Source organism: Gossypium hirsutum, chromosome A08 (assembly GCF_007990345.1).
Source record: "Gossypium hirsutum isolate 1008001.06 chromosome A08, Gossypium_hirsutum_v2.1, whole genome shotgun sequence".
Lineage (NCBI taxonomy): Eukaryota > Viridiplantae > Streptophyta > Magnoliopsida > Malvales > Malvaceae > Gossypium > Gossypium hirsutum.
Genome location: NC_053431.1, coordinates 68,679,362 through 68,751,450, shown reverse-complemented (window position 1 = coordinate 68,751,450; position 72,089 = coordinate 68,679,362).

Here is a 72,089-nt window from a genome sequence, read left to right as displayed (position 1 = left end):
CGGCCCAGACGTTATTGCCAGATCTGACATGTCACTTGGACTTACGACTTAGTATGCATTCGTTGGTTTAAATGATTGGGGTGGTCTTTGTAAAAACAGCGGTTGAATGAAAAGCTGGTTTATCAATCTTTAGGCTATCCATTTGTTGTGCTTGTTGAGTCTTGGAAAATGTTCATTAATTTTGAAAACCCGCGCAGCCTAACATTAGTAGTTTCGACATAGTATAGATATAATCAGAAAATAAAACCATAGCGGAAAAGGAAATTTAAATAGCGGCCTTATTACAACTTAAAACCCAAAATTATATTAGAATATAAAATAATAAAAATAAACTAACTTAGAAAAACCAACTTTGCAGATGATGTGGCCACTCTGAATCGCTCACAGCTCCAAGCCCACTATGGTTGGAGATTTCCTACAAAGATGAAAATAAAGGGTGAGTTCGGTAAACTCAATGTGTAACATAACCCAACCATAGCCCAAAACAGATCAAACCTCATAGTCAGACTTATCTGGGCCTTGGCCTAGCACAGAAATCAGAATGAAACCCATAGGCCCATAGCAGATACAGAACAAATATATCATGAATGCAGAAATCCCAACCCAGAGCCATCCATAACACCTCCGTACCAGCCTTACACCATGTGGGGAGACTACTCGACCCACCCAATCGCTACACACCACAGAAATTGCAGCGAGGCTGCCAGATATTGTGACGAAGTCACCAGATACAGATATTGTGGCTAGGCCACTAGAACAGATATATATATATGTGGCGAAGCCACCAAATTGCAGCAAGGCTGCCAGATATTGTGACGAAGTCACCAGAACAGATATATGTGGCGAGGCCACCAGATTGCAGCGAGGGTGCCAGCACGCTTCCTCCATCAATATAAACCCATGTCCCATGCAACAGAAATAATATGACATGGCTTATGTATACAGAAACAGAACCTCATTCTTTTCAGAAAAAAATAACCCTAGGGGTAAAATCGTAATTTTGCATGCATAAGGGTATTTCAGTAATTATTACCTATTGTTAAGGTTTCATGTTCATTCTTACGTTTACCAAGTAATCAGAAGTACTTACCTCATCTTTTTACCAAAGTGGGCTCGTTGGCCCATTGGCCCGTTTTCGGCCCATTTAGCCCAAAAATACCGTTGTGCACGAAAATGCACACTCTGCACTCTAATCATCCAAATGTACCATATTCATTAACAACTGTCTCACGAGCGCTCGCACGCTCGCGAGTTCACAAAATAGCAACATTTTGGTATTTCGGCTTTTACCAATTCAGTCTAAGGGAGGGTGTCGTTTGCACACCTAGTTGATGACGATTGATGACGATATCTCCCACACGATAATCCTACAATCGATCACTAACACATTAGACTTACGAATTAACGATAACTAACATAAATCCACGTCAACTAACCCAATCATCACACAAGTTAGTCATTTATGCACGAGGGGTAAAATAATCATTTAAGACCCTAGGGGCAAAATGGTAATTTTACCCCACAAGGGTATCTCGGTAATTCTACCCTACAGGGGTATTTCGGTATTTCTACCCTACAAGGGTATTTCGGTAATTCTATACTACAGGGGTATTTCGGTAATTCTACCCTACAGGGGTATTTCAATAATTCTACCCTACAGGGGTATTTCGGTAATTCTACAACTTATCCATTTGGGCCTACAGACCCATTAGGACCACATGGCCCATTTCAGCCCATCGCGGCCTGAAATAGTCATCCTACTGTTAGAGTAATGAGAGAGATACACACATATTAGGATACTGCAGTTAATCCGTGCTCCAAACACTCCTAGTTGACGCCCAACCCAAACGAACACGTCACAAAGCGAAAGGTATCAGCCAAGAAGGGTATGCCTACTCTCCTCATGGTTTGCTCTATTTAAAGCCAGCTCTCCGTTTACCCTTATGTTAGCTTCCCGATGTGGGATCCCTCCATCACCAGAGTTTAAAACCAACACCAACTCTTGCCGTCACAACATAACAAAATAATCAACCTTTGCGTGTCAAGGGATTCGAACCAAAGTCCTCTCACATGCCAACTCACGCCACCACCACTAGGTCATCAAGTCATTTGTGTCATAAATCCAACACATTAAACTTTAAAGCGCACCTACTTGCTTCCAGATTTATTGAAAAGAAAAACCAAAATATATTGCAAGAGCCAAGACTTGAACCTTGGACCCCTTGCTTCCTCTATGGCGTCACTTCCTTGTCCCCTAAGTGGCGCCACCTTGCCACTACACCATACTCCTTTTTGTGTCATCTTTTACCCCTTTACTCTTAAAAGCCTAAACGCCAATTGCATCAACTGTTCATAAAATTAAAATTTCGAAGACTACCACGGATTTAACTTAAGTTTGGGCCTCCCAAAGGCCCACTAACCTACTAAAATATATATATTAACCAACCAGAACACACACAAATTTTAAAAATTACAGAAACACAGAAAACTCAAAAATTGGGGCATTACAACTCTACCCTCCTTAAAGAAATTTTGTCCTCGAAATTTTACCTGAATCAAACAGATGAGGATATTGTTGACGCATCGCCACTTCTGGCTCCCAAGTAGCTTCCTCTCTGCCATGATTATGCCACAGCACCTTTACTAGCGGAACTGATTTCCTCCTCAAAATCTTAACATCTCGATCCAAAATCTGCACAGGCTCTTCCTCAAAAGTAAAGTCTATTTGGACCTCGATCTCTGTAACCGGCACAACATGAGTAGGGTCAGAACGATATCGCCTTAACATGGAGACGTGAAAGACATCATAAATCCTATCCAACTTTGGAGGTAGCTCCAACTGATAAGCCACTGGACCCACTCGTTTAAGAATCCGATAAGGCCCAATGAACCGCGGACTTAACTTGCCTTTCCTCCCAAACCTTAATATTTTCTTCCAAGGTGAAACCTTCAAGAAGACCATATCACCCACAGAGTACTCAATTTCCTTGCGCTTCAAATCTACTTATGACTTTTGCCTATCAGATGCTTCCTTCAACCGATCTCTAATCAACTGGACCTTATCCTCAGTATCTGCCACCAACTCAGGTCCAAGAACCTGTCGTTCACCCAACTCGGTCCAACAACTAGGTGTACGACATCTTCGCCCATACAGTGCCTCATAAGGAGCCATTCGAATACTTCCCTAACTGTTGTTGTATGCAAACTCTGCCAACGGTAAGTAATCCTCCCAAGTGCCTTGAAAGTCGATAACGCATCCCCTCAACATGTCTTCCAAAATCTAAATAACCCTTTCCGACTGACTATCAGTCTGAGGATGAAAGGCTGTACTAAAGTTCAACCGCGTACCCAACGCCTCATGGAACTTTTGCCAAAACCGAGATGTGAATCTAAGATCTCAATCAGAAATAATTGATACTGGCACTCCGTGAAGTCACACTATTTCTGCCACCTACAATTTGGCTAACTTCTAAAGTGAATAATCAGTGCGGACATGTATGAAATGAGCAGATTTGGTCAACCTATACCCAATTACCCAAATCGAGTCCTTCTTCGATGGTGTCAAGGGTATCGACTCACAAAATCCATGGTTACCCTCTCCGACTTCCAAAGTGGTACTTTCACTGGCTGCAAAAGTCCGGAAGGTAATTGATGTTCAACTTTCACTTGCTGACAAGTCAGACATTTTCCCACAACTTCCGTTACCTCTCGATTCAATCCAGGCCACAATACAACTCCTTTAAGTCACGATACACTTTACTCCCTCTAGGATGCATAGCACACAGACCTCCATGAGCTTCTTTCAGAATTGCTTGCCTCAAGTTAGAGTCCTTCGGAATACAAACTCTACCTCGGTAACACAGAACTCCCTCACTGTTCAGTCTGAACTTAGAAGTATCCCCATTCTTAACCTACCAAAATTGAGAAACTAGGGACTCATCCCTTGACTGTTTTTCTTTAATCTCATACACCCAGGTCGGCCTAACTTGCAGTTTTGCTAATAGACTACCGTCGTCATACAGACTCAAATGAGCAAACATGGCTCTCAAATCAAATACAGTTCTACGACTTAGGGCATCAGCCACCACATTAGCTTTGCCTGGGTGATACTCAATCGCGCAGTCATAATCCTTAAGCAACTGTATCCATCTCTGCTGCCTAAGGTTCAACTCCTTCTGAGTCAGCAAGTACTTAAGACTCTTATGATCTGTGTATATAATACATCTTTCTCTGTACAGGTAATGTCTCCAAATCTTAAGCGCAAAGATTACCGCTGCCAACTCCAGATCATGAGTAGGATAGTTAACTTCATGTGGTTTAAGTTGTCGCGATGCATAAGCAACCACTTTACCCTCTTGCATCAGTACACAGCCCAACCCTACACATGATGCATCACTGCATATGGTAAAATCTTTTCCAGACTCTGGCAGAATCAATACAGGTGCCTCGGTTAAAACTTTTTTCAGCTTCTCAAAAGATTCCTGTTGTTTCTCAGTCCAAACAAACGGTACTCCCTTCCTTATATGCTTTTTCAAAGGCGCTGCCATCACAGAAAATCCTTCCACAAACCTTCAATAGTATTTAGCTAAACCCAGAAAACTTCAATTTCCGACACTGACCTCGGTGGCTTCCATTCCAGAATCGCTTCAATCTTTCGAGGGTCCACCTTGATCCCTTCAGCAGAGACAACATGCCCCATGAAAGTTACCTCTCTCAATCAGAACTCACACTTACTGAATTTCGCATAAAGCTCCTTCTCCCTGAGCACTTGCAGCACAATACGAAGATGCTCATCATGCTTCTCCTTAGTTTCAGAATAAACCAAAATATCGTCGATAAAGACGACCACGAATCGTTCCAAGTATGGCTGGAACACTTGATTCATCAGATCCATAAATAGCACAGGTGCGTTCGTCAACCCAAATGGCATAACCAAGAACTCATAGTGACCATATCGAGTTCTGAATACTGTCTTGTAAATATCCACCTCCTTAACCCTCAACTGATGATACCCAGATTGAAGGTCAATCTTGGAAAATACTGAAGCTTCTCTAAGTTTTTCGAATAAATCATCTGTTTTCGGCAATGGGTACTTGTTCTTAATCGTCAGTTTGTTCAACTGCCGATAATCGATGCACATCCGCATTAACCCATCTTTCTTCTTTACGAACAACACTGGTGCTCCCCACGGAGACACACTTGGTCTAATGAAGCCTCTATCCAATAACTCATGAATTTGGGCTTTGAGCTCCACCAACTCCTTCGGTGCCATCCTATAAGGTGCAATGGACACTGGTGCCGTTCTAGGCAACCAGTCGATTCCAAACTCAACCTCTCGGTTCGAGGGCAAACCCGAAAGCTCCTTTGGAAAAATATCTTGAAAATCCTTGACGGTTCTAATTTTATCCACTGTCAGATCCTCAGTTTTCGATTGGCTTACAAATGCCAAATAAGCCTCACATCTCTTTCGAATCCACTTCTCGGCTCTCAATGCCGACACCACAGTAGACAGATAATCCCTACGCTCGCCTATCACCAAAACCTCCTCATCCTTTGTGGTCTTTAACATTATTCGCTTAGCAGCACAATCCAGAATAGCCCTATGCTTAACAAGCCAATCCATTCCCAAAATGAGATCGAATTCTCCGAAGGTTAGCTCCATCAGATCTCCAGAGAAAAATTTTCCTTGAGTTTCTATAGGCACATCTCTATACAGTTTATCTACCCTAACCGAGTGACCTAAAGGACTTAGTACAGATACCCCACTCACGGTCTCCTCAAAGCACACACCCAGCGACCCAGATATAGCATATACAACATATGAATGGGTAGATCCAACATCTATCAACACAGTGTATGGCATACTGGAAATTAGAAACGTACCAGTTATGACGTCAGGTGCATCACCCTCCTCTTGGTGACGAGCTGCATACACCAATGCCTGCTGACGAGCCTCAGCAAATCTAGCACCCCTGCCAGGTGTCCTCTTCCTCGACCGTTTCCATTACCACCACTGCCTTGCCCACGTCCTCTCGAAAACTGTGGTCCACCCCTCACTGGTTGAACGACCCTCTGCTTTAAAACTTGAACCTGATCTGGTTCCTGCGGACAATCCTTAACCCTATGCTCCATAGATCCGCATTGAAAATAAGCACCAGAACGTTTCTGACACTCGCCCATATGCATCTTCCCACAATTCCTACAACCCTACGGTCTAACAGCATTCATGATATTGCTCAAACTGGCTCCATTACCCTTGCTCTCTTAACATTCCTGTTCATACCACCTGAAAGTCCTGAATCTCTCCTAAAACGGTTCCGATCTTTCTCACGATTCTGTCTTTCTGTATGCTTCACTTCCTCAGCTATCTTAGCTTTCTCCATTAAAGTAATGAAGTTACGGTCCCTCTGCGGAGCAATCAACACCCTAAGTTCATCTCTTGGACCATCCTCGAAGCGTACGCTATGCTCATACTTTGTAGCGACAATCCCAGAAGCATACCGGCTCAGTCTCAGAAACTCAGACTCATACTCAGCCACTGACTTACTCCCTTGGACTTGGTTCAAAAATTTATTCCGGCGAGCGTCCACGTAACTAGCCCCAACATACTTTCCTTTGAAGGCTGTCTTAAACAGCTCCCAAGTCACACTGTCAGCAGGAGTTCCATCTCTCACCGTGAGCCACCACTGATAAGCCTCATCCCTGAGTAAGGATATGGCTCCCTTCAGCTTCTGCTCCATAGAGCAATCCAGATCATCCATAATCTGCTCTATGGCTTCTAACCAATACTCAGCCACATTCGGAGCTACACCAGATACGCCCCTAAATATCTCTGCTCCATTGGCCCAGAGCCACTCAGAAATAGACCCCGAATTCTGTTTCCGTACTTGCCCCAGCAACCCTTTCCAAAACTCGGAGCATTACCTGGGAAAGAGCATCATCCCTGGCACCTCGATCATGAGACTCTACCTCCGTTGTCGGTGGTACCGATGCATCTACTGCCGGTACATGTCTTGAATAAGAAGATTCAGCCTGAGCATTACCTCGGCCACATCCACGACCTCTTCCACGAGCTGCACGTATACTCATTTCATATTATCTAATTAAGAATTTTATGAATCAGTTTAATATTTCAGTGTTTATTATAGATGTCTTATGAATAACAGTAATTCAGAGTTTGAGTTTGTTTCCTTTTGCGGTAGCCTAGCTACAGTCTTAGTCTACTTATCAGAGTTTCTATAGTTCCAGTGTTACCCTAACTAAAGTACCATGATAAGGTTTTGTACAAGCATATAATAGATATTTAAGAAACAATCAGAAAGGCTCAAAAAACTTACAGACTTGGGCCGGAGATTCGGTGTGCCACCTTCTAAAAAAAACCTAATTTTAGAAAACTGATTTTAATCTTTAAAATCATCTATTTGTAAATAGAAAATATTGGAAACATTCTCAAAAACAATTTATAATCAAGTTAAAAAAAATGATTTTTGAAAACCTTTATTTAGTGTTTCTTTACAAACTCCCGTTTTTAGACCCGTTCCGCAGCCGAGTTTTTGCAACTTGGCTCTGATACCACTAAATGTAACACCCCAAACCCGACCCAGACGTTATTGCTAGATCTGACGTGTCACATGGACTTACGACTTAGTATGCATTCGTTGGTTTAAGTGATCGGGGTGGTCTTTGCAAAAACAACGGTTGAATGAAAAGCCCGTTTATCAATCTTTAGGCTATCCATTTGTTTTTCTTGTTGAGTCTTGGAAAACGTTCATTAATTTTGAAAACCTGCGCAGCCTAACACTAGCCGTTTCTACATAGTATAGATATAATCAGAAAATAAAAACATAGCAGAAAAAAAAATTTAAATAGCGGCCTTATTACAACTTAAAACCCAAAATTAAATCAGAATATAAAATAATAAAAATAAACTAACTTAGAAAAACCAACTTTGTAGATGATGTGGCCACTCTGAATCCCTCACAGCTCCAAGCCCACTATGGTTGGGGATTTCCTGCAGAGATGAAAATAAAGGGTGAGTTCGGTAAACTCAGTGTGTAACATAACCCAACCATAGCCCAAAACAGATCAAACCTCAGAGTTAGACTTATCTGGGCCTTGGCCCAGTATAGAAATCAGAAAGAAACCCATAGGCCCATAGCAGATACAGAACAAATAAATCATGAATGCAGAAATCCCAACCTAGAGTCATCTATAACACCCTCGTACCAGCCTTACACCATGTGGGGAGACTACTCAACCCACCCAACCGCTACACACCCCAGAAATTGCAGCGAGGCTGCCAGATATTGTGACGAATTCTTGTGGCTAGGCCACCAGAACAGATATATATATATGTGGCGAAGCCACCAGATTGCAGCGAGGCTGCCAAATATTGTGACGAAGTCACCAGAACAGATATATGTGGCGAGGCCACCAGATTGCAGCGAGGGTGCCAGAACGCTTTCTCCATCAATATAAACCCATGTCCCATGCAACAGAAATAATATGTCATGGCATAGGTATACAAAAACATAACATCATGCTATTTAGAAAAATATAACCCTAGGGGTAAAATCGTAATTTTACATGCATCAGGGTATTTCAGTAATTATTACCTATTGTTAAGGTTTCATGCTCATTCTAACGTTTACCAAGTAATCAGATGTACTTACCTCGTCTTTTTACCAAAGTGGGCCGGTTGGCCCATTGGCCCGTTTTCGACCCATTAAGCCCAAAAATACCGTTGTGCACGAAAATGCACACTCTGCACTCTAATCATCCAAATGCACCATATTCATTAACAACTATCTCACGAGCGCTCACACGCTCGTGAGTTCACAAAATACCAACGTTTTGGTATTTCGACTTTTACCGATTCAGTCTAAGGGAGGGTGTCGTTTACACACCTAGTTGATGACGATTGATGACGATATCTCCCACACGATAATCCTACAATCGATCACTAACACATTAGACTTACAAATGAATGATAACTAACATAAATCCACGTCAACTAACCCAATCATCACACTAGTTAGTCATTTACGCACGAGGGGCAAAATAGTCATTTAACACCCTAGGGGCAAAATGGTAATTTTACGCCATAAGGGTATCTAGGTAATTCTACCCTACAGGGGTATTTCAGTATTTCTATCCTACAAGGGTATTTCGGTAATTCTATCCTACAGGGGTATTTCGGTAATTCTACCCTACAAGGGTATTTCAATAATTCTACGCTACAGGGGTATTTCGGTAATTCTACATTACAGGGGTATTTCGGTAATTCTACAACTTATCCACTTGGGCCTACGGACCCATTGGGACCACATGGCCCATTTTAGCCCATCGCGGCCCGAAATAGTCGTGTTACTGCTAGAGTAATGAGAGAGATACACACCTGTTAGGAGACTCCAGTTAATCCACGCTCCAAACACTCTTAGCTAACGCCCAACCCAAAAGAACACTTCACAAAGCGAAAGGGATCAGCCAAGAAGGGTATGCCTACTCTCCTCATGGTTTGCTCTATTTAAAGCTAGCTCTCCGTTTACTCTTATGTTAGCTTCCTGATGTGGGATCCCTCTATCACTAGAGTTTAAAACCAACACCAACTCTTGCCGTCCCAACATAGCAAAATAATCAATCTTTGCGTGCCAAGGGATTCGAACCAAAGTCCTTTCACATGCCAACTCACGCCACCACCACTAGGCCATCAACTCATTTGTTTCATAAATCCAACACATTAAACTTTAAAGCGCACCTACTTGCTTCCAGATTTATTGAAAAGAAAAACCAAAATATATTGCAAGAGCCAAGACTTGAACCTTGGACCCCTTGCTTCCTCTATGGCGTCACTTCCTTGTCCCCTAAGTGGCGCCACCTTGCCACTACCACACTCCTTTTTTGTGTCATCTTTTACCCCTTACTCTTAAAAGCCCAAACGCCAATTGCATCACCTGTTCAAAAAATTAAAATTCTGAAGACTACCACAGATTTAACTTAAGTTTGGGACTTCCAAAGGCCCACTAACCTACTAAAATATATATATGAACCAACCAGAACACACACAAATTTTAAAAATCACAGAAACACAGAAAACCCAAAAATTGGAGCGTTACACTAAAATTAATTCACCAAAATTTTCATGCACTTTTATAATCATGTCATCACACATAAAATAATATTAAAATAATTTCTATGGCTTCGAAATAGTGGTTTCGTAACCACTATTTCAGCTAGCCCCAAAATTGGTCTGTTACACTTCTCATCTCTCTCTTTTCTTTTGAGTCCATTGATTCCCCTCTTTTGCATACTATACTTTGGCCGATTCTCCTTGCTTTTATCTCTCTCACTCAGTTATGTTGTAGCCAAATACCTCCTTCCCTTGTAGCCAAATATTGCTTTTATTCCATCAATCTCTCCCATTTCTTCATTGCTGATTCTTATCTCCTTTTTCTTTCTAGTTGTGCTCTTTTTAGTTTCTGGAGCTTCTCAAGGAGTAGGGGATTTTACATTGATATTGAAGCGGTCAAATCTCTCTCTGCACTTGATTTAAGTTTTTTGCCAAGGAGTTTGAAATTAGTCTTTATCAGCGGTCTTAGTCGGCTAAGCCACTTTCGTTCAATCAAGGTTTTGGTCCTCATAGGTCTTTCGCACATTTTCGTGAACAAGTCTGTGAACCCTACCCTAATCGTAAATCGGTAAAAGCTGAAATAAGTGATCGATGACACTATATGGGTGTCCACTCGCTCGTGTGGTAGTTCGAATGCCTAAATATGGGTATAAGAACGTTGAGGCCATCCATGAGCGATTCCATGGGACGAGGCTATTTTGGGCCATTTCGGGCCAAACTGGATAGTGTGGTCCCTACATGAGTAAACCACACGGACGCGTGGAGAATATTAGGCCAAGCTGTGTAGTTCACATGGCCACGGCCATTTTTGGGCTATGTGGGCCACACAAGTGTGTGGGCCCTCATGGGCCCATATTATGGACCTTGGGCCCATTTTCACAGTTTGGCTGTTGAGGTTGCACGAGTCGCCCAATACGACTATGGACTACTGTTGGGTAAATACGTGTATCTAGAACCCCTAATTGGTAAAATAACTGAAGTGGCCTACATGGTAAAATAACTGTTATGTCCCTATGAGATGTACGACTATATTTGAGCAGGCCATTTTAAATATACTAATCACATGTATGATATTACGATATGATGCATGACATGTTGCATGGGGATGAGTTTTGTTGTGATTGGAGGAAGTGTACTATACTGGCAGCTCTGCTGCAAATACTGTTTAGTGCCGCAACCGGTGCTACTTAGAGTGTAGGGATGGGTAGGTTGATTTTATCCCCACATAGAGTGTAGGGTTGGACGGAGATGGAGTGTAAAGGCTGGTTGGGTAGGATTTCTTGTTTGCATTACTGTTCTATTACTGTCTCAGAGATGGGCTCAGGCCTAAACTGATACTGATACTGTAATAGGATACGACCCTAATTGAAACTAAACTGTTAGTAAATTGGGCTTAGGCCCGAACTGCTTATGCTCACTTTTTGGTGTTGATATGGGATTACACACTGAGTTTCCATAACTCACCCATCTGCTTATCTGTACAGGTAATCCCCCAGTTTAGGCGGGTCGATGCTATGAGGGACTCAAAGGTGGCCACACATCTATACGAACTTTCTTGTTGGATTTTAAATCATAATTAGTTTTATTTTGGGTATTTTAAATGTAATAAGGCCTCTTTAATTTTCAATCCTTACTTTTGGGGTTTTATATATATATTTTTTATATCTGCTAGTAGTAGGATGTGGGTTTCCAAAAAAAAAAAGTTTTTCAAATCATCACGTTTACGCAACATGTTTTTTTTAAAAGCTTCCGCAAGAAATAATGTTTTAAAAATTAATAAAAAATTTAATATGGTTAACTTTTTGTGCCAAACAACTACATTTTGAAAATGAACAAGATATATTAAAAACTTCGTGAAGGTCACAAAGAGCTTTAAAGTTGACATAGGTTAATTCTTAGTTGCAATAGCTATAAAAGACGGTTTGATATTAAATCTTTTAAGTATAGAATGAGTTTTTCAACGATATTATACTTTGCGAAAAACACTTCAATGTGACATCGCCAGACTCGGCCATATCATCTAGGCCGGATTTGGGGGTGTTACAGCGAAAAAGATGTAGACCAGGTCTTGACGAGGAGGCTTAAGTGCAACTGATCGCGTGATTTCGTGATAGGTTTTAAATATTTATAATTACTCGTTCTTATACTAACTATTATTACGATGTAGGCAAGTGTACCTATCGAACAGTAGTATAGTTTTAGCAAGACCGGATTATCGAACCCAAAGGAACTAAAAGTACTAGTAATGACTTTCTTTTTATTATCTATCCTAAGAATAAAGAGGTTTTGTTTTAATTAAATAATTATCTAAACTAAAAACGCATAGAGAAAAGAATTGGGGAATTGCTTTTGGGAAATATTGATTGACTTAAGACAATACCTAAGGAAAAAATCCACCTAGACTTTACTTGTTATTCTGGCTTTGAATCAGACAGTTTATTCATTCAACTTGTTCCGTAGAGATCCCCAAGTTATGTTATTATCCCTGTTCATGACTAATAGCGTCTAATCCCTAGATTGAATAACCGAGACTTTTCTCTAATTAACACTCTAGGGTTGCATTAACTCGATCTATGGATCCCTTTATTAGGTTTCACCCTAATCCGGCAAAATCTTGTCACCCTATGTCTAGGTGTGTAATCAACTCAGCTTAATTATGACAAATGTACTCTTAGACAGGGTCTATTCTTCCTCTGAATAAGAGCATGTCTTGAATCAGTATCCTGGAATATCAAAACAAGAATTAAGAACACATAATTAAGAACAAGTTAAATATTTATCATACGATTCAGAAAATAATAACAAGATTCATTTTAGGTTTCATTCCCCTTAGGTATTTAGGGGTTTTAGTTCATAACTATATAAGAAAACATCTCAGAAGAATAAAGAATACAAAACATAAAGCAAACCCAAAACTCTTGAAGGGAAATTAAGGAGAGACCTTTAGTCTTGATGATGAATCTGGCTTTTGAGATGGATCAATCGGCTTCCTTGGAGTAATTCCTTACTCCCCCTTCTCCCTCTCCCTTTTCTTCCTTCTCTAGGGTGTATTTATAGGCTTTGGAATGCCTAGAAGCCCTCAAAATTAGCCTTTTCCGAATTGGGCTTAACTTGGGCTCGGTAGGGACACTCCTGTGGCACACGCCCGTGTTCCATTACTTTAGGCCGTGTTCGAGCCTGCCAAATTGACACGGCCGTGTAGTCTGCCCGTGTGAGGAGGTCTAGGCCATGTTGATTTCGTAATTTGGCCCATTTTATCTGTTTTTGGCCCATTTCTCATTCCTTTCGCTCTCCTATGCTCTCCTAAGTATAAAACATGAAATTAAAGCATTAGGACCATCAAATTCACCAATTCTACTAGGAAATCATCTATAAAATGCATTAAACATGGGGTAAAATATGTATAATTTACGGTTTATTAGCAACACAAGAGGAAATAGAGGGATTCAAGTCGAGTTGTCTATGAATAGTATGCTCCACATGTTTCTTTTATTTTTCTTTTCTAAACGTTGGTGTTTACTTTCTATTTCATGTTAGTACAGAAGTACACATGATTTCTTGGTTAAATGTTATTTTATTCAATCTTGTTTCTACTGTTTAATCTTTGGGTTTGAATTTTTTTACCACGGAAGTGTTAGTGCAGTCACTGACACTGGAAGGTGCAGTGATAGTTGAAGCTAACAAGCATAGCAACGAAAGTTGCTTAAGAATTAGAGGAATTTAATCCATTTGTTCTTAATAGTGTTCCGTTGCCAGCATCAGAAGGTGGGGTTAATGTGCATGTTTATGTCTTAGATTAAATATAGAAGTTAAGCTTGGTAAGATATTCATTGCAATTTAATGCATCGACAATCACCTATCCTTTTATACCTTGTGAGCACTTAGCAGTATGTGGAATATTCACGTTGGGGATACCAGTTTATCATTATCATATTTTATCTTGTTGTTTTCAAATTATTGCTTCGACTCCTACTCTTACAATTTATCTTGTTTCCATCCATTTATTGCACTAACATTGATAAACAATAGACAACCATCCTCGTGGGATAGATATCCAACATAGTCATGTCTGTCTAGTGTACGCTTGCACATTATTACTGTGACGTTAAACAGTCGATTATTTGTTCAAGGATGCTCATGAATTTTATCAATCATGTGACTGTTGTTAGAAGGCAAGAAAACTATCTAAGAGATATGAAATGCTGCTGGAAAATATCCTGGAGATTGAGTTGGTTGATGTCTAGGGAATATACTTTATGGGTCCATTTCCACCCTCATTAGGCAACTTATACATAGTCGTAGCAGGTGGCTACATTTGTAAATGGGTCAAATTTGTTGCTCTTCCAACTGACGATGCAAAGTCAAGGCTAAAGTTATTTCACAAGAATATCTTCACAAGGTTTGGAACACCACGAGCCATTATCAGTTATGAAGGATCTCATTTCGATTGCAAGCTAGTAGCTAATGCCTTGCATCAGTATGGAGTGAAACATAAGATTGTCATGACATATGTTCCCCAAACAAAAGGACAAGTTGAGATTTCTAATAGAGAAATTTAAAAGATTCTAGAAAGAGTGGTGAACCCAAATCGTAAGGATTGGTTGTCTAGACTAGATGAAGCTTTATGGACTTATTGTACACCATTTAAAACACCGCTGGGGAGGACACCTTTTAAGCTTGTCTATGAAAAGCCATGTCACCAACCTATTGAATTGGAACACAAGGCATTTTGGGCCCTTAAAAAGCTAAATTTAGGTTGGATCATTGCTGGACATAAAAGGTTGTTAGAGCAGAATGAAATGGAAGAATTCAGGGCATATGAATATGAAAATTCTAAACCGTATAAAGAGAAGACCAAGCATTGGCATGATAACAGAATTATTCCAAGGCAATAAGTGTTGTTGTTCAACTCTAATCTTGAATTGTTCCCTGGTAAATTAAAATCTCGCTGGTCAAGTTCCTTCGAAGTAGCTCAAGTATACCTATATGGAGTTGTTAGTATTAAAGACCTGGAAACGGGGATCACATTCAAAGTTAATGGACAATGCTTGAAGCACTATTGGGGTGCTCATGTGGATCACGACAATCAATCTATTGACCTTTGATATGTTTGAGTTAGCAATTTTGTCTTTATTTTTCTTTTCTTTAATTGCTTTACTATCATTTCATTTTTATTATTTTTTATCATTAATTATTTAATGTTGTTTCACTTTTATTTTTATCTTTGATTAATGAGCAATTTTTCTAGATTTCTAGAGATAGAATAAAAGTGCGGGACTATCAGTTCTGATACTAGAGGGCCTTGTTGTAGGATCTCAGAAGGAAATTATGTCATGACAAACTAGGAGAATGAATGTCGTGGTACGAAGTAACATGGGATGATTGGATAGAAAAGTCCAAGGGAAAGATTTTTGGATAGCTGGGCCTATTCCGTTACTTGGGTAGCCTTAAGGAGGAAAAGCCAAAACTTTTATTTTAGGACTAGGTCACCTCACATTTTCCCCCAAAAAAACCACATTTTTTTTCCTTTCTCTACACCCAAAGATTACTCTGCACATTTCATTTTTCTAAACTGTCAACATTATCTCCTCTACCCACCTCTTTTCAATCGCTTATGTCTCTTACATTTCCCACAAAGTTTCTATCTTTATCGTTTCTTTCTCTTTAACTTCTTCTACATTTCCTCTGACCATATTTTTCTAGATTTCTTTTTGTTCTCTTTCACAGGTATGAGTAAAGACTGCATCAAAGGCTGCTGAATCGTCTCGGGCCAGCACTGCTCGACCTAAAACCTTTTTCAACAATGTTGCTACCACAAAATACAACAATAACATCTCAAGGGTGCCCTTTTTGTTTTGAACAAGGGTTCTTCTTCAAGGACGAACCACACATAGCCTATGATGAGTCCACGTCCTTCATCGCAGAGAAGCACAAGTGGAGTATTTTCTATTTCTACGTTGAAAACATTTTCAGAAAGGTTGTTCGTGAATTTTATGCACATGTTAATTCACCTAATTCTCCTTTTATCTATGTTCATGGCACTTTAGTTCCATTCGATGAAGATTATATTAATGTCGAATTTAAGATCATTGATGTGCAAGATGAACACAGACCCTTCACTAACAATGTCACTACTGATGGATTGACTCAAGTCTTGAATGTTTGAGTTAAGATTGTTATACCGTTGAGAGGGCTTCTTTAAAGCCTATTGGAAAAGTATGGTGCCATTTTCTGAAAAGCCACCTCATACCATCAACTCACAATACGATTGTTTCAAAGGAGAGGATGCTCTTATTATATTCCATCATCATGGGGAGAAGAATCATTATTGGCCAGATTATTTTTTAGGAGGTGCATTGGTGTGCTGAGAAAAATACTAGCAGCTTAAACTTCCCCTCCCTGATTACTTCTTTTTGCCGCACTACTAGAGTCATTCTCAATGCTAATGAAGATGCCACCCATAACAATGGTGGACTATCCTAAGCCATTTTTTCCAAAGTCCAAGGCATTGATGTTGCAAAATCCACTCAGTATAGTCAGGCTACCACTTCTACTGCTGCACATTTTCCTATGGTAGCACTCTCATCATCTTCCAGCTCCTTCAAAAAGCAAGTGTTGTACTACTTAAAGCAACTGGAACAAAGGATTTCCCTATTTGAGATTCAGCAGTTTCAACTAGCTGATGAGATGGTCAAGGCCCAAGAGCAGCAGGCTCAATATTGGACTTATGTGAGGAGTAGAGATTTGGCTTCTAAAAGATCCCTATAGAAGAAATTTACAGAGTCGATGCCAAAATTCCCTGCCTTCCCCACCACTTTGCTCAAAATTCCTAAAGCTACAGTGTAACACCCCTAACCCATATCTGTCACTAGATTAGGGTTACACAGCATTACCAAAGGTTTACAATTCAAAACTATCAATAATTTTAGACAATTAATATCACAACATCAATCAAAGAAAATTTGGACAACAACATACATATTGGCCCTTACACGAGCCTTTGAGGCCCTAAAAGCACTTTAGAAATAAGTCAGGACTAAATCAAAAACATATAAAATTTTTCAAAAAAAGATAAACATTTTCAAATTGTAGGGGTTACACAGCTATGTGGCCAGGTAGTGTGACTAACACGGCTAAGACACATGCTCGTCTCTCAGGTCGTGTGGCATTCAAAGTAGGGACACACAATCGTGTCCCAGCCCATGTCTGTGCTTGTGTAACTCTCTGACTTGGGTCACACGGCCAAGCCACACACTTGTGTGGGCCATGTACCTTTTGAAATGGCCTTACATGTTCATATGCCAGGCCGTGTGCTAGGCCGTGTAACCACCTAACTTGAAACCCTTTGAAAGCTATAAGGGACACACGACCGTGTTGTTAGGCCGTATGTAACACATAGCTGAGACACACGCCCCTGTCTATCGCTGTGTGGATGAAAACTAGGCCATTTCCAAGCCATTTTTCTCATTCATTCATGTACCCACCTACAAACAATTTTCCACATATAAACAAGCAATCAAAATGCCCCAAATAAAGCATCAACAAGCTAAACCAATAAGCTATATATTCACACAACCAATATGCCCAAAAAGGCACCTAAATCACAATAATTAAACCTGTATAACTAAATGCTTAGTTTAGCCAAAACTTAGAATTTTGTACACATATCAAATCCACACTCATATATACCAAATTTACCATTTAACATTTAGCATCAAAAACTACAAAATACCAACTATATTTTTCATACCAAAATGACCATGTTTAACTTCCCTCATCTAAGCATCATAAAGACTATAAAGTCATCCACGAAAGGCCACATACATATCTCAACATATCAAGCATTTCAATAATTCAAAATACAAAATTTGCAAGCCAAAACATAATGGCTAAAACAACAACCAAAAAACCTATACATGGAATTATAACATAAACTCAGAAACACCAAAATTTACTGATTCAGCCGATGGATAGTGTGATAGATCTCCGATGACTTTCCAACCCGAATGAGCTTTTGTTTAACTGTAAAAGTTAGAAAAAAATAAACACAAGGTAAGCATGTTATGCTTAGTAAGTTCGTAATGTATGTAATCTAAACTCATCACTACATTGCACAATCTCAAATACATATAACTCAATCAAACATATGAATAGATGATTCTTAAGCTTAAACGTATGAGTTCATGCTATTCATTGTCATAAAATAACACACTTTTTACCTTTCATCATAATAAGGTAAATTGCATTCAAAATTCTTACCGATCATCACACAAAGTTATACCTTTTTTTACCAATCGATAGCTGAAGCTAAGTTATTTCATAATTTGATAGCCGAAGCTATGCCTTTTCATAATTTGATTGTCGTCACCATCCCTTTTCATTGTTGATGGTCGTCACCATCCCTTTTCATAATTTGGTAGTCGAAGCTATCCTTTTTCATAATTCAATATCCGAAGCTATCTCTTTTCATTGTTTGATGGTCTTCACCATCCCTTTTCACAACTTGATAGCTGAGGCTATCCCTTTTCATTAATTTCATAGCCAAAGCTATCCCTTTCCATTAGCCAATGATTATTGATACGCTATTGGATTTTCGACTGAAACACAATTTGATATTATATAAAATAATAGCACTTAAAACATAATTTAAAATGCTATTTAAACGCATAAACTTACCTCGACGATAAATGTAGAAATGGAGTCGATTAATCTAAAGCTTTTTCTTTGCCTCGATCTATAGCCGCACGTGGACTATCTTGATCTAATTGAATAAAATTGATCAATTTAATAACTATTCTATTCAATTCAATCCAAATTCACATTTTATCAAAATTACATTTTTACCCCTATAATTTTGATTTCATTACAATTTAGTCCCTAGCTCATAAAATGAAAATTCATGCAATTCACTCTTAACCAACCATAGCCAAGTTTCATGTAGGTCCCTAACGAGCCCTACATTTCATTTATTTCACAATTTCACCATGTATATTTTTCTATTTTTCAATTTAATCCCCAAATGACAATTTCATAAAAAAACACTTAATAAAAGTTGTTTATCTAACAACAACTAACCATTTTATTTCATAAAACATTAAAACTCGTACACAATCATTCATGGCAAAATCGTAGCCTTTTAGCAGTTTCACAAATTAGTCCCCCAACTAGCTAGATTAAGCTACAACGATCCTAAAAACATAGAAATCATAAAAAATGGGACTAAAATACATACCATGCACACAAAACACCAAGGCCGAACCTAGAAGTCTTCCATGGATTCTTTTCCTTTGTATTTTTGGTTGATGAAAGAGTAAAAGGATGATATATTGTTTTTGTTTTATTTTATTTATCATTATTTACAAATTACCATTTTATCCTTAAAAATTATTCATAATTTCATTAATACCAGGCCATGTACATCCACTATCTTCATTAATGGCCTATTTACCGCATAAGGACTCATACTTTAAGGTTCTATATCCATTTAATACCTTTAGCTACTGGAACTCAATTTTTTCCCGTTATGCTATCTAGTTCTTTTTATCAAATTAAGCATGTAAATGGTAAAATTTCTTAACAAATTTTTTATACGATAATACTATCATGCTGTAGAAATTGAAATAATAATAAAATAAATATTTTTACGTCAGATTTATGGTCCCAAAACCAGTGTTCCAATTTCACTAAAAACGGGCTGTTACATGCAGAGGAGCCAGCTCAAACTCCTATTGCCAGAGCCGAATTCGCAAATTTGAAAACTAGTGTTGACGAAGGGGAAATTGTTGCTGAGGAGCCTGAAAAGATGACATCATTAAATCTTGAGAATGAAAAAGAAGAAGAGAAAGATGAGATTGTCACTAACACTATTGCCACCACGAAAGGTAAGGACCATGTTCCACTGATACTACTAGCTTCCACAACTGCATAAGGTAGTGACATTGATCATCTTATTGATGAACTCACTGAAACTGATAAGGAGGGGGACGAAATGATCACCATGAAGAAGAAGCTACAGTATAAAGTCAGAGCTCGTAAATCCACTCGTAAGGCCAAATAAAGAAACTACACTCCAACCCAAGCCAGGAATGTTTTTTTCCCTACCTCATGTATTTTATTTCTTTTGCGGTGACATTTTTTGCACGTATCTATATTTTTATTTTTCTATTACATATCTCTAGATGCACTGAGGACAACACATCCCTTAGGTTTGGGGGTGTATTGTGCATTTAGGCTGCATTATATATCTAGTACATATGCTCATTCTAGTTTCAATAAATTTTTTTGCCACTGCCACATAACTACTTAGTATTGTTTTGCCTATGCGGAGTACAATATTTACTTATGATGTTCGATGAAGATATTAATTCTTCAATAAATCTAGAAAAATGAGACAGTGGAATAGGCAAATTTAGCTTAGGATAGTTTGCCTGAGAATCGACCCCTAAAAAAATGAAATATCCTATCTTTTATTGCAATTGGTCTATAGTAAGTTCTTTTAATAAACTTAGAGAATTTTGAAGATAAGCTTAGTAAAATAACAATACTGAATAATGAAGAAAGTGGAAAAGTTTAAGAAAAATCAAGGAAATGCCATAAAAAACTCTAATGCTTAGAATTGCAAAATAAGCCAACAACACTTTGTTTGCCCCTTTGTGTTGTTGATTATAAAAAGTGAGTTCAGGCATGTAACACCCTAAAATTTTAACTCTTGTTTTTGCGAATGTGTGACACAAATATCCGTCTGCTTCAGTGGTTAAGTGTTTTTGGGTGTGTGTGGGAGGTCCCAAATTCAAGCCATGACTTGGGTAAATTTTAGTTTTTTTATGATTGAAGCCCAATCTTTGGTCAATATGCTTTTATTTAATTGTTGATAAGCTTATATTAGAATGGGCCTACTAGTCTGGTGGTTAAGTAGTGGGTTGGTATGCTAGTGGTCTTAAGTTCGAATCCCTATGCGTGCAAGGGAGTTATTTTTGCTATTTGTGTCGTGTAAGAGTTTAAACTGAACTAAAATGTCAAGTAGTGGGAGTGTGGGGAGTGAATTAAGGGATTCAGTTAGAGTTTTAGTTTAACCATTATTCTCTTCTCAAATTTGATTTTCTCCATATTGCTGAAGGAAATTTTTTACCTTTTTCCTCATCTTTTTCCTGCCAAAATTTTTCCTTCCTTCTCTCCCCCTTTTCAGTAAGTTTCTATTGACGGAGTTTCTATTTTTTTCTTTTAAGTTGGTGATTAATGGGAGTTCGTTAATGTCAATTTCAGGAAGATTTAAGGACTCATAATCGATTGCAGGAGATTTTGGATTCGTGAGAATCGCTGTGGTTATATCAAAGGTATGTTTAAATTGCTCGATAGATGTATATTTTGATTTGGGCTTGGTAAGTCTCTCTCGTTTCTTCTGTTGTGGTTGATAATGATTACTTAGTAATGGCTTTATTCTTCTGTTAATGGCGTAGAAGGAGGCTGTGTGTAATAAATCACGTATATCGTGTCCTGGTATCATTTTTGGGGAGCTATTGTTGGAGGTAAGTCAAGTTCTATTCATTTTTAGTTATCGAGTTCGCTTGAAAAACTACTAAAATAGATATTGGTATTTCGATTTTAGGCCTTAGAGTACTTGGGAGTGGCTTTTGTGTCAAAAATGATATAGGTGTGCACTCGATTATGTAGAAAATGAGGTTTTGACGAAAGCCAAAAACCTCACTGTAGACTGCATATAGGGCATATGGTCACTCGTGTGGTAGGTTGTGTGCCCTAACACGAGCGTGTGATCGATGAGGCCAGGCAGTGTGTGCAAGAAATGGTCATGTGATGGCCAAGTAGGCCGTGTGTGACACACGGGCTATATTGATTTGGGTCGTGTGGTCCACACGGGCGTGCGGGCCCACACGGGTAAACCAAATAATCGTGTGGGATTTTGGGCCAGGCCGTGTGATCCATACAGCCAGGGCAAATTTGGGCCATGTGGGCCCATACGGGTAGGCCACATGGGCATGTGCGCCCATTTTTACTGATATGTTTGTTATGGTTACACAAGTAGCCCAAATCGACTGTGAACCTTCCATGGGGTCAGTAAGCACTACATAAACCGTTATCTATGAGAAATTTATTATGTGAATTATATACTGAGCATGTTATATATAAGCACGTATATTGAACTATATGTTTATCTGATAGACCTGTGATAGCATGACAATCCATCATATGTTGCATTGCATTAGGGTGGGTTGATATTATTCGGAGGAAGTATACTGAGAGGCTCTTAAGCCTAATATACTGGTAGCTCTACTGTAAACTATAGTTTTGTGTCACATTTAGTACTACTTGGACTGTAGGGATGGGTAGGTTGATTTAATCCCCACATAGAGTGTAGCATTGGACAGAGATGGTGTGTAGAGGCTGGTTGGGTAGGACTTTGTTACTGAATACTGCATGACTAATTCTGTTACTGTGATGGGCTAAAGCCCTACTGCATATTTGATACTGTACCGAGATGGGCTAAGGCCCAAGCTGTTACTAATACTAAAAAGGGCTTAGGCCAAAGGCTGTTTTAACTGTGCACTGTGATTTGCTATTTTTTGTTTTCTATGGGATTACACACTAAGTTTATGTAAACTCACCCCTTCTGTTTAATGTGCACAGGTAATCCCCAGACTTAGATGGGTCGGTGCGGCGGAGAACTCGATGGTGCCCTCACATATTTTAAATTGCTTATATTTGTTAATGGTTTTATTATTATTGGAATGTAATCTATGGACACTTTGGGACTTTTGCATAAAACTTGGGTTTTATTTATTTATAACTGCTAGTCGTAGGAAAAATTCGGTTCTTTTCAAAAAGCTAAAGTATTTTCTAAACTCTCGATCTCTTAAACAATTTTCTCTAAAACAACGAGGTTTTTATAAAATTGTCAGATTTAATTAATTAACTTAGTTTTTCATAAAAATCATTCTTTCTAAAGCTTCCGCATTAAATTATGTTTTAAAACAATAAACTAGAAGAGTAGGCAATTTTTGCAATCAATAAAAGTAATAAATGAACATGGTTTTCTTGTAATAAATTAGTTTTCAAAATTCACTTCCATGTGACATCGCCAGACTAGGCCATAACGTCTAGACCAGGTTTGGGGTGTTACATTTAGTGGTATCAGAGCCAGGTTGCAAAACTTGGCTATGGATTTGGGTTTAAAACTTGGTTTTTAAGAAATGATTTTTAAATTATATGAAATATTTGACTGAGCACATGGTACACCAAGTTTCCGGCACTGATCTTGTAAATTTTCTAAAACTGTGATAAGTTTAAACTGAAAATAATGTAGATAGTATATTCTGCAACTACTGTAGGTAGTATACTGTGAATAAACTCTAGATAGTGTATAGTGAGACTATAGTGAAACTGATAGAGACTGTGATTTACAGAAATCACTTTAAATTACTAAAACTATTTACATAAAACATCTGCTAGCAAACACTATCTGCCGACGAGACACTAGAGGCTGAGGTAGAGGCCACAGAGGGGCTCGAGCTGAGTCTTCTTCACTAGGTAGTATGCCAAATTTGGATACGAGTTAGACGTCAGTGTCGCCTGCTACTGAGACTGGGTCTCAGGATTGCATGGCTGGGGACCCAGCATTGTCTTAGGTTATGCTAAGGATATTGGAGAAGGTCGCTGGGCCTAATACTGGATCTGAGGGCCGAGGGTCTGTTACGGAATGACTCCGGTCCAATGGAGCTGACCTCTTCAAGGGTGTCACTGGAGTCTCCCTTAATGTGGCCAAGTACTGGATTGAGGTGACAGAGTAGATTATTGATGACTTAAATTACACCCCTGAGCAGAAATTAAAGGGTGTAGTCTCATTACTGCAGGATGAGGTTTACTAGTGGTGGCTGACTGTTAAGGAGGGCACTCAGCCGGAACGTCTAACCTGGGAGTTCTTTAAGACTGCCTTCCAGGGGAAATATGTGGGGGCGAGCTACGTGGATGCCCGTAGGAGGGAGTTACTGAACCTTACTCAGGGAGATCGATCTGTGGCCGAGTATGAGGCTGAATTCTAGTGACTGAGCCACTATGCACGAGGTATGGTGGCGACTGAGTATGAACAATGTGTCCGCTTTGAGGATGGCCTTAGGGATAATTTGAGATTCCTGATAGCTCCACAGAGGGAGCGTGATTTTCTTCACTGGTTGAGAAGGTGAAGATCGTCGAAGAGGTTAAGCGCGTTGAGGGCCAAAACTGTGACAGAGAGAGAGGTTGGAACAAGAGGGATTCGGGGTGCTTTAGTTTTGTGCATAGGCCTAAGAAAAAGGCTAGAGTTGATAGGTTGATTAAAGTTGGGCCCCTGTTACTACTACTAGACTGCAGCCATGTGTTGATTATTGTAGACGCCATTAGGGCGAGTGTTGGAGGAGAACTAGGGCAACTCTAAGTTTTGGATCATTGGATCATCGCATTATGGAGTTTTTGTTGAAGGCCGATTAGATGGAAGCTCGGGATACTGGTACGACACATCCAGAGAGAGTAGCACAGTAGCCACCGAGAGGCCGTGGTCAAGCTAGGGGTGGTAACAGTATGGGTCGTGGACATAGAGCACCGGGTAGAGGTGCTAAACAAACTGAGGTGAGGCAGCCTACTCTTGTATACGTTGCACGTCGCTGAGAGGACAGAGATGCTTCGGATGTTATCACGGGTACGTCTCTTATTTATAATGTGCCTTACACGGCATTGATAGATATAGGATCTACACATTCCTATGTAGCCAGCGCTGTGTCTGAAACCTTAGGGATTCCAGTTGAGAGTACCTCAAGTGAGGTAACCGTATTCAGCCCGCTGAGGCAATTGGTTGTTCTTTTAGAGGTTTAATAGATGGTATTTTTGGCTGATTTGATAGAGCCTCCGTTTGGGGAGTTCAATATAATATTGGGGATGGATTGGCTGGTGAAGCACTGAGTAAGTCTGAAGTGTGCAACGAAAAGGGTCATATTGAGAACTGAGGAAGATAATGAGGTGGTCATGGTTGGGGAGCGTCGAAATTATTTATGTAATGTGATCTCTGCATTGGTGGCGAATAATTTGGTTTATAAGGGATGTAAGGCATTTTTGGCCTACGCTATTGTTTCTGATTCTGGGGATTCTGCTACTAAGGACATCAGAACAGTAAAAGATTTTTCAGATGTTTTCACTGAAAAGCTACCGGGGTTACCTTCAAATCGTAAAGTGGAGTTTGGGATACAGATCCTTCCTGGTACAGCTCTGGTGTCCATGGCTCCCTACCGAATGACACCAAAGGAGATTACGAAGCTTAAGGCTCAGATTTAGGAATTATTGGATCGTGGGTTCATCCGCCCTAGTGTGTCTCCGTATGGAGCACCAGTATTTTTGTAAAGAAGAAGGATGGATCCATGCAGATGTGTATCGACTACCATTAGCTGAACAAGCTGACCACTAAGAACAAGTATCCATTTCCAAGGATTGATGGTTTGTTTGGCCAGTTCCGAGGGGCTTCTGTATTCTCCAAGAATGATTTGCGATCTGGGTATCATCAGTTAAAGGTTAAGGAAGCTGATGTATATAAGGAAACATTTAGGACTCGTTATGGTCACTATGAGTTCTTAATGATGCCGTTTGGACTGACTAATGCACTGGCAACTTTCATGGATATGATGAACCGAGTGTTTTAGCCCTATCTGGATTGGTTTGTGGTGGTGTTCATCGATGACATATTGGTTTATTCGAGGACTGAAGATGAGCATGACGAGCACCTTAGTATTGTTCTTTAGATTTTGAGGGAAAAGCAGCTCTATGCTAAGTTTAGCAAGTGCGAATTCTAGTTGCGAGAGGTAACATTTATGGGACACGTAGTTCTTGTGGAGGGGAATCATGTTGATCCACGAAAGATTGAAGCTGTACTAGATTAGAAATAGCCTAAGAATGTGTTTGAGATCCACAACTTTCTAGGGCTGGCAGGTTATTACTGACGACTTATGAAGGTTTCTCGCTGATTGTGGCACCCTTAACTAAGCTGCTATGTAAGGGTGTACCGTCTGTCTGGACTGATACGCAGTAAGAGAGCTTCGAGAAGCTCAAGATTGTACTGAATGAAGCTATTGTTTTGATATAGCCTGAACTTGGAAGGGAGTTCACGGTTTATAATGATGCATCGCATGTTAGTTTGGGATGTGTGTTGATGCAAGAAGGTAAGGTGGTAGCATATGCGTCTCGTCAGCTTAGAAAGCATGAGGCAAAATACCCGACGCACGATTTGGAATTAGCTGCCTTAGCTTTTGCTCTGAAAATCTGGAGGCACTATCTGTATGGTGAGAAGTGTATCATCTACACTGATCATAAGAGCCTCAAGTATCTCCTTACTCAGAAGGAGTTAAATCTTAGTTAGTTTAGATGGATTGAGCTGCTTAAGGATTAAGACTGTACCATTGAGTACCATCCAAACAAGGCCAATGTGGTGGCCAATACTTTGAGTCGTAAGGCGATGACTGATATGAAACCGATGTTCGCTCGACTTAGTTTGTTCGACAACGGAAGTTTGTTGGTTGAGCTGTAGGTTAAATTGACTTGGATAAAATAGATTCGGGATAAGTAGTTGGGGGATGAATCCCTGAGTATGAGGTTTGACAGATTGCGAGTGGGAGCACTATAGAGGGTTGAACACTGAGGGTGTGTTGTGTTTTCGTGGAGGATTTGTGTGCCGAATGACATGGATTTGAGGCAATCTATACTGAGAGAGGCACATAGTAGCCCTTATACTATGCATCTTGGAGAAAATAAGATGTATCGAGACCTCCGTGAGTTATATTAGTGGCCAGGGTTAAAGTGAGAGGTTACTGATTTTGTGGCTGGATGTTGGACATGCCAGTAGGTTAAGGCTGAGCATCAGTTGCCTTCGGGTTTGCTGCAGCTGGTTACAAATTCGTTATGGAAATAGGAGCGAGTAACAATGGATTTCGATATTGGGTTGCCTTTAACACCCACTAAGAAGGATTCAGTGTGGGTCATCGTGGATCGATTACCAAGTCTGCACACTTCATCCCAGTTAGGACAGATTATTCTTTGCAGAAGTTGGCGAAGCTTTATATTTCTGAGACAGCGAGACTGCATGGGGTACCAGTTTTGATCATCACTAATAGGGATCCTCGTTTCACATCTCAATTTTGGAGGAAGTTACATGAGGCTCTGGGTTCAAGGTTAGACTTCAGTACTGTGTTCCATCCTCAGACCGATGGTCAGTCTGAGAGGGTGATTCAGATACTGGAGGACATGTTGAGGAGCTGTGTTATTTATTTTCGAGGTAGTTGGGAGGATTATCTGTCGTTAGCGGAGTTTGCCTATAATAATAGTTACCTGTCCAGAATCCAAATGGCACCTTACAAGGCACTATATTGTCATAAGTGTCGCACTCCCTTATGTTGGACTAAGTTGGGCGAGCGACATGTTCTGGGTTCTGAATTGGTTTACGAGATAGAGCATAAGGTCAGGCTGATTCGGGATCACTGAAAGCAGTATCAGACAGAAAGAAATCTTATGCGGATCTGAAGAGACGACATATTGAGAATTCTGTGGGGGACTCTATATTTCTCAAGGTCTCACCATGGAAGACGATTTAGAAGTTTGGTTGCAAGTGCAAGTCGAGCCCTAGATTTAAGCCCAATATTTGGTCAATAGGCTTTTATTTAATTGTTGATAAGCTTATATCAGAATAGGCCTACTAGTCTATTGGTTAAGTAGTGTGTTGGTATGCTAGTGGTCTTGAGTTCGAATCTCTATGCGTGCAAGGGAGTTATTTTTTCTATTTGTGCCTTATAGAAGTTTGAACTAAACTAAAATGCAAAGTAGGGATGTGTAGTGGGAAGTGTGAGGAGTGAATTCAGGGATTGGGTTAGTGTTTTAGTTTAACCATTATTCCCTTCTCAAATTATATTTTCTCCCTCTTACTAAAGGAAATTTTTAACGTTTTTCCTCATCTTTTCCCTATTGAAATTTTGCCTTGCTTCTATCCCCCTTTTTGGTTTTTATTTTGCTTCCTTCCTGTACAATGGTTCTTTTCCCTTTTTCGGTAAGTTTCTATTGACAGAGTTTCTATTCGTTGCTTTTAAGTTGGTGATTAATGGGAGTTCGTTAATGTCAGTTTTAGGAAGATTTAAGGACTCATAATCAATTGCTAGAGATTTTGGATTCGTGAGAATTGCGGTGGTTCGATCGAAGGTAAGTTTAAACTGCTCGATAGATGTGTATTTTGATTCAGGTTCAGTAAGTCTCCCTTGTCTCTTCCGTTGTGGTTGATAATGATTACCTAGTAATGCGTTTATTCTTCTGTTAATGGCGTAAGAGGAGGCTCTGGGTGATAAATCATGTATATCGTGTCTTGGTATCGTTTTCGGGGAGCTATTGCTGGTGGTAAACCAAGTTCTATTCATTTCTAATTATCGAGTCCGCTGGAAAACTGCTAAAATTGATATTGGTATTTTCATTTTAGGCCTTGGAGTACTTGGAAATGGCTTTTGTGTCAAAAATGATATAGGTGTGTACTCGATTACGCAGAAATGAGGTTTTGATAAAAGCCAAAAACCTCTCTGTTGATGCTACATGGGCATGTGGTCGTTCGTGTAGTAAGCCATGTGGTTGCCCATGTGGTAGGCCATCTGTCCTAACAAGGGCGTGTGTTCAACGAGGCCAGGCTGTGTGCGCAAGACACAGCTGTGTGATGGTCAAGTAGGCCGTGTACAACACATGGGCTAGACTAATTTGGGCCGTGAGGGCCACACAGAAGTGTGAGTCCACATGGGTAAACCACACAGGCTTGTGGGATTTTGGGCTAGGCCATGTGATCCACACGGCCAGGGCAAATTTAAGCCTTGTGGGCCACACGAGTAGGCCATATAGGCGTGTGAACCCATTTTTATTGAAAGGTTTGTTAGGGTTGCACGGGTCGCCCAAGTCGACTGTGAACCTTCCGTAGCGTCAGTAAGTACTACTTTGACCCTTATGTGTGTGAAATTGATTATGCGAGTTATGTACTGAGCATGTTATATATAAGCATGTATACTAAACTGTATGTGTATCTGATAGACCTATGATAGCATGACATTCCAATATATGTTGCATTGCAGCTCTGGTGCAAACTACTATTTTGTGTTGCATTCGGTACTACTTGGAGTGTAGGGATGGGTGGGTTGATTTAATCCCCACATAGAGTGTAGGGTTGGATAGAGATGGTGCGTAGAGGCTAGTTGGGAAGGACTTTGTTACTGAATACTACATGACTGCCACTAATACTGTGATGGGCTAAAGCCCTACTGCATATTTGATACTGTACTGAGATGGGCTAAGGCCCAAACTGTTACTGATACTGAAAAGGGCTTAGGCCCAGGACTGTGATTTGCTATTTTTTTTTCTGTGGGATTACAAATTGAGTTTGCATAAACTCGCCCCTTCTATTTAATGTGCAAAGTAATCCCCAGACTTAGACAGGTCGGTGCGGTCGAGGACTCAATAGTGGCCACAGATATTTTAAATTGCTTACTTTCGTTAATGGTTTTATTATTATTGGAATGTAATTTATGGACTCTTTGGACTTTTGCATAAAACTTGGGTTTTATTTATTTATAACTGCTAGTTGCAGGAAAAATTTGGTTCTTTTCAAAATACTAAAGTATTTTCTAAAATCTCGATCTCTTAAACGGTTTTTTCTAAATCAAAGGGGTTTTTCTAAAATGGTCGAATTTACTTAATTAACTTAGTTTTTTCTTAAGAATAAATGGTTTCTAAAGCTTCCGCAACGAATTATGTTTTTAAATAATCTACTAGAAGATTAGGCGATTTCTGGAATCAATAGAAGTAATAAACAAACACGATTTTATTGTAATAAATTAGTTTTCAAAATTCATTTCCATGTGACATCGCCAGACTCGGCCATAACGTATAGGCCGAGTTTGGGATGTTACAAGGAAAGAGTGTATAATAAAGAAAAAAAAGTTTAGGGGCACTCCACTGTAGTGATAGGCTAAATAGCTAAGGACGTAGTTGGTTACTCCATCCATCTTTTAAGTCAAAAGCCTTAGCTTCACATTTCCTTATCACATTTGAATAGGAAAAAGCCAACATCTCAAAATTTCGTTTTTGATTCTTATCACATTTCCTTTAGAACTTAATTGTAAAAGATTATGTTGATTACTACATTAAACTTGAACTCGATTTTCCTAACTATGAGCTAAATCTCTTAGGCCTGGGATTACTTGGCTGAACCTTTTAATTTCTATTAATGTTCACAATTTAAGTTGGAATTATTTTGCTATTTTATTCGATGGTATTTCTTGCTTATTACATGCTGTGTATTGACAAATATGTAGCAAGTCATTAAGATAACTCAATGCCGACAGGTTTAGGTTATTTGGATAGACATTGAATAATATGAGTGAATGAAAAATTATTTATTCACAGCAACCTCTAGAAATAGAGCCTTGCCTCATTCGAAAGAGGGTACAAAATAGTAGTGGTAGCCAAACTTAATTCTGTAGACATATAGTACCTTAAGGAACGTAGCCCAAGGTTTGCTCTCGAGAAAAGCAGACTACTATAAAAACCTATCTAGCAGTACAATGTTCAAGACTTTGTTGTGGCATTAATAGTTAGAGAAGGTAGATGCATCATTAATCCCAACCATCCTAATCAACATTGTAATTATTTAATCTTCTTTTCTGTAGTTACTTAGTCATGACATTCTTGTTTCATTTACTTGTTTTGTGTTGCATACTTTATACATCATCATTATCTTATTTTGCCACAACATTCTCACTGTTATTTTGCTTCAACACAATCCAACCTAACTCTAATAACTCAACCAAATTATACCATTCTAATCCTTGTGGAGACAATCTCATTCATCACTTTATTACTTGTTCGACATGTGTACTTGCTTAATTCACACATCATATTGACAAGCGACACCGAACCCCGTTATCACCAACCACACTTAGTCGTTCATCACTCAAATAACATAATCAATGTATCTACACATATTTCACTCGTAATCTTAACAAAATCATACTTCTTATCACATAAATTCCCATACATGCTTACCATACATCGTCATATTCATGTAGCGCATCGTACACTTCAGTACATATATACAAATGCTTCACAGGTAACATACAACCATACATACAACAAATTTTTAAAAAAAATATGTCCATCTATATGAACATTGACTGTACAAGGAATCATCATAATATAGAGTGTAGAAATTGGGTCTAGAGACTCACCAGAGACTTACCTTTGCTTCGACCTAGAGTGTCTGTTTCGATTGTCCTTCTCAATCCAGTATAACAACTGCTTAAAAGATCATGTAATTTCTATTAGAATCCCCATTTTCAAATAATTTACTAACATTTCAACTACGTGCGACCTTCATGCAAGGCCTTTCTGTAAGAACCCTTTTCAGTGATGTCAGGACCACAATTCCAATCAATGAGTCAGTATTTTATTATTTATTTAATACTTACAAGGTTATTACAATGTCATGTCAAAATATGGTTGAAAATTTTTAACGTTTAAATAGTTAATTTATTAAAAAAAGACTAAATTATAAAAGCTATAAAAGTTAGTTAAGTTTTAGTTTGACTAGTTAATGTTTATGTTTGAATTCTAGTTCCGATGAGGACATATTGGTTAGGCACTTAGGTTGAATGTTATTTGGCATGTTTGGTACATTTTGAATAGGTTTAAGTGATGCTATTTGCATTTCCTAAGACATAAAGAATTGTAGGTGAAATGAGTTAACTTTGGAGGTAATTTAAGGTGCACATAGCCTATGACATGGTCCACCACACGATTGTGTGACACACACGAATGTATGACTCAACTATGTGGCCTAGTAAATATTGGTGCAAGTTTGGGACATGGTCGTGTGACCCTAAAGTAGACAGTTTAAATATTATGACACGATTTGGCACATGGTCATGTTTTAAGACCACATGGTCTAAGCTTTCACACACGACTTGGTCGCATGGTCATGTGACCCATATTTCCACTATTTACCTAAATTTTTGTAAATGTTTCAATTTAGTCCATATTTTTTCCTAGGTTTTTTTAATCATTTATTATGCTCGATTTAAGCTTAGATATGATTTAATATCTTAGAAATTATTTTAATTCTATTATGGATTGAATTATTTAGTTATTTATGGAAAGATAGTGAACAGTGTTAAAGTTTTATAGCTTTAATACCTTATAGCTTGGGTTAGGTGATTGGATTGGGTATAGGGTGTTACATTTAGTCGTACCAGAGCTACGATTTTGTCAATTATATCGAGCAAAATCTGATGGGGTACGGAATAATACTCTAACCACTGATCAAGGGGCCGCTCATAAGGTGCCTAAGTTTTAAGGGCCTAGAGAATAGGCTCACTAGACCTTTTTCGGTATGATGAACGATATTTTTAATGCTTATTTAAGAGTCAATCCCCTGGCTCAACTATCTACACCCCTCGTCCTCAAAGTCTTGTACAAAAGAATACTGCAATAATTTTTATTGATAAAGTTCAAAAATGTGGGGCTGAGGAATTTCGTAATAATGTGCTTGATGGTCCTGCCAGAGCTGAGTATTGGTTAGAACACATAGGGAGAGTTTTGAAAGAAATGTTATGTCCTTGTAAAGATTATTTGAGATGTTTAGTGTCACTATTAAAAGAGGAGGCTTTTCATAGGTGGTCGACTTTGATTGTGGTTGTACCTAAAGAATGAATTAGTCAAGAATTCTTTAAAATTGAATTTCATTAGAAATATGTCAGTAAATGATACCTTAATAAGTAGGAAAAGGAATTCCTTGAGTTGAAATAGGGAAATCGACCAGTTGCTGAATATGAGCGTGAGTTTGTATAGTTTTCGCATGTAAATGATGTGTGATTTTCTACAAGTATACACATTAGTTCAATTAATATAGTGATGAGTGAGCATCGTTCCCACAAGGATCATATTGAGGCACAAAATTTGTTAAGTTATTATAATATGGTTAATGTTATGGCAAGACTGACGAATAAGATGCTATGGTAAACTAAGGTAAGTATGTAGTGATAATTCAAAGGAATGATGATGTATGCGATAGATGGAATTGATGAATAATTGGAAATGCTATAGCAAAAGTGAGAGCAGAAATGAAATGGCAATAACGAAAGTGATTATCCAAATAGAATGTACACAAAGAAATAAACAACTAAATCTGTTATGGAAAAGTTACTATGACAAAGAATAAGGATAAGGTGATGTCGATTTGGAAGGTCAAGATTACCCATAACCGACCCTTAATGTTAAAAATTCCTTGGCAAAATCGTATCTACTTTACTACACAGAAGAGTCCTAAAATGGCTTACCTCTCACGAGAGCAAAATGTAACAGCCCGTTCTTTAGTGGTGTCGAAAATAGTGGTTTCGGGGCTACAAATCCGATGAGTAAGTTCGTAAATGTTATTGTTTAAAATTCACAAGTCAAATATAATATTAAAATAATTTTTGCCTTGGAAATTTATGCTATTTGAATGAATAATTAGGTTCAAGTGATATGACCCAAAAGTCAAGTGGTTTTAGAAAATAAGGTATCGGGACATCGTTTCTATAAACCAAGTCGTAAATATTTGCAGAGTATTATTAAGGTTGTATTAAAGTTTCGTTAAGATAATTTAATGTTTTGATGGTTAATTAAATAAAAAGGACTAAATCATAAAAGGTGTAAAATATAGTCACTATTGAATTACAATGATTAAATGGTTTAATCATTAAAAGAAGGACTTATATAGAATTTGGACCATATTAATTGTAAATGGACTGTTAAAGGTCATTTAATTTGTTAAATTTTAAGATTTTAATAAGGTTAATATTGTAAATTAATAAAATAAGGTAAGTTAAAATAAAACAAATGGCCATTATCTTCCCTTTTTGCTTCCACTACCGAAAATTAGAAAACATAGCTTGGGAAGCCATTGTTAAAAACTTCCAAGTTTTGGCCAATACCAAAGTCTAACATGTAAGTGCATTTTTACGTCGTCTTTCATGATTTTTATATTTTTGAGATTGTTGCAGCTTGATCTAGCTAATTCAGCGGTCAATTTGTAAAGTTGTTAAATGTTTAGAATTTCACCATGGATGAATTTGAGGTGTTTGTGAAAGTTTATGATAGATTGTTAAGCTTTTTTGTTTAAGTAATTTTTGATGATTTTAAGGTATAGGGACTTATTTATAAAAATGGCAACATTCAAGGAAAATATTATAAATTATGGATAAATATGGGCTATCATAGGATTGGGTAAAAATCCGCTAGCATGAATTATGGTTAAAAATGGTGAAATTTCAAGTTTAGCGTTAGGGACTAAATTGCAAAAAGGGTAAACTTTAGGGGCAATTTTGTAAAAATGTCAAAATAACTTAACTGCATAAAATGAGTTGATATTTCTATTAGAAATAGTGAATTGAGTGGAATCATTATTTTAGATCAAGAACGAGTGGAAGATCGAGGAGAAGAGAAAATTACCAAATAGCCTCTGTACTTAGTCAATGCTGCGATTTAGTCAGGTAAGTTCATATGAACTGTAATCATTATAATGTTGATTAAATTAATTGTTTACTCTGTTGTTTTTAATGTAAATGAATCAATATATATGTGTATGTATCCACATTATGATGAATTGATGGATATGGTGTCCCGATTGAACCTTAGGAATTCTTAGGATAAGAATGACATGTCATTAGGGATTTCATGTTTCGGGTGCTGGTCTTGAATGTCCTACTGATGGCTGAGGTCCTGCATTTGTTGAGGATACTCCACAGCTCGTGTAAGCAGCATCGTGTAGCTTACATTCCAACCTATAGCTCGTGTGATTAGGTCCAATTCACAGCTCGTGTGAGCAATGATCTAAAGGAAAGAATACAATTATATGTAAAGGCACACTTTGTGTGAGCTTTCCTAAGTATCTGATGAAATTCTAGATGGTTTAGCGGACAAGAAAAGGGAACGAAAAGGTAAGTATGCAATTGCATTCAATCATGAAATTATGGAACATTAAAGGTGCAAATGTTATGTTTATACATGATGAACACATGTTTTATGAATGGTATCATATATATAGGAACAAGTGTACTAACTTGTAGATTGATGATGTTGTTTAGGTTTATGCCAAGCTTGTGGTTATGGTTGATTTTTATGCTTATGCTTTGTACAATGCAAATGAAACAGGTAAGAAAAGGAATGGAACAGAAAGTGTGTGACAACCCTAAATTGACCCTAGTCGAAAAGTGGTTTCGGGACCGTTAAACCGAGTCACCGAAGTATTTGAATATGATATTTATTGTCTAAAATATGTGAATATGAATGTGTGAAAGTTTTAAGCTTCAATTTAGTCGATTGCATGTGAATTTAATTAATAGGACTTATGTGTGACACTTTTAAAATGTGATAGGTTAATCTATAAGGACCTATTAGTGCATGTTATAAAAATGATGGGTTTGCATGTCAAATTTCCATTTATAATAAGTAGTGGCCGGCCATGGTATGGGTCATTGATGATAATATGTATTTTCTATTAGCATTATTAGTTTACAAAATAAAATAAGGAATTAAGAATAATAAAACATGTGGTAAATGGGAGGAGAAACCAAAGTTTTCATCTTTGCTCCTCATTGCCGTGACTAGGAGAGAACAAGCTTGGAAAAATTCAACTATGGTGGTTAGCTAAATCAAGGTAAGTTCAAGGATGACTCTTGGATTTCTAGCATTTTTTTTGAGTTAGTCATTAAGCTCCTTGCTTAGACCATGTCCAAATTTTGAATCTTGTTGGTAACATGAGTAATCGGTTAAGAGAAAATGTTCAAGAAATGGTTGTTGTTCATGTTATTTGGATGAAAAGAAAAAATTGGTAGTTAGGTGAAGTAGAGTCTAACAAATGAGCACATATGTGCATTAGTTGCTAGATGGAGAAAAATCGGCTAGCAAGTTGAGTACTAAGGCCGAATATGATTTTGGATATTATTGTTCAATGTATGTGTTTTGAATTGATGGAATGGAGAGGATGCTTTAATTGTGTTATGAACAATTATATGTTAAATTAAGGTTTGCTAAGATAGCTATTAAGGTGAAGTGCAAATGTTAGTATTTGATTGCTAGTGTATATATGTGTAATAGCCGAAATGAAGATGCTTGATGTCATGAATAAATGTTGTTTATATGTTTGGGAATTGAGTAAAAATTTGATGTTTAATCACTTAAGGATTCGGCATTGTTTAAGATAATTTACTTAAAATGTGATTTTGATTGTTATGAGTATTGGGATGTAAGTATATGTGTGTGCTTGGTCATAGGAGTTTGCTATGAAATTTTGTTTGGTTGAGTGATGAATGGCCGAATGAACTATAGGCTAGGGTGGATAAATTTTTGTACATAAGTAGTGTGTGTGACTATTGGTTAATGAATATTCGGCATAATGGGGTTTATGAGTAAATGGCATAATATATATATGTGTGTGAATATGTGGTAGTGCATAAAACAAGAAATCGATTAAATTGGGATGGTCACACATAGGTATATTCGGCTTGTAGTTTTATAAATGTGATATGAGTATTTTGTTTGTAAATGAGTAGTAAATATGTTAAGAATGGTTCTAAAGTGTATATGGATGCCGCGTGATTATGTTTGATTGGGAAGTAAATTGTTTGATTTAGCTCAAGAGCTTAGAGGATCAAAGTTGGATAAGGGAAAGGAAAAAGTGATCGAATAGTCGTTAAAATCGTTTGACAACATCCGAGGTAAGTTTTCGAGTAATGAAACTTAGTTTATGATTTGATTAAGTCATGACATATAAGCATAACAAATAAACGGTGATATAATGATTCTACTTGAATTGTATATTGAGGTGATTAGTTTATACCTATGACGGGTAGCCGAATGTGTATAGAGATCATGTTATAAAGCAAATCAAAATCATGCTCTTTGTATGTGGCTATTGAGCCGAATATGGTAATGGTTGATAAGCGTCTTGTGTTTGAATTCTAGTTATGATAATGAAATATGGATGTGTCATGATTTATTGGTATATGTGCTTGATTATTCGGATGATATCCGGGCTAAGTCCCGAAGGCATTTGTGCAAGTTACTATATCCGGGCTAAGTCCCGAAGGCATTTGTGCTAGTGACTATATCCGGGCTAAGTCCCGAAGGCATTCATGCTAGTGACTATATCCGGGCTAAGACCCGAAGGCATTTGTGCGAGTTGCTATATCCGGCTAAATCCCGAAGATACTTGGGTTTGGAAGCGAGCGATCTTGCTGTAATAATTTCAATTAATACGCTCATAAAATACAAACGATAAGGTATGTTTCGTATATGCATCGGAAAGGTTGATTCCTTTCAAATAGTACTCGCTCAATTGATTAACGAGCTTCCGGCCTCTAGTTAGGTTTGATACCCTGTGTATGAATATATTGGTTGAAGCGTGAAGAAATTATGATTTTGAGAATGTGTATATATGAAATTATTCATTTAGTCATATGAACGCTATACTTTAGTCGTAAATAATTTCGTTACTCAAAACTTACTAAGCATTAAATGCTTATTCCGTTTCTTTAATTCTCTGTTTTATAGATTTTTGTTCGTCAGCTATCGGACTCGGGATTGTCGAAGTCAAAGTCGTCCACACTATCTAAGCCCTTTTGGTACTCTTTTAGTTAAACGTTGATAATGGCATGTATAGGACTAACCTTTGTTGTTAATCAAGTACCTTTGGTAATGTGTATATATTCGGATAGCCATGCGAAAATGGCTTAAATATTTTGAGCATAGTATTAAAATCATTTTGTATATATATGGTTATTGAGAGGTGTGGAAATGCTTGGCAATGATTAGCCATTGGAATGATTAATCACGATCATATTTGGTGCTATGTATGTCAAATGGCTAGTTGAATCATGGAAACTATGAAATAGATGAAATTTACCTTAAAATAGATGCTGACAGCAGCAGTGATGTGAGTTTGAAAATTCACTAAAAATAGTAGGAATGTAATTAAATAATGAATAAATTATGTAATCGAACCTTGATGAGTCTATTTTCATATGGAAGAAGCAAAACAACCATATGAGCCGTATTCTATGAGATGTTTAAGTTTTCGTGAAACAGGGCCAGAACGGTTACTGGATCCCCTATTCTGACTTTGGAAATTTACCATAAATTAACCAGAAATAATTAGAAGTCATGCTTTATATGTACAGATTATTTTTTGAGTCTAGTTTTATTAGAAACAAACGGCATATGTATTGAAGCCCTGTACAGGGAGATATCTAAGTCGTAATGCATGAAGGTCAGAGTAGTCGAACCCTGAAACAGGGGATACTTTAACTAATAAAATGTACTAATTGGCCCAACCAAAAATTCTAGAAAAAATATGTAGATGGATATATGAGTCTAGTTTCAGGGAAAATTTACAGAATCAGTTTTCGAGTTTTGGAACGCGAGATATGATTTTTAAGGTGACAGTGACGCAGTTAGCCAGCTTGTCTGGAAATTTTAAAATGAACTGTGTAAATAAATGAATTAAGTTCGTTAACACCTCGTGTTCGACTCCGGCAACGGTCTCGGGTGCGGGGTGTTACAAAGTGACTTAATACAAAGGTTCATAACAATATGAAAAGGTTGATGCTTATGTAATGTATCTTATGAAATCTATTTATATTATAAATGAGTTTATGTGATTGTCAATGAATCTACTAACATGTAAGTTTGATGATGCTTGAATAGGTTTATGTTAAACTCATGGTATTGGAAACGAAAAGTAAACAAATGGAATAAAACATGATCGTATGGTGACGATGATGAATTAAATGTTATGTTTATATATATATGGATGAATTCAAATGTATCATGAGCAAGTATGCCAACTTGTGAGTTTGGTGGTGTTATATAATCTTTATTAATCTTGTGACATTTGTAAAGGTTTATACAATTTTGTAAAGTTCATTATTGAAATGGTATATTATGCTCTAAGTTTATACGAGCTTGCTAAGCGTTCATCAGTTATGTAGTTATTTTCCTTTACTTTACAAATTATCAAAAGCTCGATTGGTTGGAAGTTCGTTGAAAATCCATCACACTATCCAATGGACAATTTGGTAGTTTTTGAGTAATTTGAATAAGGTTTATAATGGCACGTATAGGGTGATTTGTAATGGTATTATGATGCATGTGTTAATGGTGTTTTGGTATGTATAAGCTTCAGAAAGCTATGTTGGTTTGGTATACCTTGATGCCTTACCAAATTATGTGATTTTGGTTACTTTAAAGTGCTTGTTGATATGGTTCTCTTGGCATTTTGACGATGGTATGAAAATGGTTACTTATGACTTACTTTAGTTCATATTTGAACTAGTTTATGATGGATGGAAATAGCCTTATTAATATGTATAGGAAGATATGTAATTGGTAAATTGGATGTTATGTATGGAAAAGTATGTTTAGTTGATGAAGTTGGAAGTGCTTGTTAAACTATGTCATTTTGGTACCATTTTGTGATAGTGTATGTGACCTATTGGGATATTGTGATGGCATAGAATTAGTCATTTATGTTGGCATCTGATGGTTAAAATGCACTAGGTTTGGTAAATGTGAAATGGTTAAATTGCTTTAGTTTAAGTTTTGATGTTTGTATACAAATTGAGGTGCCTTTGAATGGCATATTGGTTAGGTGAATTAGGTTGTTTGCAATGGCATAGTTATGCATGTTTGAATGATGTTTAGGTACCTTAAAAGAGTGTGAAAATAGGTTTAATGTTTATGCATGAAATGGTATTGTAATGGCTTGATTTAGGTAAATTTTGGGTCCACACGGTCTGAGACACGGGCATGTGTAATCTGAGGTTTTTAATGGATGCAAGTCAATGTGTTACACAGCCTGACACACGGCTTTGTGACCCTACTCAGAGAGTTACACGGATAAGGCACGTAGTTCAAAGGTTATACAGCCTATGACACAGACGTGTGTGTCATCCGTGTGAGGCACATGGTCGTATGACCCCTACTTTCCAATTATTATGAATTTTTCTTAGACTTTCTAAATGTTTTCAATTTGGTCCCGAATAGTTTCTAAGATATTTCTAGGGCCTCGAAGGATCGATTTAGGGACGGATTGTGCATGTATGATGGAGTTATGATATGTTTATATTTAAGAATGAAATATTATTTAAATGTTTCAGATTGTATGGTAATGCTCCGTAACCCTGACCTGGCGACGGATACGGGTTAGGGGTGTTACACAAAACCTCAAGTTACCTTGCCCGTGTCTATAGGCTTTTTAGTTATCTTGCATTTGTACCTTCTGTATGATCATGACTCTATGTCTAGAGTTGACTACAAGTGTTTATCAAATACTTGCTCATTTCATTTAATTTTAGTCTAACCAATCCGACCCTTTCGAAATTAAAATCATTTTATAAGCATGTGAACAGTATTTTATGTCTAGAGATTGTTTGCATTTTAATTAAGAAATAAGAGCAATCAAATGAAAGAGTAAAGTAAATTAGATATATACTACTTCCATAAAAATAGTTTAAGGCTTCATTGAAAGTAATCTTAACCCTATGAGACTTAGCTCATGGGCTAGGAAATAAAATTCCAAACCAAAATATTATCTGAGATTGTGTTCAACTACTTCACTTCAATCTTTCGAAGGAACACTAATGGAAATAACTGAAGAACTTTAGAAAAAAACTTTCACTTACCTAATCCACACTTTGGTAGCACACTGTCCTATGATGTCTAAGATAGATTGCCTTCGACTTCCTTTCCTTTGCACAGCTGAACCCTTATTCACCCCTAAGGATCTCTCCCACCTTTTTGTTTTCCATTTGTGAAGTTCCTTTCATCAGCTTTTATAGATAGATTAGGCTAGGGTCGGCTAACAGCTCATGATTGTCTTCTCTGCTTTTAGGGGGATTTATCTGGTACAAGTTTGAATTTGAGTTGGGACTGTTGAGCGAAAAATGTTGACTTGGTCTTCCCGGCATTGCCACGGCATTCGTGCTGGCAAAGTTTTGCACTTTACCTTGACAAAACTTCACTCATTTATTTGCTTGTTCCAAAACCTATTCCTGCCACACCAACACACAAAAAACTCCACCACAAATGATTAAAAGCAACTAATTCCAACACAATCCAAGTCCTAATGTAACACCCCACACCTGTGCCCCACTCCGGGTCAGAATATGAGGCATTACCTAACTTAAACTTATGGATATAGACATTTTCATAACACCAAAACATGGTCAAATTAAATCTTTTTCAATTTTATTTATAAACTCCTTAGTAAGAGCCTGCTAAGCCCAAAATATCCATTGGAACCTATTTGGAAACAATCCGAGTCCTTGAAAGAACTCTGAAAATAACTCTTAACACAGGGGCACACGCCCGTGTGGGAGGGGCAACACACCCGTGTGACATTTCAACATGGTCGTGCTATTGGCTCGTGTGGCTCACATGGCCTAAGCAATATAGTGACACGCACGTATCCTATATCTGTGTGGAATTAATTCTAAATGCACACCTATAGGGGTTTTCACACAGCCTGGAACATGCCCGTGTCTCTAGCCCGTGTCCTTCGCACAGCCATGACAGACCCATGTTCTAGCTCCTGTGCAAAAACTTGGACATTCTGTTTCTAACATCAGCAATCCTTAAGGGCCACATGGCCAAGGCACACGCATGTGTGCTAGGCCGAGCCCTTCACACGGTTGAGACACATGGTCGTGTCTCTACCCATGTGTTTGCTACCATGCACACTGACTTACAATTCTTAACTGCAGGGGACACACGGCCATATCACATGCCCATGTGGTGAACTGTGTGTCACACACAGCCTAGACACACGCCCGTGTGCCTACCCGTGTGGACAAAATAAGGCTATTTACCAAGCCTTTTTGTCATCCTTACTTATGTAACCTGCAGAAAAATCACTCTATACTAACATAAGGGCACATCACATAGCCAAAATAACCACGATGGACAACATTTCATTTATGCAATTTACTCATCCATGAAAATATCTTCTTTTATTTACAAATCAAAATGAGTATTGACCATTATATGAGCCAACACATTATGGCTAACTAACAAAACCCTAAACAAATACTCGAGTCCCTATACATGTCAGAAAACAAAACAATGAAACTAGCTATACCAAGTTCTTGAGTGATAGTGTGATTGAAGCTTTTGATGTCACTGGATCCTCGATGCTAGCTTGGCGGCACCGTAAGGAAAGAAAAGAAATGAGGGTAAGCGTGGGAGCTTAATAAGTACATATATGCAAATAAAGTGTAGTTATAAGAAAATCATATTCATCCAATGGTAGCTTGTCATTCTTAAAAGATATAAATCACTTAACGTCTCTATCTTATTCTTCTTTTAATTCATGTATACTTAATACACCTAGTTCTTTACTCAGGTCCTAACCAAGAGTTCGGTATACATACCTCATCAAAGTATTTACCAACTAAATATTCGGGTTACTTGTTGAACTCTCAAAATACATATGGATACGCGAGGAATTTGCGTCTAAATGCCATATAAGAAATCAGGGCTACCTTGTGCTAAAAATGCTCACATTTGAGCTACTCAAGGGCCTTTTTATCAAGTCAGGACCTAGACACCATAGCTATCATGTAACATATGCTCATTGAGCCACTCATGGGTCTGTACACAAAGTCAGTACCCAGACCCACATTCCCTATAGTATTTATCTCATGAACTCAGACTCAATTTATGAGTTCAAACCATATAATTTTCATAACATGCCCCTTTGTATCCTATGCTATGTCTAAGGTTCAACGGGGCTTGATATCTAATTGAATAGCATCACATTTGCTCATATTGTAATTTACTCACATAACATGTCATTTAAACATTCATGGCAACAATTAGAATTTAGATACATAACAACAATAAGCTAATTACACACGTATATTATTAAAATATACCAAAGTAAGCTTCAATAACACATTATTTACATATGTACTTACCTTGATACAAAATGATGAAGACGAGCTTAATCCTCGTAAACTTTGTTCTTACCCTGATCAAGACACAAATCACATTTATCTTGATCTAAATTAAAAAAAAATCATTTATTTCATCAACATATCAATTTAGACACCCGAAAGTTCATAATTGGGAAAAATGACTATTTTGCCCCTAAACTTTTACAAAATGACCATTTTACCCCTATGCTCGAAAATTAATTTTTATCGAATTTCTTCATATTATAGGCCTAACTGATTACTTTTTATACTAGAAGCAATCCAAAATTTCCATTATTTCTCACATTTATCAACAAATTTCCAACTTACGCAAAATAGCCCCTATTAGGGTTTTCATGAAAAATCCCTTCATAAAAGTTGTTTATTACACATCTAATACTCATATTCTTGCATATAATTTCAGAAAAATACACATATGCTTTCATGGAAAAACCCTAATCTCTCAACCATTTTGCAAAATAATCCCCTTCATACAAAGCTTATTGATCGCATGATTTCGTGATAGGTTTTAAATATTTATAATTAATCGTTCTTGAAACTAACTATTCTCGCGATGTAGGCAAGTGTATCTATCGAACAAGAGTCTAGTTCTAGCAAGACCAGATTGTCTAACCCAAAGGAACTAAAAGTACTAGTAATGACTGTCTTTTTATTATCTACCCTAATAATAAATAGGTTTTGTTTTAACTAACTAATTATCTAAACTAAGAACTCACAGAGAATAGAACTGGGGAATTGCTTTTGGGAAAATCGATACCTAGACTTTACTTGTTATTCTGGTTCTGAATCGGATGATTTATTCATTCAACTTGTTCCGTAGAGATCCCTAAGTTATGTTATTATCCCTATTCAAGACTAATAACGTCTAATCCCTAGATTGAATAATTGAGACCTTTCTCTAATTAACACCCTAGGGTTGCATTAACTCGATCTATGGATCCCATTATCAGGTTTCACCCTAATCTGGAAAAATCTTGTCACCCTATCTCTAGGCGCGCAATCAACTCCGCTTAATTATGAAAAATGTACTCTTAGACAGGGTCTATTCCTCCTCTGAATAAGAGCTTATCTTCAATCAGTATCCTGGGATATCAAAACAAGAATTAAGAACACATAATTAAGAACAAGTTAAATATTTATCATACAATTCAGAAAATAATAACAAGATTCATCTTAGGTTTCATTCCCCTTAGGTATTTAGGGGTTTTAGTTCATAACTAAATAAGAAAACATCTCAGAATAATAAAGAATACAAAGTATATGTAACACCCCGAACCCGAAACCGACACCGGAGTCGAACACGAGGTGTTAACTGACTTTAACCCCTTATAAAATTTATTTTCCAGACACTGCCCAATCTGTGTACTAGTCGTTTTAAAAATCATATCTTGAGTTTCGTAACTCGAAAATCAGTTTCGTGATTTTTCCCAGAAACTAGACTCATGTGCCCATCTATGTATTTTTTTCTAGAATTTTTGGTCGGGCCAATTAGTACAGTTTATTAGTCAATGTCTCCCATATTGCAGGGGTCGACTACACTGACCTTTGCCCAATACGACTTGGATATCTCCCTGCACGGGGTTTCAATACTGATGCCGTTTGTTTCTTTGAAAACTAGACTCAGAGAGGAATCTGTACATATATGGTACGACCCCTAATTATCTCTGGTTAATTTATAATGAATTTCTAAAGTCGGAGCAGGGAATCCAGAAATCGTTCTGGCCCTGTCCCACAAAAATCTGATTATCTCTTAATATAATGCCCATATGATCTTTTCGTTACTTCCTCATGAAAACAGACTCATCGAGCTTCGATTACATAATTTATTCATCAATTAATTCCACTCCTACTATTTTTAGTGATTTTTCAATCTCATGACACTGCTGCTGCCAGCATCTGTTACGAAAGTAACTAGGTCCATTTCATGCCTACCCTTGATCCAACTCAATCGAACATTCGTGCCATTTTCGCATGGCTTAAAGTTTACATGCCAAAGTTCAAACACAACGTAATAGCTTATACATGCCAAAATGTTCTTCTAAGCCAACTAAGAAGAAAGTACCAAAACTTGCTATCCGGTGTGATGACTTCGATGACGGCCTGACCCCGCAAAATAGATGAGTCCAAGCAACCTATAATGGGTGACAAGGAAACACCGAGTGAGTTTATAACTCAGTAAGTCATAAGCAATGCACTACCATCCATCAATAACATTATCACAAGAGGAAACAAAATGGAACGAGACAATTTACTCCATCCATATCGAGCCATACCATAGTTCCTCCAACCTATCGATTCAGTTTCATATCAATTCATGCATTCACATTCCATATACTCATCAATAGGACATTGAAGCATTTTCATAAATCAATTTATTTTCGTTACAATCAAACGACTAAACGGCCTTTCACCCATCCTATGATAAATTTTTTGTACGTGACTTCAAGTATATTTGTCACATAGGTTCAAACTTACCGAGCTCAACACCAAGTATAAGCATAGCACCTATTAGCCATGTACTCAAGACACTTACCCGATCCGCTGTCCGCGATCGACTCAATAGTGTCGCACACATAGTGTCCATAATGATTCACGAATGTATATTGAGTCCGCACACTCAGTGCTATATAATCAACTCGCACACTTAGTGCTACGTAATCAAATCGCACACTTAGTGCTACATAGTCAAACTCGCACACTTAGTGCCGCATGGTCAATTCGCACACTTAGTGCATCATATTCGTTTCGCACACTTAGTGCAACATAGTCAAATCACACACTTAGTGCTGTACAATTTAATCCCGCGCACTTAGCGCCAATCTCATGGTCATAAATGGTTATACCCGCACGTTTAGTGCCGAGATCAACAACTCAGTACATCTTACCTCTTTTCTTTTCATTCAACAATTTCATCATCACATACGTACATGCATATATATATATGTATATTTATTCATTCCATTCAGCATCAATACATAAACATTATGACCATTTGAAATAATACCAACTACATGCTTAACGACTTACCTCGTGTTGGGTAAGACGGTTCCAACTCGGCTACTCGATGACCTTTTCTTTGCCTTTGCTCGATTCACCTCCTTTAACTCCTTGAGCTTAATCAATAATTTAACTAGTTTAACCACCTTGCCAAATATTTACAATCCAATTTCACATGTATATGTATGTTAGTATATTCGGCTAATAACCTCATGCAACTACCATATCATCAAAATCTAATCACCCATGCACATGCATTAGGTAAGTTACCTTTGCTAATTTTAAACCCAACATCACACAAGCTCTCAAGGGATGGCCGAATGCTTCTTTTGTTACCCAACTAATCATTCGACAATTTCATCCCCTTTGCCACCCTTTTATGCCTAATTATTTAAATCAAGATAAGATCATCAACATGCCTAACCATAGCCGAATGTGCAACATTAATCTATCACCTCTATCTCTTACATACTATCAAGTTCATTTACTTCTAATTTCTTAAGTTCCACATCTTAATGCCCATTATACATAATCAAATTTAACATCATCTATATATTTACTCATATGGCCGAATATACATACCCCCATATAATATCATTTTCATTCCATTTAACACTTAATTTCCACCACATAATCACTTGGCCGATTTTGCTAGCATACAAGCCTATGACCGAATGTCCTTGACCTCTAGTCACCTAGATTTTTATTCTTTAAGCCTCATCCAACTCATATTTTTCATTGACAACCTCCTTAACTTCAATTTATTGACATCTTTAATCATGCTACATTCGACCATTATTTAACAATAATTCATGCATCCTTTTTATTAAACACTCAAAATCAACCATCTTCATACCTCATCACCAAAGACATCAAAATACCAACCAAGAATGTAACATTCATGGCCGAATATCATCTCCATCAATTAACAAAATTTGAACCATGGCTAGGTAGATTTTCACTTACAACTTAAAATATACATGAATCTCAAAGAATAATATCAAACATACCTTAGTCTAGCAAACCACCATAGCCGATTTTCTCAAGCTTTTTCCCCTTCCTTTCTTTCCTCTATTCGGCCAAGGATGTTCAAGAATGAACACTTTTTTTTTCTTTCTTCAATTCACGGCAACAAGGGGTGAGACCATGTTATTTTTTTTTCCATCACCCTTCCTTTCATTATTTAATTATCATGCTTATTATTTTATTTTCCTTACCATACATCACTAACACAACATGTTGGTGACATGTTTCCACCCATAGCATGGCCGGCCACTACATATTAGGGAGGGGGAATTTGACATGCAAGTCCCCTTTTTCTTCCACATGCACTAATAGGTCCTCATGCATTGACCTATCACATTTTAAAATTTTCTCATATAAGTCCTATTGACTAAATTCACATGCAATCGACTAAATCGAAGCTTGAAATTTTCACACATTCATGATTACATATTCTAGACAATAAACATCACATTCAAACCTTTCGGTGACTCGGTTTAGCGGTCCCGAAACCACTTCCCGACTAGGGTTAATTTTGGGCTGTCACAACTCTCCCCCACTTAAGAAATTTTCGTCCCCGAAAATCTTACCGGTAAATAGGTTTGGGTATCGTTCTTTCATCGAGCTCTCGGTTTCCCAAGTAGCTTCCTCGATCCCGTGTTTGAGCCATAACACTTTTACTAGGGGAACTCTTTTGTTTCGCAACTCCTTCACTTCACGAGCTAGGACACGCATCGGCTCTTCTTCATAACTCATATCAGCCTGAATTTCAACCTCCGACGGACTAATTATGTGCGAAGGATCAGATCTATAGCGCCGAAGCATCGAAACATGAAAGACGTCGTGAATCTTTTCAAGTTCAGGGGGCAAAATCAATCTATATGCAACCGGCCCCACTCGTTCGGAAATTTCGTACGGCCCAATGAATCTCGGGCTCAACTTGCCTTTACGGCCAAATCTGAGTACCTTCTTCCAAGGTGACACTTTAAGAAACACTTTATCTCCCACCTGATATTCAATGTCCTTTCGTTTTAAATCCGCATACGATTTTTGACGATCTGTGGCTACCTTCAGACTTTCGCGGATTACCTTTACTTTTTGTTCGGCATCTTTAATCAAATCAACTCCAAAAATTTTACTTTCACCAAGCTCGGTCCAAAACAATGGCGTACGGCATTTACGACCGTACAAAGCCTCATAAGGTGCCATCTTAATACTTGATTGAAAACTATTGTTGTAAGCGAATTCAATCAAAGGTAGATACCGTTCCCATGAACTACTGAACTCGAGGATGCAACATCTCAACATATCCTCAAGTATCTGAATTATCCGCTCGGATTGACCATCGGTTTGGGGTGAAAAGCGGTGCTAAAATGCAGCTTGGTACCCAAAGCTTCTTGTAATTTCTTCCAAAATCGTGAGGTAAATCTCGGATCTCTATCCGACACGATAGAAATAGGTACTCCATGTAATCTCACAATCTGAGAGACATACAATTCGGCTAGTTTATCCAATGAAAGATCCATACGCACGGGGATAAAGTGAGCCGACTTAGTCAGTCTATCAACCACAACCCAAATTGCATCCTTCTTACTTGTTGACAATGGCAGTCCGGACACAAAGTCCATTGTGAATCGGTCCCATTTCCACTCGGGTATCATGATCGGCTGAAGTAACCCTGAAGGCACTTGATGTTCCGCTTTCACTTGTTGACATATTAAACATCTCGAAACAAAGTCGGAGATGTCTCGTTTCATACCATGCCACCAAAACCGACGTTCCAAGTCGTTGTACATTTTCGTGCTCCCCGGGTGAATTGACCTTCGGCTACAATGGGCTTCGTTCAGAATCATCGGAATGAGTTCCGAATTCCTTGGAACACACAAACGACTTCTAAACCTCAAACAACCATCATCATCAATCTGAAACTCTGATTCCTTGTTCGGAACACACTCAGCTCGTTTTGCAACCAATTCATCATCGACTTTCTGAGCTTCACGAATTTGATGAGTCAATAATGGTTTGGCTTTTAATTCAGCTACTAACACATTGTCAGGTAGAACAGACAAGTGTACATTCATCGCTCGCAAAGCAAACAGTGATTTCCGGCTTAAGGCGTCCGCAACCACATTAGCCTTTCCCGGGTGGTAATCAATGACAAGCTCGTAATCTTTCAACAACTCAAGCCAACGTCTTTGTCGCAGATTCAAGTCTCGTTGAGTCATCAAATATTTGAGACTTTTGTGATCCGAAAACACATGGCACTTCTCACCAAACAAATAATGTCGCCATATTTTCAATGCAAACACAATGGCGGCTAGTTCGAGATCATGGGTCGGATAATTTCTCTCGTGTGGCTTCAATTGTCTCGACGCATAGGCCACAACTCGACCTTCTTGCATCAGTACGCAACCCAACCCAAGTAGGGATGCGTCACTATAAATGACAAACTCTTTACCCGATTCGGGTTGCACCAAAATTGGAGCTTCAGTCAAATGAGTTTTCAGTTGATCGAAGCTTTTCTGACATTTCTCCGTCCATTCGAACTTAACATCCTTTTGAAGTAACTTCGTCATTGGTGTGGCTATCATCGAGAAACCTTTGACAAATCATCGGTAATAACCGGCGAGTCCTAGAAAGCTCCGGACTTCGGTAACATTTCTCGGAGGCTTCCAGTTAAGTATGGCTGAAATTTTTGCTCGGGTCAACTCGAATACCCGATGCGGATACCACATGACCCAAGAAGCTAACCTCTCTTAACCAGAACTCACACTTACTGAACTTAGCATATAACTGCTTATCCCGCAAAATTTGCAACACTTGCCTCAGATGCTCAGCATGTTCGGTCTCATCTCTTGAATAGACCAAGATGTCATCAATAAACACAACTACGAACCGATCCAAATACGGCCTGAAGATCCGATTCATCAAATCCATAAACACCGCAGGGGCATTAGTGAGCCCGAACGGCATCACTAAGAACTCGTAGTGACCGTACCTCGTTCTGAAAGCAGTTTTGGGTACGTCCGAATCTCGAATCCGCAACTGATAATAACCCGATCTCAAATCTATCTTTGAAAACACCGATGCTCCCTTTAATTGATCGAACAGATCATCAATACGCGGTAACGGATACTTATTCTTTATCGTCACTTTATTCAGTCGACGATAGTCAATGCACAACCTCATGGTTCCGTCCTTCTTTTTCACGAACAATACTGGTGCACCCCAAGGTGAGAAACTCGGTCGAGCGAAACCTCTATCCGCCAATTCTTGCAACTGAGCTTTCAACTCTTTTAACTCGGTTAGTGCCATACGATACGGAGCGATCGAAATTGGCGTAGTTCCAGGTACAAGCTCAATACCAAACTCTACCTCCCGAATAGGTGGCAAACCCGGTAACTCTTCAGGAAAAACATCCGGGTATTCACAAACCACCGGCACCGATTCGGGTTTCTTTTCTAACTCCTTGTCATCAAGTACATACGCGAGGTATGCTTCGCACCCTTTCCTTACATATTTCTGGGCCAACATTGCTGATATTACAGCTGGCAACCCCCTTAGGTCCGCAGACTCAACTCGGATTATTTCGTTATTTGCGCACCTCAAATCGATAGTCTTGCTTTTGCAATTCACAACCGCATCATGCGCGGTTAACCAATCCAAACCAAGAATAACATCAAACTCGTCGAACGGCAAAAGCATCAAATCGGCCGAAAAACAGGATTCTCGGATTATTAGAGGGCATCTCTTACACACTTTATCAACAAGTACGCATTGACCCAAAGGGTTTGATACTCGAATTACGAGCTCAGTAGACTCAACAGGTAGAGTCTTACTGGTTGCTAAGGTTTCGCATACATATGAATGAGTAGAACCAAGGTCAATCAATGCAATCACATTAGTATCAAAGAGAGTGAAGGTACCAGTGATGACGTCGGGGGAGGATGCCTCCTCTCGTGCGCGAATGGCATATGCTCAAGCAGGAGTACGGTTCTCGGCTCGATCGGCCGTATCAGAGGCCCCCCTCTGACTACCACCCCTGCCTCCTAAAATTCTCGGTGGTCTACCTCTAGATGTCACTCCACTAGGTCTTGCACCTTGAATCTTATTCTTCTCATCCAGCTCCGTGCAATCTCTAATGAAGTGGTCCTTCGAACCGCATCCGTAACAGGCTCTGCTAGTAGACTTGCCCCAACATTCACCTAGGTGTCGTCTTCCACATCGGGGACATTCAGGTTTCTCGTGACGATTATTGCCCACACTAGCTACCGAAGTAGCTCGGGAGCCCATCGATGGTCTTGCCCTGATGGAAATTCCCGCAGTCGCCCTCGACTTATTAATGTCCTCCCTGAACTTCTTTACAGCTGAGAACGGAGCTTTACCCGTCGATCTTTTACGATAATCTCTAGCTTCAAATTCAGCCTTCCTCTTCTCCTTTCCAAGTTCTTCCGCCTTGCAGGCTCGTTCGACTAGTGTTACGAATTCTTTTATTTCCAAAATACCCATTAGTAGCTTTAAATCTTCATTCAATCCTTCCTCGAACCTTTTGCACATAGCAACCTCATCAGCTACACACTCCCGGGCATACCTACTGAATCTTACGAATTCATGTTCGTATTCAGATACAGTCATACGGCCTTGCTTGAGTTCCAAGAACTCCTTACGCTTCTGATCAATGAACCGTTGGCTAATAAATTTCTTTCGGAATTCCGTTTGAAAGAAGTCCCAAGTTACTCGCTCGTTCGGGACTATGGAAATCAAGGTCCTCCACCAATAGTAGGCTGAGTCTCGCAACAAAGATACAGCACATTTTAGACATTCGTCCGGTGTGCATGACAATTCATCGAACACCCGAATGGTGTTATCAAGCCAGAACTCGGCCCTTTCGGCATCATCAGTTACTATGGCCTTGAACTCCTCGGCCCCACGCTTCCTAATCAAGACTACAGGTGGCTTACTCAGCCTCACAGGATCAGCGACTGATGGCATTACAGGCTCTTGGGGTGGATTATTCAAATTTGGGAATTGTTGGACAGCCGGGTTGGTTCGGGCATATTGCGCGACCCACTCATTCATCATGGTAAAGAAGGCTTGTTTAGCCCCCTCACCTTGATTATTCGCAGATGACTGAGGTTCAACAGGCGGCGTCCCTTGTGCAGGAGCAGCCGCTACGCTCTCAACGTCATCCGCTAGGGTTCTTTCTTCACCGGGGTCCATTTACTAATCAAAACAAAAACATTTCAACCGTCGGAAGTCATCACACATTTAAACATTAACATTCGGCATGTATAGCTAGACTCATACGCGCTATGGTAGTCCTAGAACCGACTAAAACATAGCTCTGATACCAATCAAATGTAACACCCCGAACCCGAAACCGACACCGGAGTCGAACACGAGGTGTTAACTGACTTTAACCCCTTATAAAATTTATTTTCCAGACACTGCCCAATCTGTGTACTAGTCGTTTTAAAAATCATATCTTGAGTTTCGTAACTCGAAAATCAGTTTTGTGATTTTTCCCAGAAACTAGACTCATGTGCCCATCTATGTATTTTTTTCTAGAATTTTTGGTCGGGCCAATTAGTACAGTTTATTAGTCAATGTCTCCCATATTGCAGGGGTCGACTACACTGACCTTTTCCCAATACGACTTGGATATCTCCCTGCACGGGGTTTCAATACTGATGCCGTTTGTTTCTATGAAAACTAGACTCAGAGAGGAATCTGTACATATATGGTACGACCCCTAATTATCTCTGGTTAATTTATAATGAATTTCTAAAGTCGGAGTAGGGAATCCAGAAACCGTTCTGGCCCTGTCCCACAAAAATCTGATTATCTCTTAATATACTGCCCATATGATCTTTTCGTTACTTTCTCATGAAAACAGACTCATCGAGCTTCGATTACATAATTTATTCATCAATTAATTCCACTCCTACTATTTTTAGTGATTTTTCAATCTCATGACACTGCTGCTGCCAGCATCTGTTACGAAAGTAACTAGGTCCATTTCATGCCTACCCTTGATCCAACTCAATCGAACATTCGTGCCATTTTCGCATGGCTTAAAGTTTACATGCCAAAGTTCAAACACAACGTAATAGCTTATACATGCCAAAATGTTCTTCTAAGCCAACTAAGAAGAAAGTACCAAAACTTGCTATCCGGTGTGATGACTTCGATGACGGCCTGACCCCGCAAAAATAGATGAGTCCAAGCAACCTATAATGGGTGACAAGGAAACACCGAGTGAGTTTATAACTCAGTAAGTCATAAGCAATGCACTACCATCCATCAATAACATTATCACAAGAGGAAACAAAATGGAACGAGACAATTTACTCCATCCATATCGAACCATACCATAGTTCCTCCAACCTATCGATTCAGTTTCATATCAATTCATGCATTCACATTCCATATACTCATCAATAGGACATTGAAGCATTTTCATAAATCAATTTATTTTCGTTACAATCAAACGACTAAACGGCCTTTCACCCATCCTACGATAAATTTTATGTACGTGACTTCAAGTATATTTGTCACATAGGTTCAAACTTACCGAGCTCAACACCAAGTATAAGCATAGCACCTATTAGCCATGTACTCAAGACACTTACCCGATCCGCTGTCCGCGATCGACTCAATAGTGTCGCACACATAGTGTCCATAATGATTCACGAATGTATATTGAGTCCGCACACTCAGTGCTATATAATCAACTCGCACACTTAGTGCTACGTAATCAAATCGCACACTTAGTGCTACATAGTCAAACTCGCACACTTAGTGCCGCATGGTCAATTCGCACACTTAGTGCATCATATTCGTTTCGCACACTTACTGCAACATAGTCAAATCGCACACTTAGTGCTGTACAATTTAATCCCACGCACTTAGCGCCAATCTCATGGTCATAAATGGTTATACCCGCACGTTTAGTGCCGAGATCAACAACTCAGTACATCTTACCTCTTTTCTTTTCATTCAACAATTTCATCATCACATACGTACATGCATATATATATATGTATATTTATTCATTCCATTCAGCATCAATACATAAACATTATGACCATTTGAAATAATACCAACTACATGCTTAACGACTTACCTCGTGTTGGGTAAGACGGTTCCAACTCGTCTACTCGATGACCTTTTCTTTGCCTTTGCTCGATTCACCTCCTTTAACTCCTTGAGCTTAATCAATAATTTAACTAGTTTAACCACCTTGCCAAATATTTACAATCCAATTTCACATGTATATGTATGTTAGTATATTCGGCTAATAACCTCATGCAACTACCATATCATCAAAATCTAATCACCCATGCACATGCATTAGGTAAGTTACCTTTGCTAATTTTAAACCCAACATCACACAAGCTCTCAAGGGATGGCCGAATGCTTCTTTTGTTACCCAACTAATCATTCGACAATTTCATCCCCTTTGCCACCCTTTTATGCCTAATTATTTAAATCAAGATAAGATCATCAACATGCCTAACCATAGCCGAATGTGCAACATTAATCTATCACCTCTATCTCTTACATACTATCAAGTTCATTTACTTCTAATTTCTTAAGTTCCACATCTTAATGCCCATTATACATAATCAAATTTAACATCATCTATATATTTACTCATATGGCCGAATATACATACCCCCATATAATATCATTTTCATTCCATTTAACACTTAATTTCCACCACATAATCACTTGGCCGATTTTGCTAGCATACAAGCCTATGACCGAATGTCCTTGACCTCTAGTCACCTAGATTTTTATTCTTTAAGCCTCATCCAACTCATATTTTTCATTGACAACCTCCTTAACTTCAATTTATTCACATCTTTAATCATGCTACATTCGACCATTATTTAACAATAATTCATGCATCCTTTTTATTAAACACTCAAAATCAACCATCTTCATACCTCATCACCAAAGACATCAAAATACCAACCAAGAATGTAACATTCATGGCCGAATATCATCTCCATCAATTAACAAAATTTGAACCATGGCTAGGTAGATTTTCACTTACAACTTAAAATATACATGAATCTCAAAGAATAATATCAAACATACCTTAGTCTAGCAAACCACCATAGCCGATTTTCTCAAGCTTTTTCCCCTTCCTTTCTTTCCTCTATTCGGCCAAGGATGTTCAAGAATGAACACTTTTTTTTTCTTTCTTCAATTCACGGCAACAAGGGGGTGAGACCATGTTATTTTTTTTTCCATCACCCTTCCTTTCATTATTTAATTATCATGCTTATTATTTTATTTTCCTTACCATACATCACTAACACAACATGTTGGTGACATGTTTCCACCCATAGCATGGCCGGCCACTACATATTAGGGAGGGGGAATTTGACATGCAAGTCCCCTTTTTCTTCCACATGCACTAATAGGTCCTCATGCATTGACCTATCACATTTTAAAATTTTCTCATATAAGTCCTATTGACTAAATTCACATGCAATCGACTAAATCGAAGCTTGAAATTTTCACACATTCATGATTACATATTCTAGACAATAAACATCACATTCAAACCTTTCGGTGACTCAGTTTAGCAGTCCCGAAACCACTTCCCGACTAGGGTTAATTTTGGGCTGTCACAGTATAAAGAAAACCCAAAACTCCTGAAGGGAAATTTAGGGGAGATCTTCAGTCTTGATGATAAATCCGACTTCTGAGATGGATCAATTGGCTTCCTTTAGGTAATTCCTTCATTCCTCCCTATGTGTCCCATTTTCTTCCTCCTCTAGGGTGTATTTATAGGCTTTGGACTGCCTAAGAGCCCTCAAAATTAGCCCTTTCCAAATTGGACTCAACTTGGGCTCGGCAGGGACACGCCCGTGTGACACAGCTGTGTGCGATTACTTTAGGCCGTGCTCGAGCTTGCCAAATTGACACAGCCGTGCAGTATGTTCGTGCGAAGAGGTCCAGGCTGTGTTGATTTCGTACTTTGGCCCATTTTCTCTGTTTTTGGCCCGTTTCTCATTCCTTTTGCTCTCCTATGCTCTCCTAAGTATAAAACATGAAATTAAAGCATTAGGAGCATCGAATTCACCAATTCTAATGGAAATCATCCATAAAATGCGTTAAACATGGGTAAAAATATGTATAAATTGCGGTTTATCAAATACCCCCACACTTGAGTATTTGCTTGTCCTCAAGCAAAATTCTCAACTCATAATCAAAATAAATTCTTTTCAACTTATAATTTCTATCGATGATATCTCAAAATAATCCACTAGTAGTCATATATTGAGAATTCAACTCAAAGAACATCAAAGTTTCAAACACTCCAAGTTGAGCATTTTATTCTGAAAACATAGGTGTCTCCAAGTTGAGAATTCAAAATGTCGCAGAGTTTTACATCCTTACTAAAGATTCACTCAAATCACTCGAGGTGTTTAAGGACAATAAATGAAGCACTCATTAGTCAATATGAAAAGTTATTACCATAGGCTTGCATGAAAATCAAATCTCCACCACTATAAATTGAGATGATACATCAATCAAAAGGTCTTTAGAGGGTTGTAATGAGGCTTGGTTAGGGGTGTGGTCACAAGCTGAAAGAAAGGGTTAGAATCGAGATTGAGTTGAAAAATTACTTAACTAGAAAAATATTTAATCATCACTTACGTACAACATAACTCCTTTTCTCACTATGGAATTTGAATACTGAAGCTTACAAACTAAAGATCACTATTAATATGTATACTTTTTTTCTTTTTTTTCTTTTTTAAGAACAAGTTAAATAACATAGACTAATTATTAAGAACAAGACATAGCTAAGCAATTTATTCAACTCAAATCTCGACAAAAATAGGGATCAAATTAATTTAAGGGATTTCAACAATAATGGGTTTAGGGTTAATATTAAGGGTAATACAAGAAATGGCTCGTTAGCTCAATGGGGTTTACTAAGGGTTAATCATGGAGGTAGGCTTTTCATGGCATGAGTGGGTTAATCCTAAGTGCCTTTCTCATTTTGACATATTAAATCAAATGGTGTGGTCTTGACATGCATAATCAGGCAAGTTCTAGAATAACAGTTCAATATTGACGCACTCAAAGCAATAATAAAAGTGAGCATGAAAGAATTAATAGATGCTCAAAAGGCACAAAAATCTCACAAAAATTATGGCTTTTTGATGTTTAAAACTTGTGAATTTCAACTCAAAGTAATACTTAAACTTTGGGGAAACAACCTAAGATTTTAAATTCTTAAAAATCAACTTATCGTGCTTGATTCTCTAATGTCTTAAAGTTTAAACAATCAATGCATAAATGCCTATGTTTTAATTCAAGATATATCAATCAAAATCATAAATAAATCAAAATTTATTTTAAATACGATATGAGAGCTTTTCAAGAGAACAAGGTAGTCATTCAGGGATTTTTCTGATAATGAACTAAATACACCCCCACACTTAAGATGTACATTGCCCTCAATGTACAAAGATAGATATTAGAATATAAAAATAAGACAGGGAGAGAAGTGAAACTTCCTGTATGATGAATTCCTTGAACTGGAGTTTTGGAGAGTAATCGGTACGAGAGTGGAGGAGGATACTCCGGCGGTGGTAGAGGTTCATTAGTCCATAAGTCCTGCGCCAAAAGAATATTATATCTAGTGGTAGCTATGGTCGTGGTCGATTAGGACATGCCAGTCGTGGAGAACCTTTCCCGGTGGAGTTTTTAGTTCTTATGCGATGATGAGCTTAAGAGCTCTATATAACTGTGATAAAATCGGGAAATTTTTAGGGGATATTAGGAAGAATAATTACTAATAAAGAAATAACCGAAATTGATAATTAAAAATAAAATTCTAAAATCTAATAAAAATTAAAAAGTAGTTTTAATAAAAATTAAAAACATAAAATAATAAATAAATATTTTTAAACATCTTCATCGCTGGATGGTTCGGGAGGTGGGACTGGCGATGAGATGTGGAGGTGCTGACAAATCTGCTGTGGAGTAGCATCAATGTTTTCAAATCATTGAAAACACTACTGCTCGAATCGAGTGAGGCCTCAGAGATGTCAACATATGAAGCCACTGCATGAACTGGACGAGAGGGTGGTGGTGGCTAAGTCGGTAGGTCCTCGTGCTATGGAGGGACATCATCAGGAATGTCCTCGTAGGCCTCCTCCTCGGTAGATTGGGTGAGATGATATTGAGGAGGGTAGGTTCCTCGGCACTTTTTGATCATCCTCATGCTAATCATGCTCGAGATGCCTTGTGGAGACATCTGGTCAATAAGGGTTAAGGATGATTCTTGGGCGGCGGTGCTGAGGAACCCGAAGTGTCGAGCCAACTGAGTAACATAGGGGCCAATGGAGATGACCCCCTTCCAATGCCGCTCTGTCTGGTGCTGAATCGCGAGGGCGATGAAATAGGTAAGGTCGATGACCTGCCCGTGCAACATACACCATAAAAAGTAAGCGTCGTGAGTGTTGACGACGCCAGTGCTCTCTCGCTGTCCTGTAATCGTGTGAGCCAAAATGGCGTGTAGGTACCTCAGAGATGGAGGGAGAGTCGATGCCTTAGAGTGGCTAGGATTGTAGGTGGCCCCACCTGGTACTAGTGCGTGAAGGAGAACGATGGATGTGGCTGTTAGAGCATGTAAGTCATTCTCCTCCTTGAATTCCTTCGTATATAAACCCAGCACCGTACCGAATTCTAGGACGCTGAGTTGGCGGACTAACCCACCTAGGCAAAATTGGATCGTGCCGGGATCATCGTAGTTTTTCATTACGATTTGAAGATGGAACGATGAGCATAGTTCCATTGTGATCTCGAGGTGTGTTGGCTCGATGATCCCAAAGAACAACTCCCAAGGGTCGGTGGTTAGGAGGGCCCGAATTGCTTCAGCCAACTGAACTTATTCTACCACAGCCCAGTTGATGGAGCGGCCCTCAATTAAAGGTTGGGCCCAGAGTATTTGGAATAGTTTTTCTTGGGGCCCGATAGGTATCCTCAGGAAAGAGTGAAGAACTTCTTCGGTAGGACCCGAGGAAGATGACGGTCCCTTCCTTTTCTTTGAAGTAGGGACAGCGGCCTTTTTACCACGTGAAGATGACATTGTATACCTGCAAGTGGAAACATCAATTCGTGTTGATAAGTAGACAAGGAAAAAAATGCGACTAAATTAAAAAGAAAAATGCATAAATATGTTCAGCCACAACTACTAAGTTTAACTAAAACAATAAGTTCAATGACCTATTTTTGTGGCATTAGCATGGTGATATAAGTAAAAATGGAAAAGAATGGAATGCAACATACTTGATGAATAAATAGAAATGTCAACACAAAAGGCATGATTATTTCAACTATCCTGACCATGAATATTCACTTCTAACTAATTAAATGGAGTAGAGAAATCATGTAATGAGTAAGAATTTGAACATGAAAAAGATGATAACTTGTTCTATAAATGAAATTTGTGTGATAGAAAGATGAAAATAACATGAAAAATATAGATTACTATGATAAATAGCATTATAAATCAGTGAAATAAAAGAAAAAGGAGTAAACAAACGCTAAAGGAAAGAGATTGAGAGTCGAGAATGAAGTTGGGAGCAGCGCACGGGCGTGACAGGGAGGGCGTGTGGACTTGCAGCTGCTAGGGTTAGGGTTTTTGAGTGGGGAAGACAATGAATAGTGCAGGGTATTTATAGATTTTGGAGCACACGGCCAGGTAACACACCCGTGTTCCCCAATTTTAGCCCGTGTGATTTGCGAATTTTGAATTTGGGTGCGTCTAACATTTAGTACACGCCCGTGTTCCTTAGGCATGTGGGTGCACACGATCGTGTCGCACGGCCGTGTCTGGCGTTGTTCGCTTCTCCCACACCCGTGTATGTAGACCCACGCCTGAGTCAATCTAACAGGTTTGACCACGGGTGCTAGACACGGGCGTGTGAATTAGTATGTGAGAAAATTTCGTACAAAAATTTGATCATTTGTGTGCTTAATTTGATAAAAGGACCTAATTGCGTCAAATGTAAAAGTTGTCTGTTGTTTGTTAAAGTGCCTATTTGCTATGTCTTCTTACATGTGAGGTCCTTATGTTGTAAGTGGACCATTGAATTCATGAAATGACATGGATGGACATTAGTTAGTGGATTGTTAATGATAATAATAAGGTTAATAAGGTAATTTGTTAATTAAAAGATAGTTATAATAATAAAAAAACAAATTTTCATATTATGTTCATCTGTTTGACCGAAACTAAAGAAAGAAATAAGGGTTTCAAAACCTTAAACCATTCGACACTTATTTTGGCTAATTAGGTATGTGTTTTTATCCGTTTTTGATAATTTCTATGTTTTTGTGATCGTTGCTCTGTATACAATCAAGCCCCTGTTTGAATTTTTGAAACTGTTAATGATTTTGAGTTGAGCCATTGATGAAACTACGAGTTTTATGAAGTGTGATGATAGTATACGGAAGTTTGATATTGGGTTAACATGTTTTGTCTTTGAATTTTTGATGAATTTCAGTAATTTAGGCTAAATTGTGAAACTAAGAAACTGAGGGACTAAAATGTGAAATAAATGAAATTTGTGGGTTTACATGAACACTATGAAAATTCGGCAAAGCATGAGTATATGGAAATTTTGTATATTTTGTGATTTTTGTGATTAGGGACTAAAGGGTTAAAATGTGAAAATGTGAGGGCTAATTTGTAAAATGCCCTAGATGTGTATTTATGGATTGATTTGAATGATTTATTGAATAAAAGAGTTAAATTTGAATTTATTTAGATGAAGAACAAAAGAATACAGAATTAGATCGGGAGAAGTCGAAAGTTATCGAGTAGTCAACTCCGTTTGTTCGAATTCATACGAGGTAAGTCAATTTACAAATAAATGTGCATGAATCGAATTATTAATGCTTATATGCTACTGAAATGTAATGAATGGCTTTGGAAGATGAATATGTGAAATTGTGAAACCATCGACAGTGTTTCCACATCCGAAAAGCCCCGTACAAACCATAGGAATAGTTAGGATACATATGTTATGACATAGGATCCGATATGCGATTTCATGTAAGACCATGTCTGGGACGTTGGCATCGACTTATGATTTACATGTAAGACCATGTTTGGGACATCGATGCCGTATTTGATTTCGTGTAAGACCCTGTCTGGGATAGTGGCATCGATATTTGATTACATGTAAGACCACGTCTAGGACGATGGCATTGTATGAGTTTTCTGAGCTATCTGAGTATCCTTATTGATTCTGAGCGGTTCAACAGGCACTCTGAGAAAATGGATGACTGTGTGAATGTGTATTTGATCTAGGTACCTTCGAATTGTATGCCATGTTTGAGAATGAAAGGTAAGTACATGTACCTTGGGGAACATATGATATAAGTATGAGTTGCTATGAGAATGAGATATTATATATATATGTGAATCTTGATCAAATGAACTATAAAAGATATATGGCTATGTGAATGTATTTTTCCTTGAATTATATGAATGAATTGATCTTGATTGATGTCATGTGTTTAGTTTCTTTGTATATGGCTTAGTAAGCTTTTGAAAGCTTATTTTATATGTGTTTTCAATTGTTTTATAGATATCGAAGCTACTGGGAGCTCGGGTATCACCGAGTATTATCACCTCACTATCAAACTCTATTTTGGTACCTTTTGAAAATGTATATAATGAAGTATGGCATGTATAGGCTAGAAGTTTGTGAATAGGTTTGGTATTATGTATATATCTAGCCATGTGATATGGCTTGGTTTTGGTTATAATTATGAATGTCTTTTGAGCATAAATTATGTGATGCAATAAATTTCATATGATGTGTTCATGAATGACCTAGTGAGAAATGGTCCATTTGGTAAGGTGGTAATATGATTTAATTGTGAAAATGTTATGATTTTGGCATAAGATTGGATGTGAAATATTGAGATAAGGATATGTTAGAATGAATGAGTTTGTTATGTGATTTTTGGTATGTTTTGAATTGGTGAAAAAGGATGAAATTTTTGGTTAATGAAATGGCATGAATGATGTATGTTTTTGGTTGTGTATTGGTTGCAATTTGGTATGAAATGTTTGGTTTTGATCATGTAGGGAGGACTCAAAATTAGGGTGGCAAATTGGCTTTGTAAATGGCCTATTTTTTTCCACACGGGTAGCGACGTGTGTGACACGCAGTTATGTTACACAGCCGTGTGCCCCGTGGGGTACCCTACGATTTTAAGTCAGTATACCCGACAATTTTGACACAACTTAGACACACAGGCGGGTCTATTGGTCGTGTATGGCACACAGGCTGACATATAGGCATGTGGTCGGCCGTGTGACCCAAGTCAGTAGCCTCCTTAATTTTCACACGGCTTGGCACACCGGCTTGTCTTGTGGCCATGTGGACAAGTCAGTATGTATGCCCTATTTTTCCACTGCCTAGACACACAAGCGTGTCTAATGCCGTCCGTGTGAGGCACACGATAACATCCCAAAATAGGGCCTAAATGGAACAATGGTTGCGAAACCACGAATTCAATATAGAAAATTTTATTTCGATTAATTTTTATAATTTACCGAGTGATTAGATGCATGTGTTAGAGTATCGATGGAAAATTTTATAGATAGCATGCTTAATTTGGCTACTAGGGCTTAATTGCAAAAGTTGATAAATATGAGTTTTAGATGCTAAAGGATTAAATTCAAGAGTATAATTGAAGTAAAGGTCCTTAAATGGTAATTAGACCATTAGGTTTACATGGACAAAAATGGACATACATAGATAAAAATAACTAAAGTTTTAATAAAGGGTATTTTAGTCATTTGGTAATTAAAAGATTAAAAAGGGAAAAAGATGGCAAAATGTGCCCATCTTCTCCATTAGGCTGAAATTTCAAGGGTCCTTCATAGCTAGGGTTTGTCAAGTTTTCAAGCTTCATAGTAAGTGATTCCAGGCCCCGTTTTTAATGTTATTTACGTTTTTGAAGTCCCGATAACTTGATTTAGCTTATTCTAGCAATAATTTAACCTAGGGTTCATATTTGGAAAAATACCCATAGGTGAAATGTGTTTATTTTGATGTTTTATGGTAGAATATGAAGCTTGAAATTATGTTAAATGACTTGAGCTAAGCGATTAAGAGAAAACGAATAAAATGACATAATCGGTAAAAATACCTAATGGTCATAAGTACATGTTAGAATGGAAATTTGATGTTGCCGTAGGTAAATAAATGCTCAGCATGTCATAAAACATAAGAATTAAGGATAAAGTTTCATTCCCGAGCCTTAGGACAAAAGTGTAAATATGCAAAAGTTTAGGGGCAAAATCATAATTTTACCAAAGTTAGAGTTAAGGATTGTTTTGATAAATGTGAATATTAAATAAGTTAAATTTGCTATTATAGATCATGAAGAATGAAATTTGGGGTTAGATCGAGGAAAGAAAAAGGTTGAGGAATAAATCAAAATATTTGATCGTATTTTGTATCGAGGTAAGTTTGCGGTAAATAAATGCAATGCTTTATTATTTATAATTAATGATGTTATTTTTCAGCATCTATATATTTATTTTGTAAATTTATTCATTGATGATTCAAGTAAGAATTGACGGAGAAATGATACTTAAAAGTCCCGGTTGAACCTTAGGAATGTGTAGGATACAAATGCCATGACATTAGGATTTAAGGATACCAAGTAAGACCATGCCAAGGCATGACATTAGTAAGTTTTACAAGGAAAGGAAATCATGTAAGACTATGTCAAGACATGGCATTGATAAACTACTATAAGGCAAAGATCCCATGTAAGACCATGCCAAGGCATGGCAATGGTGAGGTCATAAGGAAAGGATACCATGTAAGACCATGTCAAGGCATGGCAATGGTGAGTTCATAAGGCAAGGATACCACGTAAGACCATCTCAAGACATGGCAATGGTAAGTTTAAAAATGAAAGGTACCCGTGTATCCTTATTATTCCAAATATTTCAATAGAAAATTCAAAGAGTGTACCAAAGGGAAGGTAAGATAAGTCCATGTTCGAGAGGTTCAGGTTATCTTGATAATTCATTTAGAATGTTGTTATTTATTTACATGCAAACTTACTAAGCTTTATGCTTATTCCCTTTCTTTTCTCTCTTTTTTTTTATAGTATTGCAAAGCCAACTCAGAAAATCGTAAGGACGTCGAAGATCACCTCACATTATCAACGAGTTATCTCGGTATTTTGTGACTAGAAATACTTTAAGTTATGGCATATATAGGGACTTGGCTATTTTGTGTGTATGTCCTTATGATATGATTAAAGAATGTAATGTGAATACTTGGTAATGATTAGCTTATGATATAACTAAATAAGAACATGTTTTGGTATTATGTATGCCTAAATGAGGTTTGACGCAAAGAAACTAGAAAAGAGTAAGAGTTGGCCATGGAATAGTTAAGAAACAACAACAACGACGTGGTTTTGAAAAATCACTAAAGATTTTAGAAATTGAATTAAATGGTAAATGAGATATAGAATTAAATCTTTTTGAGTCTGTATTTATAGGAAAGAAATAGAACAAGCAAAAGAAATCTATATTCTGAGATATTTAAATTTCTGTAAGACTAGTTCAGAGTGACTTCGTGATCCCCTGTTCCAACTTTGGAAAATCAGTAGAAAGTGTACAAAAAGAATTATAAGTCAAAGTTTATATTTTTAGATTTCTTAGTGAGTCTATTTTCGTTAGAAATGAACATAAACAATATCCAATTTCTGTATAACGTGATAATTGATTTTTAGTGAAGAGGGATCAAGTCCGCTAAACTGCAAAATAAGGGAAACTTTAATGAATAAACTGTACAAATTGGCCAAACTAAAAATTCTAGAAAAATTATGGTCAGAAGATATATGAGTCTAGTTTCAGATAAAATTTACATATTTAAAATTTGAGTTTCTTAACTCGAGTTATAATTAATTTAGTGACTGTTACGTAGATGGACAATTTTATTATGAATAGTGAAATAAATTGTTTTGATTTATGTAAGTAATCGGAAAATTTTTAATGCTGCCGGTTTGGTCTCGAACCGTTCCAATTGCATTTTTTAGGGCCTCGAGGGCCCTTTTTAGGGATTTATTGGATCAATGTGAGCGAATTATTTTTTTTAAAAGTAATTTTTTTATGCCCCGAACAAGTAAGATAAGTTTGGTAACACCTCGTGCTCGACTCCGGCGACGGTCCCGGGTAAGGGATGTTACACACACGGCCTGTTCACATAGGCGTGTGACCTTTATAACTTTAAAAAATGTTTAAGTTTTGAAAAATTTTGTATGAGCTAGATTTAGTCCCGACCCCTTTCTAAAGCATGTTTAAGGTCTCACAGACCTATATAAGGGACAATTGTGAATGATTATTATATGTTTTGATTATATTATGCTTAAGTATATGTGAATCTTTTGATATGTTTGGTAATGCCTCGTAACCCTATTCCAGCTATGGATATGGGTTAGAGGTGTTACATTTGGTTGGTATCAAAGCTACGATTTAGTCAATTCTAAGACTAACGTAGCGTATATGAGTCTAGCTATACATGCCATATTTATGAACTGCGATAGTGTGATGAATCCTGACAATGAAAATGTGTTTTTATATAGCAAATGGATCCTGAACGAGCCATAGCTGAAGATGTCGAAAGTAATACGCCTACTTCAGCTTAAGGGACAACGCCATCTGATTCTAGACTGGCTACTAGTAGTCATGACGGAAAGGCTAAATAAGCCTTCTATCAAACGATGAATGATTGGTTCACCCAATATATTCAAAATAATCTGGCTGTGCCACAACCTTCACCCTTAGTTAATCTTTCGCAACTCCCTGTTGTGCCACAAGCTAATCCGATTCAGTTGAATAAGCCTCCTGTCGATAAAATTAGAAAATATAGGGCCGAAGAGTTCCGTACTACTACTGATGATGATGCCGAGAGAGCTAAATTTTGGTTAGAGAACACGACATGAGTGTTTGATGAATTATCATTGACTCCGGACGAATGCCTTAAGTGTGCCATTTCACTTTTGAGAGATACGACGTATCATTCGTTGAAGAGACTGATATTTGTGGTTCTAAGAGAACGAGACACTTGGGATTTCTTTCAAGCTGAATTCCAAAAGAAATACATCAGTCAGAGATTTATCGATTAGAAACGTAAAGTGTTTCTTAAATTGAAACAAGGTCGTATGTCTGTTGTAGAATACGAGCAAGAATTTGTGAGACTAAGTTAGTATGCACGAGAATGTGTTCCGATTGAAGCAATAGTGTGAAGAGATTCGAGGATGGTTTGAATGAAGATATCCGTTTATTTTTCGGGATTTTAGAAATAAAAGAATTTGTACTGCTTGTTGAACAAGCGTGTAAAGTTGAAGAGCTCGGGAAAGAGAAAAGAAAAGCTGATTTAGAAGCTAGAGATGTGAGAAAGAGATCTGTAAGTGAATTATTTCAGCCTATGTCAAAGAAATTTTGAGATGATTATTGTCGTTCAAAGGCTAATATGGGACATTCGAGTACAGATGGTGCAAGATCACATTCGAGCTTCAGAGTTCCAGCTATTTCTGTTACTAATGTTGGAAATGTCTGATCCGATTGACCTGAATGTAAACATTGTGGTAAAAGGCATCCCAACAATTGTAGACTGTATGATCGGGCTTATTTCAAATGTGGATCTTTAAATCATTTTATCTGTGATTGTCCTGAGTTTGTTGAGCAAGGGATTGTGCAAAATCCTAGACAGAGTAATACCTCAACTCGAGGTAGACTGCCCAGAAATATGGGTAATGTGAGTGGCAATTAGAGGAGAACTAAAGATACGACTGTTAGATCTGAGGCTCACACACCTACTAGAGCCTACGCCATCCGAGCTCGTGGAGAAGCTTTGTCTCCAGATGTGATTATGGGTACTTTTACTCTTTACGATACTTCTGTGATTGCTTTGATAGATCTAGGATCAACACATTCTTATATATGCATGAACTTAGTGAATAGCAACACTTTGCCTATAGAGTCTACTAAATTTATAATTAAAGTATCAAACCCCCTAGGCATATGTGTTTTGGTTGATGAAGTTTGCAAGAATTGTCCGTTAATGTTTTGAGACATTTGTTTTTCAGCTGATCTGATGTTGTTACCTTTCGATGAGTTTGATATAATTTTGGGTATGGATTGGCTAACTTTGCACGATGCTATTGTTAACTGCAAACGGAAAACTATTGATTTGAGATGCAAGAATTATGAAATAGTCTTAAATTGAATCTAGTGATTTAAATGGGTTACCGGCCGTGATTTCGTCAATGAAAGCTTTAAGTATTATGAGAAAATGCTGTGAATCTTACTTTGCTTATGTGATTGATTTGAAAGTAACAAAAAAGAAGGTGGAATTAGTGCCTACTGTCTGTGAATTTCCTGATGTGTTTCCTGAAGAACTTCTGAGATTACCTCCGATTCGAGAAGTTGGATTCGGCATTGAGTTAGTACCGAAACTACTCTGATTTTAATAGCTCCGTATAGAATGGCTTCGACTGAATTAAAAAAATTAAAGTCTCAGTTGCAAGAGTTAACTGATAGAGGATTCGCAAGATCAAGTTTCTCACCTTGGGGTGTTCCTGTTTTGTTTACGAAAAAGAAAGACGACATGATGAGAATGAGTATTGATTATTGTCAATTGAATAAAGTGACTATCAAGAAAAAATACCCTCTGCCCCAATTTGACGATTTGTTTGATCAATTGAAAGAAGCTACTGTGTTTTCAAAGATAGATCTGAGATCGGGCTATTATCAGTTGCGTGTAAAAGATTCAGACATTTTAAAAAGTGCTTTCTAAATGAGGTACGAACATCATGAGTTTTTAGTTATGCCTTTAGGATTGACTAATGCACCTTCTATTTTTATGGACTTGATGAACGAGATATTCAGACCGTACCTAGATCGATTTGTTGTTGTGTTCATTGATGATGTATTGATATATTCACATGATGAAACTGAACATGCCAAGCATTTAAGAATAGTGTTACAGACTCTGCGTGATAAGCAATTATTTGCAAAGTTCAGTAGATGTGAGTTCTGGTTACGCAAAGTTGGTTTTCTGGGTTGTATTTTGACATCATCAGGTATTCGAATTGATTTGAGCAAGATTTCATCTATTCTGGATCGTAAGCCTCCTAAAAATGTTTCTGAAGTCTGCAGTTTTCTAGAACTTGTCGGTTATTATAGATGATTTGTGGAAGGTTTTTCTATGATTGCGACTCCATTGATGAAACTACTTCAGAAAGATGTGAAATTTGAATGGTCTGAAAAGTGTCAAAAAAGCTTTGATCAGTTGAAAGCCCTATTGATAGAAGCTCTAGTATTAGTACAACCAAAATCGAGTAAAGAATTTGTAATCTACAGGGATGCTTCATTAAACGGTCTAGGCTACGTTTTAATGTAGGAAGGCAAAGTCATAGGCTATGCTTCGATACAATTAAAGCTGCATGAAAAGAATTATCTGACCCAACACGTTGAGCTGGCTGCGATTGTATTCGAGTTGAAAATTTGGCGCCATGATCTGTTTGGTGAGAAATGTCACATTTATTCTGATCATAAAAGTCTGAAATATCTGATGACTTAGAAAGATTTGAATTTGAGGTAGAGAATATGACTAGAACTGCTAAAAGACTACGAGCTTGTTATTGATTACCATCCGGGAAAAACCAATGTTGTGGCTGATGCTTTGAGCCAAAAATCATTGTTTTCTTTACGTGCGATGAATGCTCATTTAGTTTTGTCTGATGATGGTTCAGTTTTAGCTGAATTGAAAGTGAGACCTTTGTTCTTATAGCAGATTTATGAAGCTTAGAAGGTTGATAATGAGAAAATAGCAAAATGAGCTCAATGTGATTTGAATTTTGATTATGAATTTTGAGTTGATAATGGCGATTGTTTGAGATTCCGAGATCGGATTTGTGTTCTGAGAAATCTAGAGTTGATTCAGATGATTTTGAATGAAGCTCACAATAGTTGTTTATCTGTACATCTGGGTAGTACGAAAATGTATAATGATTTGAAATAGCATTACTGGTGGTCTGGAATGAAAAGAGATATCTCCAACCTTGTTTTGAAATGTTTGATCTGTCAGCAAGTTAAAGCTGAACATCAAGTACCATCTAGTTTGTTACTGCCAATTATGATTCCTAAGTGGAAATGGGATAGAGTAACAATGGATTTTATTCCGGGATTGCCCCTATCCCGAAAAAAAAGATGCAATTGGGGTTGTAGTTGATCGATTAATGAAAACAACTTATTTTATTCTGGTACTATCCAATTACTCACTTGATAAATTAGCTGAGTTATACATTTCTGATATTGTGAGATTGCACAGTGTGCTATTGTCTATTGTGTCAGATAGAGATCCGAGATTCACTTCACGGTTTTGAAAGAAACTACAAGAGGCATTAGGTACTAAATTGCATTTTAGTGCTAGTTTTCACCCCCAGACAGATGGTCAATCTGAACGGATTATTTAGATACTCGAGAATAATAATAGTATAAAGGTACGTGGGAACAATTTTTGCCATTGATTGAATTTGCGTATGATAATAGTTTTCAGTTGAGCATTAAAATAGCACCGTATGAAGCCTTATATGGTAAAAAATGTCATACGCCATTGTATTGGATTGTGAGAATAAGATCCACGAAGTTGACTTGATAAAAGAAACTAAACAGAAAGTAAAAGTGATCTGAGATAAATTGAAAACAACTTCTGATCGTCAGAAATCTTATACAGATTTGAAACGAACAGATATTGAATTTGGAATCAGTGACAAAGTATTTTTGAAAGTATCTCTGTGGAAGAAAGTACTTCGATTTGGCAGAAAAGGCAAATTGAGTCCGAGGTTTATTAGGCCATATGAGATTACCGAGCATATCGGGCCGGTTGCTTATAGATTATTGTTGCCACCATACCTAGAAAGGATTCACAATGTGTTTCATGTATCGATGCTTCGATGATATAGATTGATCCCTCACATGTGATTTCTCCGTCTAAAATTGAGATTCAGTCTAATATGACTTATGAAGAAGAGCCGATCCATATTTTGGCTTGCGAGGTTAAAGAACTATGAAATAAGAAAATTTGTTATTTAAAGTAATATGGCATCGACACGTGTTGAAGAGGCTATGTGGGAACTTGGAGATGCTATGAAACAACAATATCTAAATCTGTTCAACGCTAAGATTTTCGGGGACGAAAATCCCTAAGGGGGGAGAGTAGTAATAGCCCGATTTAGACCCTAGTCAGAATAGTACTTTCGGTACCACAAACCCGAGTCAGAAAAATATTTTATATTATTTTTTGTGCTTATTATATGTTATTTAGTATGTGTGAAAATTCCGTATGAAAATTTGATCGTTTGTGTGCTTAATTTGATAAAAAGACCTAATTGCGTAAAATGTAAAAGTTGCCTGCTATTTATTAAACTACCTATTTGCTATGTCTTCTTAAATGTGAGGTCCTTATGTCGTAAATGGACCATTGAATTCATGAAATGACATGGATGGACATTAGTTAGTGGATTCTTAATGATAATAATAATGTTAATAAGGTAATTTGTTAATTAAATGATAGTTATAATAAAATAAAAATCAAATGTTCATCTTATTTTCATCTTTTTGACCGAAACTAAAGAAAGAAATAAGGGTTTCAAATCCTTCAAGCATTCGGCACTTATTTTGGGTAAATAGGTATGTGTTTTTGATCCGTTTTTGATAATTTCTATGTTTTTGTGATGGTAGCTCTATATACTATCAAGCCTATGTCTGACTTTTGGAAATTGTTGATGATTTTAAGTTGAACCATTGATGAAACTATGAGTTTTATGAAGTGTGATGATAGTATATGGAAGTTTGATGTTGGGTTAACATGTTTTGTCTTTGAATTTTTGATGAATTTGAGTAATTTGGGCTAAATTGTGAAACTAAGAAACTGAGGGACTAAAATGTGAAATAAATGAAATTTGTGGGTTTACATGAACACTATGAAAATTCGGCAAAGCATGAGTATATGGAAATTTTGTATATTTTGTGATTTTTGTGATTAGGGACTAAAGGGTTAAAATGTGAAAATGTGAGGGCTAATTTGTAAAATGCCCTAGATGTGTATTTATGGATTGATTTGAATGATTTATTGAATAGAAGAGTTAAATTTGAATTTATTTAGATGAAGAACAAAAGAATACAGAATTAGATCGGGAGAAGTCGAAAGTCATCAGTAGTCAACTCCGTTTGTTCGAATTCATACGAGGTAAGTCAATATACAAATAAATGTGCATGAATCAATTTATGTATGCTTATATGCTATTGAAATGTAATGAATGGCTTTAAAAGATGAATATGTGAAATTGTGAAAGCATCGACAGTGTTTCGACATCTGAAAAGCCTCGTAGGAACCACAAGAATAGTTAGGATACATATGTCATGACATAGGATCCGATATGTGATTTCATGTAAGACCACGTCTAGGATGTTGGCATCGACTTATGATTTATGTGTAAGACCCTGTCTGGAACATTGGCGTTGTATTTGATTTCGTGTAAGACCCTATCGAGGACAATGGCATTGATATTTGATTACATGTAAGACCACGTCTGGGACGTTGGCATTGTATGAGCTTTTCGAGCTATTCAAGTATTCTTATTGATTCCGAACGGTTCAACGGGCACTCCGAGAAAATGGATGACTATGTGAAAATGTATCTAATTTGTTTACCATGTTTAAGAATGAAAGGTAAGTACATGTACCTTGGTGAACATATGATATAAGTATGAGTTGCTATGTGAATGAGATATGATAT